Here is a 72,089-nt window from a genome sequence, read left to right on the forward strand (position 1 = left end):
AAACATATGCTAATTTAATTTTTAAAAAAATAAAAAAGAAAAAATAGCTGATTGATTTTAATGAGCTGATTTTGATAAGTGGTGAAAACGAAGGAATTTTTCGATAAAATCTATATTTTTTAACATAGCTATTTTCATACCCATCACAATCATATAAAATGAAGAGTTAAATGATTATGCACTGACAACATAAAATAGTTATACACTATCATTCAGCCATGTCATATAAGTAATTTAAAAGTTACAGTCTGATTTGGCGGAATACATGGTCATGATTGGTTGTCAGTACATAACCTATTTTCTCTAAAATAAAACAAATGACAAATTATGTATCCTATTATAATACAAAATTTCCTAAGATTCTTAAAAGTTATTAATATTACAAATATTTATTTATCATTCTTACTAGTAGGAAATCCGTGCTATCGCACGGGTCTGGTCGAGGTTTCACATTACATGTATCCAAATATCACTTGTAAAGTTCTTTTATATAAATCAACCATATATATTTAACCAAAATGCAAACAAATTTTAGTCAATGTTAATCCAAAAACATAATAGTTAACAATGAAAGAGCTAATAATACATCAATTTTTTTAGCTCTTTAAGTAAAAACAACAAACATATGGATTGATATTACACGTATATTAATATATTTATAACTTATAATTCTTTATCAAAATTTAATTCTTGTGATTGGAATATCAAACATAATATAACTTATTTTGCAGTTCATAAATATTCACGCAATTTCAATCAATAACTTATATCTCATAGATGCATTCACATCTACCCGTCAATTAATTTTATAACTTCAAATATATAAAACAGTAACAAAAGAAATAGTTAAAAGATAGACATTAAAATGATCCGTCAATCACTGCTATCTCATAGATACGTCCACATCTACCCGTCAATTCAAATGAGTTAAGGAACCCCAGTTGAATCCAAATGTGTTAATTCTAAAAATGTATTAAACCTATTTGAGATATTAGTCCATTTTACCAAACGTAAAGTGTATAACAACTCCCGTCAAATGCTTAAGAGTTTCTACTATTATTATAATATAAAAAATATATAATTTTAGTTAAGAAATTAAACATAGTTAGAGAATAAAATTTATTAAACCTATTTGAGATATTAGCCCTTTTTTTTAAACCTAAAATGTATGACATCTCCCGTCAAATATTAAAAATTTCTACGTTTAATGTATACTTAAAATATTTAAAAATTAAACAAATAATAAAAATATGAATATGTTAATAGAGTAATTAGATCTTGAATATTTACAATTATAAAAAATATAAATTTAAAAATATGTATGATAAATAATATATATTTATTCTCATATATTTAAAATAATCACATTAAGTAGTCTCTATTGGATAGTGTAATAAATATAAAATTTAAAATTTAAAATGCTTTGTAACTTATTCGCGTTTATAAAAAAATCGTAGTTTATTCAATTTATAAAATTGACTATATTAATACATTTTTATCTTTTATTATTATTTTTTATGATTACCATTTATCATTAAATTTTCATGACTACCCATTAACATATTTTTAACATGATTATAATTTTGAAGTTAATTTGAAAATTTTTTGAGAAATTTTAGTTATTTCATAAGTTTACAAAAATTACAAAATTTCAATTGATTTTGTTTTGTTCTATTAACCTTTCTATAAAAGTCGAAATAATTTCAAAATAAATTTTATCTCAAATAAGGATCTAAATAATTACAAAACAATTTTTATTCTTATATTTTGGAATAAAAAAAGTTATAAGTTGTAGTAAAAAGTTATAAATTTTTTCTCTATTAATTTTGATTTGTTTTTATTAACCTTTTTCTAATAATCTAAATGATTACAAAATATATTTTATTTCAAATTAAATTTTTTAATTTTAATAAAAAATTAAATAAAAAAAATTAGTAGTATAAGTAAATTAGTTGTATTATAAATAAAATTTAAATTAATAATTATGAGAAATTATTTAGTTTTCAATTCAATATTATAATTACCATTTAATTGAATTTAAGATTTAAAAAAGTCTACCTTTTGAATGAAAAGCTAAAAAGATTGAGTTTTCGTATCTGTATTAAGAAACTTTTCATCTTCCCATGTGACCTTTCATATTAATTTCATTGAGCAACAAAAAATTGATTTTATGTTGAAAAGTTAAAAACATGAGCTTTAATAGCTATCATAATTTATTTTAAAAATGTTATATCATTAATTAAGCACAAATTTAAAGTTAGAGAAAACAAATAAAAACTAAATATATCCTATTAAAATAAAGAAAATTTAACATAAGAAGAAAATTTTACTTTTCCAACCAAATTTAAATTATTAAACTAAAATTTAAATATTAACTCTACTGGTAAAAAATAAGCGTTATTTATTGGAAATATGATTTGATAAAAAAGAAGCCCTTATTATCATACCAAAAGACTACGGAATAACTACCCGTTCAGTTCCAAATGCAAATATTAAATGCTATTTTAATAGGTTTTAATGTTATTAAAAATTCAATTTTATAATACAAAATATATAAATTTATTAACTATAATGCATTTATAAATTTAGAAATAAATCTGGATTAAAAAGGTAGGTACATATTACTAAAAAAGATAAAAATTAAAAATGGAATAAAATTAATCTACGTTGTTGAAAAAAAACCCTATTCTTGTTGTTGTCACCACTAACCCAATAATGTTAAGGTAGTAAAGAGGGATGTCTGAAGGTCTGAAAACCAATTTGTATGAATGATTCGTTAACTTAAAAGAAAAATCATTTTTTTCAACTTTAAATTTTTTCCAACATCAGGTCTTCTGTATCACCATTCTTATCAATTCTTATCAGTTTGTTCAGTAAGTTTGTCATCCATAAAAAATAAACAAATATCAGTTTCACTACGCCAAAATTGATATTTTGTATCGCTTAATTTAATAGCACTTTTAACGAAAGTGCTATTAAAAAGGAGAGAAACAGATTTATAATAGCACTTTATGATCGGGCGCTATTATAGAATGCTGACAATATATTTTTGATAGCACTTTATGAAAAAGTGCTATTATTAAACTTAATTAAGATAGCGCTTTCTTTAAAACGCTATTACTAAACTTTCATAAGATAGCGCTTTCTTTAAAGCGCTTTTAATATTTAGCATTAAAATAGCGCCATTCATAAAACGCTACTAATGTTCTTCAAACTTTTTTTTGTAAAAAAATAGTTTTCAATAAATAGCGCTTTTCTATTAAACGCTACTAATACTTTAACTTTATTTTTATAAAAAAAAAAATAGTTGTATTTAAATAGCGTTTTTCTTTGCAACGCTACTACTAATATAACTAGTACTTTTACCTGTGCGATGCACATGACTGATTAGAAGATATATTATATTTTTATAAATGTAAAATAAAATTATATTTCATATGTTATAAATATAAAAATTACAATTAATTAGTGAAATTGAAATTCTTAGAATTGGTAATTGGAAAAGAATTGTATAAAAAAAATAAAAAGATTTGAATAATTAAATGCAATTATAGATTTAATAAGAAGTTATTAAATGTAATTATAGATTTAATAAGAAATTATTAAATACAATTATAGATTTAATAAGAAGTTAGGAGGGAAACTTATTAAGGATTAAGAGGGAAACTTGTATTTTGTTTTAATATATTAAGGATAAAAAAATTGAAAAGGGAATTTTTTCGTTTTGGCGCATAACATTGGGGGAAATTTTCATGTTGCCTCCAAAACCTTATCTCCAAACTCTTCGATCCGCTAAACTTTTCATATTGCTCAAACAACCTTATCTTCAAACCCTTCTCTCACGTCGATTTCAATTTTTTGCCGAGCCGTCGAACCCCATTCACGCCGTCAAACACTCTTCCAATCGTCAAACCCTATTCACGCTGTCAAACACTTTTTCCAATCGTTAAACCCAGTCGCACACACCACCAGAAGGAGGATTAAGCTACCAGAGACCGTACTGGAGTTGAAGTCTTCGTCGGAATCTTCGAAGGTAGTTTACGAATTCTTCTTTATTTTTAGCTTTTTTCACTTGCAATCTTGTTTGGTTCTGTTTGAATCGGAAATATAGAAACATAGGGATGTTTAATTTGTGCGATTTCTTTGATTTGTGCGAAAGGACGGTTTTATTCTTGTGCGATTTCTTCTGGATTTGTCTAACGACTTGTGTTTTAAAAGTTGTGTGCTGTGTGATGATTATTAGCATTATTATTCTCCCACTTAGCTTCTACTGTATGATGATGATGATGATTTTCCATCAATCCTCCCCAAGAAAAATTTTTGTTTTGCAAGTTTAATGTATTGCTATCACTTTTCATCATCGATATAGAATTGTTGCAGCAATAGGAATTAGGAAGAAACATAGTATTGCTATCACAGAGGAATATTGAGAGAATTATCGCGTAACTCATCTGAATCGGATAATTCCCCATCAAATCCAAATTCTGAGTGTTCGAACTCATGAACCTGTCAATGAAGAACTCTTTGTTGCAGGAGCCTTCCATTTCTAGTGCGTAATCTTTCGGTGAAATTGAAGACGATGTTCCCTGCTCATAGCTAGAACCCACATCTGATTTAGACCTCTCCGATTTCAAAAGGTTCAGTTCATTCGACGATAATAACACTAACTCCGGCGCTTACTCTTGACTCTTCGAATTCTCCTCTCCATTATTCTCAATCTCAGACAATGGCTTATGAAAAGACAGCTTATCATGAACAAACCTCAATATGTGTTAGACTTTCGATATGGCTTCATGTTGAAATGTCAGTGGTAGAACTAGCAATACAAAGCCCCTCTATAAAAACATGGTCCATTTGAAAAGTACAATTGTCAATATGAATGCACAATGTTTGTGGTCCTCCCAGTTTCTTCAAATTAAGGCCATCTCTTAGAATACAATACAATGATACTAATCTAGTCTAAGTTTTATTCTTCCTATGCCTATGTCTGTGTCTGTCACACATGTGTTGTCTACTCTATTCTGCATATGACCCTTTAACTACCACTTATTTTTAGTTAAAAATATAGCAAACTTTCAACAGCCTCTCCCCCTCGATCACACTAAAATACTTCATGAACATTTTCTCCTCTCCACCCACTTGAAGAATTCTTGCCCCTAAGCTCAACTTCCTCTTAATAGTTTCAGATATGTTTGTCCCAAGTCTTGCTGAAGTTTCAAAATTACTATCGGCCTTCCTGCTGCGCTTTTTCTGGTTAGAACTTACTCTACCTGAAACATTGAAGCACTCTATATTAGTAAAATCGTCCATACTTAATGAAATTAGAATAGATAATCGGGATTCGCCCATCTGTATATGGGGAAAAGAGAGTGTTACATTTACTTTGATGTTTGAATGGATATTGAGATTGATGAGAGGCAGAATCAAGCAAGTATCTGTTATCCGACTTTTGAAACTGGTTATATATGATTGGAGTTCCAACAACTAGTTCGTGAAGAAGTGAGGTCTGCATGTTGAATGATTAATAAGGTTTGTGTTTTGTTGAAAGAAATAGCTAGTAGCTGCTAATGAAGCTAGGCTCACTTGGTTAGATCAGTCCCTTTGTATTGTAAGGAGGTAGTATTTAAAGGGATGAGAAGTAGGAAGGAAATCTTGAGCCATTTGTGGGATGACTCAACCATGATCTCGTTTGATGTAATAAAGAAACTACTGACATGGCAATTTGAAGGACTTTAGTTAAGATAATATTTTTGGCATCATGGATTGTTTTGTGGCTTTTAGAAAAAGATGGTAAAGAAGAAAGATATAAGTTAGCTTTTTTTTTTTTTAAATTAAAAGGGTGTATCTTTAGAGGATGAGAGAAAGATTCCACATGAATATTCAATGTTGAGTCGCGGTCTGGTTGAACGTTGTGCTTCGGTGTTGCTTGTTAATCTGTGCGTGTTGAAGCTCCTTCGGCGCGATTGGTGAGATCGGATAAGAAACTACGGCATCTGTGCATCAGCGGCAAACGGTTGGGAGAAAGCACGAGTCGGAGAGGAGTTTTGCTGTATAGGAAGCTTCGATCCAATTGCGTCTGTGATTTCAACTTGTTTCAATGCCCATCTCCTTTGCTTCTGCAAAAAATAACAATAGAAACTGAACAAGACATAGTGAACTTGTGTTGTGATTTAATGGTGATGTTGTATATTATGATGAATTTGCAGGTTTATGATTTTGTTAGTGAGATTCTTCTGTGTTATGCTCTGTTGGATTGAAACTTAACTGCTGCATCTGATGATTATTATGTTTGTGCTTGAGAGATTAATGACATAGTATTGGGTGAATGAAGAAAATATTCAAGGTTCATGTTTGGTGAGGATGAATAACAAAATTAAAACAAAGTTCTAGTGAAGAGTTTTTTAGAAACGTGAAGGTTTTGAAGATTGAATTTTTTTAATGGTTAATATGTGTATTTGAATAGGTTTAAGTTCATGAAAAAAAATTGGTATATGCTTGGATGTGTATATTAACAGTGAAGATGGATATTTAGTATAAAAGCATTGTTTCAATTGAAGATGGATATTTAGTATAAAAGCATTGTTTCAATTGAAATCATAGAGCAAGACACACAAGAATACGCAAGAGATACAAATATATTGAATAAGCTCTTAGAGCAAGACAACTTTTAGTAATCGTAGATATATACAAATTAATATATACGATGTGATAGATAGTTAAGACGGAAAAAAAATAATTGTTTAAAAAAAATATCACCATCAGATAATTATCATATGGTTTTGAGTTATACAAAATATTTTTATTTTTCTGAAAACTGCCTTGATCAGATTTTATATTATTATTTTAAAATAAAACTAAATTTATTTTAATTGCATATATAAATTTTAATAGTTATCTATTTTGTTATTAATTAGATTGCTGATTGGAATTTAATATTAATTTAGATTTGATTTGTTTATATATATATATATATATATATATATATATATATATATATATATATATATATATATATATATATATATATATATATATATATATATATATATATATATATATATATATATCCTTATAGGACTAAGACCTTGAAATTGGGTATATAATTCGTAGGTAGACCCCAATTTGGTTGTTAGAACCAGTTGTTAACTAGTTATGTATGTTACTTGTTAGGAAATATGGATCGGAAATGGATGTCTGCCAATCGAGCGTCAAAAGAATACGAAGACGGAGTTCAAGAGTTTGTTAGATTTGCTATCGCTCATGCCGATGACACTAGTAAAATCATATGCCCTTGCTTAGAATGTTGTTATACGGATGTCAGTGCAAATGTTTTGGAAGATCACTTAATATGTAATGGAATCGACAAAAGTTATACATGTTGGATAATGCACGGGGAAAAGAATACCAAGTCAACAATGAGGAGCAGTGGGAGAGATACATCAAATGATTTTGAAAAAGATACGAATAATGAGTTTGATCGAGTTGAAGATTTTGTGAATGTAATTGAAGAAGATCTTCGTGATTGTCCTCAAATGTTTGAGAGACTAGTAAGTGATGCAGAGACTCCATTGTACGAAGGATGTACTAAATTTACAAGATTGTCTACGGTCTTAAAATTGTATAACTTAAAAGCACGCCATGGATGGTCTGATAGGAGTTTCACAGACTTGTTGACTTTGTTAAGTGAGATTTTGCCTAAGAATAATGTGCTCCCTAGTCGAACCTATGAGGCTAAACGATTATTATGTTCTATTGGCATGAGTTATGAGAAGATACATGCTTGTCCAAATGATTGCATCTTATTTCGTAATGAGTATGCATCATTAAATATGTGTCCTAAATGTAATGCCCCACGATATAAGAAGAAAGAAACAGCTCCAGCCAAAATGCTATGGTATTTTCCGATAATACCAAGATTTAGGCGCATGTATCGTAATGAGGAAGATGCAAAGAACTTCACATGGCATGCAAATGAAAGGGTTGTTGATGGAATGCTCCGACATCCCGCAGATTCTCCTCAATGGGCAAAAATTGATCATGATTACCCAGATTTTGGGCAGGAAGAAAGAAACCTACGTCTCGCATTGTCTACTGACGGAATAAACCCTCATGGTATTCAAAGTAGTAAAATTACTTCTTGGCCAGTGATTTTGTTGATTTATAACCTACCTCCATGGCTATGCATGAAGCGCAAGTACACGATGTTGACTATGTTAATTTCTGGGCCTAAGCAACCAGGAAATGATATAGACATATACTTGGCTCCATTGATTGAAGATTTGAAGCATATGTGGGAGACAGGTGTAGAGGTATATGATGAGTATAAAAAGGAATCCTTCAAATTGAGGGCTATGTTATTTGGAACAATCAATGATTTTCCCGCATATGGAAATCTATCAGGTTACAGTGTCAAAGGACAACTTGCATGCCCCGTATGTGAAGATAATACACACTAATACGGTTGGATCATTGTATGAAAAATGTATTTCTTGGACACCGTAGATTCTTAAATACCAACCATCGTTTTCGAAAATTGAGAAAAGCATTTAATGGTAAATCAGAAGAAAAAAGAGCTCCTTTGCCTTTGACGGGTGATCAATTATACCAAAAGGTAAAGCTTTTGAGCACTAATTTTGGAAAGCCTTTTTCAAGTGAACTTGTCACGGGAGGATGGAAAAAAAAGTCAATTTTCTTTGAATTGCCATATTGGAAGTCGTTGTATGTTAGACATTTTCTCGATGTGATGCATATTGAAAAAAATGTTTTTGAAAGTGTCGTTGGTACATTACTCAATCTTCCAGGAAAGTCAAAGGATGGCCTGAAGGCAAGGTTAGACCTGCAAAGTATGGGATTAAGAAATGAATTGCAGCCAGTTAAAAGGGAGGGTAAGCGTACATTTCTACCTCCAGCAGCTCATACTCTGTCAAGAAAAGAGAAAAAGATCTTGTGTAAGGTTCTTCATAACATTAAAGTTCCAGAGGGCTACTCATCAAACATTAAGAGTTTGGTATCTATGAAAGATCTCAAATTGAAGGGTTTAAAGTCTCATGATTGTCATGTTTTAATGGAGAACTTTCTTCCAGTAGCTATACGTTCCATTTTACCTGAAAATGTGCGATGGACCATAACTAAACTTTGTTTTTTCTTCAAAGCCATTTGTAGCAAAGTTATTGACCCTGAGAAGTTGCCAATATTACAAAAGGAAATTGTTGTCACATTATGTGAACTTGAGATGTATTTTCCACCCTCATTTTTTGACATAATGGTTCATCTAACCGTCCATCTTATCATGGAAACACAATATTGTGGACCGGCTTATATGAGGTGGATGTACCCGATTGAGCGTTACATGAAGATAATAAAAGGGTATGTGAAGAATCGAAGTCGACCAGAAGGTTGTATTGTTGAACGATATTTAGTTGAAGAAGCTATTGAGTTTTGTAATGAATACCTCTCTAATGTTGAGTCCATAGGGCTTCCAATGTCACGACACTCTGGAAAAACAACAGGGGAAGGGATTGGTGCAAGTAAACCAGTGACCATGTCAGACATCGAATTGGAACAAGCACATTTGTATGTATTACACAATGCTGATGAGGTTGAGCCATATGTTGAAAAGCACAAGGAAATCCTTCAAAGTTTGAACCCTAACAGGAGTGAAAATTGGTTAACAAGAGAGCATAATCAAAGTTTCATATCATGGCTAAAAGAACATATTTTTTCCGAAATTGCCAAAAATCCTGATTCAATTTCAGAAAGATTGAGATGGCTAGCAAATGGTCCTAATTCAAATGTTCTATCTTGTTTGTCTCTTTTCTATGTATGATTAAGCAACCAACATATAAAATATAAAACTAGGGGCAGTTGTTTATTTATTTTAAATATATAACTGTTAGTAGTACTAATCAAACAAAATATAATTAGAGTGTTGATCATGTGAGTTTAAATAATTAATATCTGGCTAATGGGTATACTAAATGTTAAAACAGAATAGTTTAGAGGCAAGTTGGTGAGAATAGTATAGGTATGGTAAGATTGGCTTAAGTAGTTAAGGATGTGAACAGTGATGCTAGGATGCAATTTCTAAGCATTGTCTTAAAAGATGTTATGTTCATATTGAGAAAAGAATTCATATATGTTTGTTTTGTAAATAAAGATATTAATGTTTTTATTCATATCTCTTTGGTTTAGGGTCTCTTTCCTGTTAATATATATTTATCATCGCCGAGTCGGTGTTTGGTTGCTCGTGGCAAACTATATAACACCAAAGGTAACACAGTGCACGGCATGACGTTACCACCTGGATATGTCAAGGTTAATATCGAAGTTGCTATTGTGCCAAATGCTCCGTTGCCGATATCTGTTGATGGTGGCGATGTATCGATGGTTTGTCATGCAATAGGAACAATTGTGCCATGGCCAATGAAACTTCTTGAATTTGTTGCTGAATGTGAAAAGGTAAATTACCTATTATCAACTTGCTTGATCGCAATTTTGTTTTATTATTTGATCACTAACCTTAATTAATACAACTTTTTAGAATCCTGATCAATCCCAAAACAAAGCTAAGAATACCCAACGAAGTGTTGATTCTGTTTCATCACCTAACAAAAGCAACAAAAAATCCAAAATTGAAGAGTCTCCTAGAGTTGGCGGTTCAACCGGTCTTGTAAATTTACCTTTCCTTGATATGTATGTGAAAAAGATGATGAGGGTTGGATCTTTAGTTCAAATAAAAATGGAGGAAAGTATATTTGGTGAGGAGTTTTTAGAGCATCTACGTGTAGAGAATATAAAAGAGATTCTTGATCACAATTGGTTAAGTGCCTCTACTATCATTGTATTTGCCAGGTACATATATTATTACAAATGTTCTCTAATCTGACAAATATAATAATATCAATTGTTGACAAATATATTAATACCAATTGTTGTCGTTCATTTCTAGGTATTTGTATGACAAGTTTATTAGTCCAAATGGATTAATAAATAAGTTCTCCTTCATATCCCCACATGTATCACGGGAGGATAATATAGGAAATGCTGTAGCAAAAATACTCTTGAAAGATGAGGAGTACTTCAAGGATAAGATGATTCTTGCACCTTGCAATCTAGGGTGAGAATTCTATTCAAAATGTTATTAAATTTAGAGAACAAACTATATATTCAATGTAAATTTTTATTGCAATATTCAAATGTTGGGTACAGGAAACATTGGGTGTTACTTGTCATCAATCTCGATGCTGAGGTGATATATTACATGGACCCGTTGAATGGTGAGCCAACAAAACATCAAAATTTAAAAACCAAGTTTGAGAAGTGAGTATAGACTCTTTTAATTTAACATTTATATAATTATTCTTAGTTATAATAATTACTTATTTGAAGTTAATTTCATTTTGTTAGTGCGTTGCAAATTTATCGTGCTAATAGTAGTTCTAAAGTGCCTAAAGTCTCCAAGTCAGAAAATTTCATGGTCAAAAATTCGAGTATGTCCAAATTAATGTTATTTTTAAACAACTATGTAGAGTAAAAGTAATATATGAAATGTTTTTTTTTTTTGCAGTGTCCCCGTCAAATTAATAGCATTGACTGTGGATATTTTGTGATGCGATTTATGAAAGAGGTCATCATGGAAAATGAACTTATGATCCCCGTAAATGTACGTAATTTTAGTTGTTATTAATTTGTAAATTAATGTGATTAAATTCTAATAAAACTATTGATGTTTTTATATTTGAAGTACTTTGATGACCACAAATGTCGTACCTACTCTAACGATAAGTTAACTGAGGTCAAGGAGGATTGGGCTACCTATATGGTGGATGATGTGTTCGGTGAGTTTTTTAAAGCATACAATTAATATTTCCTAAAATATTTACAGAATGTTACGGAAGATAAGTATAGAGTGTTGTATTCAAATGTGAGATTTACAGTAACATGTTGAAATACAACTTACTTATTTCCTGCATTATCCTTATTAATTTTAATATTACTGTCATTCCAGGAAGTGAAATATTATATCTCCTTTGATATTAAACTTTATATTGTTATTTATAATATATATATATTTAGGTTTTAGTTTTTTGATTATTGCAAAAAACATAATTAATATTCTTTCTATGATACAGGAAAACAAGAAGCAATTATTTTGCCTAGCTAGCAAAGTGATTCGATGTCTGGGTTCGGAAGTGCTTTAGTTCGCGAAGTGATTACTACTTGATGTTGTTTTGTTGTCATTTCTTGATTTTTTAGATGTTTTTTTCTCTAGTGTAGAATATGCTGTACTTTTTTTTTGGAATTTAGTTTGATGCACTTGGACCAAATTAATTACTTGTGGCAAAAGTTTTAGCTTAATTTCATTGAGATCAATGTTGAATCTGGTTTGTTATATCATTTATCACTATTATGTAGTGTAGATTGATCTATATACATAGATACAATTCCTTCCATATTTTTTAATTAATTATATGGCAATGGTAGATATGGTTTCACAAATTTGTTCTTGAATAAGTGGTTATATTTTATTTTCATATATTTTAGTTGATTAATCATTTTTGTAATGAATTCTTATGTCATAAAATGCAAATGCCATATAAATAGACCAAAAGAATGATTTTATAAAAAAAAAAAATGTGCTAGAATAGCGCTTTTTACTGGAAGTGCTATTAATGAGACATGCTATAATAGCACTTTTATGGAAAAGCGCTATCCAAATTGTGCCTTATAATAGCAGTTTGTCCGGAAGTGCTATCAAAATCAAAGCAGAAGACAAATTATAAAGCGCTAAATGTCTATTTTTGTAGCGCTTTTGAAAGAATGCTATTAAATACTGATAATATAATAGCGCTTTTAAGAAAACGCTATTAATTACCGTCACTATAATAGCGCTTCTAAAACGCTATTAAAAAGAAATATTTATAATATCGCCGTGGTTAGTAGCGCTTTTAAGCGCTATTAAAAACAAAAAAAACGCTATTAAATAGCTTTTTTGTAGTAGTGTTTCAACAAATATCAGTTTCAACTTCAAATGATATTCCCCTTTTCTTCCTTTGATTGTGCAATTTTTATCTGTCAAATTACACAACATGGCTAAATCAACAATATCAGTTTCAACATACCCAATTGTCTCAAACAATGACATGATAAACAAATAGCAGAAAGTAAATCTATATTATGTTGCTATATAAATTACATTAGATAACAAAAACTACCTAAATTAACAAAAACAACAGAAATCACTAAAAATGAAAGTCTAAATCTCACTTTTATAATTTGCATATCAGAAAACGAAAGTCAAAATCTCACTGTTATAGCTTTCATTCCGATTGAATATCGGAAAACGAAAACTTCATAGTTTTTTCAGCCGATTCAATTTTCAAAATAAAAAAAATCCATAAAATCATCTTTATCATGTTTCAATTCAGATTTCAATCGCTTACCTTTCGATATCAGCCACTTACATCTTCCAACAAGTTTTCCTTTCGATTTCAACCTCTTGTCGCCTTCATGCTTTCCTCAACGAATATGTGAAAAATAATAAAGAAATCAACCATGAATAAATAAAGGATTGAGGGAGAAATCTGAGATTGAGGGAGAAAGCGATTTCAACCTATCGTTTTAATCCCGTGAATTTGAAAGGAGATATTAGGGTTATATAATAGATGAATGTTTCAATGTAGTAATGAGAGATTTATTGGAAAGTGTAGATGCATAGGTTCCAAGAAGCCTCTACATCTTCTTCAAGCATGCATGTAGGGTAACTAGGGCTCTGTTTGGTAAGACCTATTTTCGAGCTTATGTCTTATGTCTTATAAACTCATATGATAATTTAGACCCGTTTGGTAACGGTCTTTTCAACACGAGCTTATAACTTATTTTACTATAGCTTATAGCTTATTTTCCAGACGCTATTTCAAATAGCGTTTTAACTTATGTCTTATAGCTTATTACTTTTTCTTCCTTTTTTATCCTTATTATTTTAATTAAAATCCATTTTTAACTCTTATAATTTATTTTAATTTAAAATAAAATAATTATATATTAAATATTTTTTATGTCATTTTATATTTATAAGTTAATTGAACCGCTAATTTTACCAAACACTTCAATGAGCTTATAAGCTATCAGTCTCAACCATCTGCTATAAGTTATAAGTCATCAGTCATCAGCCATCAGTCATAAGCTATAAGCTATCAGCTAGCTAATCAGTCAACCGCTATTTTTACCAAACAGACCCTAGATCTATGGCCCATGCGTGGCACGGGTTTGATTAAACTATTTTAAATATTATATATGGTTCAAGTGTGATGTGATTTTTAATTTCTAAAACATTTTTTAATTGAAAAATAAAATTTATTTTCAATAAATATTTCCAAAAAAAATTTTAAATGCCAAAATAATAAATGTGATATGTATTAGATTGAGCTTTTAAGAGACTATATTAACAACATAAAAAAATATTACAAATATTTAAAATTTTGTAGAATTATATTGCCTTATTAGAATTTTAAATAAAAAAAATCGTGTAATAAGTCTTTGTACACTGAGTTTTTTTTGTTTTGAAAATCTTGGTATAAGTCTTTATACACAGTTAATTTATATTTTAAATAAACATATAATGATGAGAATGAGAAATAGAAAAAGATTAGAGATAAAAGCATAAAGAAGCTGTTATAATATTGCAGGGAAAACGCAATCGATGATCCAAATCCGTATTTAATGTAATCAAAAGGTGTTGTACTAATAAAAATATATGATCATTAATTTTTATAGAATTTTAAAAATTGCACAAAAAATAAGTATACAATAAAAATAATGTGACATTTAATTCAAATGTGTAATATTTAATTGTTGTAAAAAAAATTGATTCATATTATCTTCATACTAAAAAACAATAACATAAGCAAAAAAAAAAAAAGGCTTGAGAGAGTGTCATATATAATTTAGATGTGCGACATTTAATCATTATTCATAAATTGATATTGTTATAACGAATAATTATAACAATGTAGAAAATAACATATTTGCAATATTGTTTAATGCATCAAACAAACATAAATTGCAATTATAAAAGTTCTATAATATATATCATAAAATAATTTGTACAAAAAATTATAATAATATAATAACAACAACAATATTAATATAATATAAATAGTAAATATTATGAATTTATTTACGACAATAAACAATTAAAGTGGTTATATTCAATAAATATAATAGATACCCATAATATTTTTTTTCTCGAAAAAGTTGACTATTCGTATAATAATAAAATATTAATTAAAAAATAAAAAATGTATTTTGAAATTAAAAGATATAAAAAATTATTTAAGGTTAAATGAAAAAAATAATAACATTATATCATTCTTATAATTATGTTGTAAACATAACTTAATAGATACGTGTTGCAATTATAAACACAATAAGATTAACAATATAATGTTTTTTCTGAAATTTTACAAATCATAAAAAGTAAAGACATGAGAACCATCATTATTCAAAATTCATATGTACACACTTAATCTTCAAGATTTCATCATATATATAATTGATGGTAACATTAAACAATTACAATTAATTTATCAAAAATCTCACTGAATAAGTCATAACTATTTTCATGTTTGTCACCTCCAATTTAAATGTGCACTTGATTGTCTCCATTCACAACTTCTTTTTTTCTATACAATATATTCTCACCTCAGATACTTTGTATTTTGCGATCAACCACTCTATTTACATTACATTGAAAATTGAATAATCTATACAAAAAAATACAATATATAAAATAATAATTACACCATATAGTACAATTTTGATTCTAGAAAAATTAAAAAAATTCTATTATTCCTATAACACAATGTTGCAATACTGCTTGATATATAATGCGAAGGGAAGAATGATATATAATAAGGTATATATAAGAAATTTACGTAACTCATTTTTTATTAATTACATATTGAATTAAAATCAAGAATTTGTATAAATTACATAAAGGAATACGTTTCATAGTTAATTATTAGTTTAGAATAAAAAATACAAAATATAAATTATCAAATTTAATACAATGAATATTTTTAATCCATGAGACGAAAAATTAAAGAAATTAAATGTATATTTATGGTAATAAATAGTACCTAGTCAATTAAAATAAGACCTTTTATATTAAATAACTTAATTATATAATACTTGTTTTTCAAAATATTTTGAAACAAAAATATATTAAAAATATTAAAACATTTTTTAAATATATTTTGAATCCAAAAATATATATTTTTTATTTTTTTATATTATCATTGTAGTTTATTATTTATAATTTTAGTGATTATTAAAATAAACAATTTACTTAGTTGTTTATAAAACTATTATAAGTTATTTCCCATATTATTGCAGCATTTTGTATTTTATATATTTATATTTATTAGAATTCATAAACTCATTTGAATTATATCTTTTTTTATTAGACAATAATTATATATTTATTTGACAATCTTTAATGCAAAAATTATTTGAGATTTATATTTAAAATAAATACAGAATTGTATAAAATAAAAAATTGGAAATTTGATTTCATTTGAGAAACTTTGTGAGTTTGCCACGTAAGCATGAGGCTTTGTGAGTTTGCCACATAAGCATGGGGCTAGGGTTTTGTTTAGGGTTGTTATCATGACAACCTTAGAGATATATTAAGTAGATTATTAGCAGCCTATTGAAATATAACTGAAATAATCTAGTATAATATATTTTAGATAATTATTACCACTAAATATATTATTATCGATAAAATGCTGACACATCAGCCCACATTAAATGTGAAATGAGTGAAAATAAGTTATTTTGTAAAATGTCGAATTTATCCATGAAATAAGATCAGTTGAGGTTGTTTTGTCAGAAGGTTTGTGTTGTCTTTTCCAAATACTTTACTTTTTGTTCTCTCTACTTCAAAATATTTATATGCAATAGTCCTTTTTCCTTTTGAATTTGAGAACTACTTCAAAATACTTTACACACAACCAATCATAAAATTTTAATTAATTAAAAAATAAAAATTTAATCTTCTATCTCCTTCGTAATCACAACCACCCATGAATCCAATAAAATAAATAAATTAAAATTTAAATAAATTTTAAATTTTGTCTCTCCTTATAATGAATTGTCTTATTTCTATTAATTCTGACTATGTACGTGTGAATGCAAGAATTCCTCTTTGAATTTATAAATCCCTCTTAAAATTTCATTCCTACTTCATCAAAATTATTCCCGCTATTGCTATCAGTTCCAAATCTCAACTCTAATGAACACCAATCTCTCATCACTCAACTACATACCACTACCACCAATGCCGCGATTCTATCAAACCACCTTGGCGAGTCCATTCGTGACCAACCTCCAACAGCAAAATATACAATCCATTTTTGAAAATTGAGATTACATTTCTAAGCTAGGGTTTTCACTTCTTATCTGTGTTTCAGGTATACCTATTGTTTGATGAGGTTGGAGTTGCTGATGGAATCTCTCGCTGCAATAAGGAGAATGGAGATCGAAAATGGGAGAGAAGAGACCATTTCGGGTAATTCCATTTTCTTATATCTCAACCATTTGATTTTAGTTTTAAAATAGAACTTCAAACAAAACTTAATAAAATTGTGTTGATTGGATGATGGTTGCATATAATACAATTAAGACGAAGTTCTCGTGTGTGCATGAATACAATGCAATCATGATATAGTTAATTGTGTTTAAAGTTTAAACACTATTGATCATACTCTTTTTTATAAGCAATATTCTGTAATACCATTGAAACTTAGTAATCCTGCAATTATGCAAAGTAGTTGCTGCCGGAAGGCTAGAGGCGTCAATAACAGCTTCTTCAATTGTTTGATTCCAACATGAATTGACCTTTTGGGTCTCACTCTTGGTTTTTATCAGGAGCTTATAATGATGAAGAAGTTGTTGCTAGAGCTTATAATATAAATGTTTGATTGATCAATAAAACCCTAATTCATTTCTATTTACACAGTTCCTGTTGAGACAACATTTTTGCAAAATATTCTAATTCATGCATCATTTTCTCTCTCTGCATTTTAGGCCTCGCCTACCTTTGATGCTTTTATATCACTGTTAACTTTGCATGAGATTAGTTTTAGTGTATGCTACTTTTAGGTATGATTTCTTGATGTTATATCCATGGTTTTAAATTTCCGTTGCGGTCGCAAATGCGATTGCAGGTGTTCTGATTGCGGTTGCTGCGATGTACATTACGGCCGTTATGCTGTGAATTTTAATTGAGAGATGTTTGAAATATAAAGTTAGAAAACACTTTATGTTAGGATTTTTCATTACATATATAGGAAGTAAATTGAGGTTTTGAATTTTTGAAATTTTGAGCTTTGATGAAAATATTTGAAGAAACATGAGCGGAATTGCCTGATGTGATTTCTAATATTAGCCAAATGCATGGTTTTAATTCACACCGTGATTGCGGTCTGATGCGGTTGTGGTTGTGGAGGCTACCACAGAGTAATATTGCGGCAGCAAATTGCGGTTGCAGAATGCACTTTAAAACCATGGTTATATCCAAACAAAGTTATTAAATATATTTTTCTAAAATAGCAATTTTCTAAATTTAGGTTGAATCAATTTATTCAACAATAACAGAAAGAAAAGAAAACATCAGCTAATAGTTATTTCTTCTTTAAAATGATTTATTGTTAAAGTTATAATTTGGACAATTTTATCTTCTAATTCCCTATAGCTAGTAGTTACATTGGATAAAAACTCCATACTTGGAATATTTGACCAACCGTGTCTTTGACATGCCTATTTCCACTATTGTATGAGTGGCTAATTATTTAGTGTCCACCTTGTAATATAAACATACAACTCATGTTTTTGACAAAAATATCAAACGCGTATCTATTATAGCTTTGTGTCCTTGTGTATATTGATCCTCATCCTTCTCCTTTATATTTTTTATATAATAAACCCTTTGTCTCTTCCATTTTTTCCCTTTTTGCTGGTGCTTAAATTTTTTCCCCCCTGGTTTTGTGTTTGTGTTCGTGTTTGCTGCAAACACGAACGAATGCATTTGCTGCAAACACGAATACGAACACAAACAACAGGAGTTAATTAACCACATTAGTTATTCACCATTAATTGGTTTTGGTTTTATATCAATTAATGGAGGGGACTGGCAGAGGGAACGGAACCGTCTCAATTTCTTATGATTCTGAGGGAAAGGTTGAAATTTGCGTAAGAAATGATAGAAACGTTGGCTCTTATGGCATTTTTCTTGGAGATAATCCATTTGATTTTGCTCTTCCTGCAACATTGTTCCAAATCATTATCGTCATCACACTTTCTCAATCTCTTCACTTTATTCTCAGGCCATTGCAAACACCCAAATTCATCTGCAGCGTTCTCGTAAGTTCTCACTAATTCATTCTCCTCCATCCATTCCATCAATGCTTTTCCTTTTCCTTTTTCTCCTTTCTAGTTTCTATCTTTTCCTAATTATAGGCTCGTATATTTATAGCATAATTAGTCATGTGTTAACTTATATATAGTTACTACTATTCTTTCTCTGATAACAAGCTAACTAGTATAACTAACTTTTGTATCATTTGTTTGCAGGGTGGAATTCTTTTGGGGCCATCATTTTTAGGGAGGAGTGAAATTTACTGGAAAGCATTATTTCCTGCTAGACAATCTGATGTTTTAATAGTGATGTCAATAATTGGACCTATATACTTTTTGTTCTTCGTTGCAGTGAAAATGGATATGCTAATGACTGTAAGAGCCGCAAAAAGTACTTGGCTACTCGGAATAATACCTTATGCGGCTTCTTTTTTGGCTATGTCAACACTATTAAAATTTTTCTATTCACCACGAAATTTCCCGAAAGAATTTGGTGATTCACATGCATCCTTAAGTGCTACAATGTCATTCAGTAATTTCCCTGTCATGACTGAAGCTTTATCAGAACTTAACCTCATGGCAACTGAATTAGGCCAGCTTGCGCTGTCTTCGTCCTCGTTCAACGACTGCATACAATTTGCTGTCATAATAGGACACCATATCACAGACACTGAGGGACTAAAATTCAAATTGTGGGCTATGGTTAGTTGCATAGTGTTCATGGTTTTTTGCTTCTTCGCCATAAAGCCAACGATGAAGATGATTGCGCGCAACACACCGTATGGGAAACAAGTGAAACAAATTTATGTTGTGTATATTCTTCTTGGTGTTTTTATCATGTCGGGTATAACTGACACTATTGGGGTAACATTCATGATTGGACCATTGATGTTTGGTCTGATGATACCAAGTGGACCTCCTTTGGGAACAATATTGGTTGAAAAATGTGAAGTTATTATCTCTGATTTTCTGTTACCTTTCTTCTTTGCTTATGTTGGCATGACCACAAATCTCATTGCACTTTACAGTTGGGAAGAGTTTTTATATTTGCAGTTTATCGTATTTGCGGGCGACGTAGCCAAGGCAGTTGCTTGTGTGTTGGTTTCTATGGTATATAACATTAAGCCCAGACAAGGCATGGTGCTCGGTCTCATGATGAACATCAAGGGCATAACTCACCTTATAGCTATTACTAAATTGAAGAATCTCAAGGTATGTATGTGATATAGTTTAATCAATCTAGGAAAAATACTCATATGCTCGATGTCATGACATTGAATTTTATGTTTACAGCTAATGGATGAAGATACATACAGTCACTTGGTGATTTGTGTGGTGGTTACAACCGCGGTCATCACACCCTTTATCAACAAACTATACAAGCCTCGTGATCGAGTACGAAATTCATCAAGCGAATTCGACGAACAGATGAGAACAATCCAAAACTGTTCAAGACATTTAGAGTTTCGCATTGTTACTTGTGTACATAACGAAGGAAGTGTACGCGGTATCACTGCTCTGTTAGAAATTTGCAACCCAGTTCCAGAAAGCCCGATATCTGTTTACGTGATTCACCTCGTCGAGCTTTTAGGAAAAAGCGCGCCAATTTTGCTTCCAATCAATCACAAACAGAATAAAAAGTTTCTATCAGTTAATTACCCCGACACAAACCACATCATGCGAGCATTCGAGAATTATGCTAGCAACTCTTATGGTCCGGTTATTGTTTTACCATATGTCAACGTTGCACCTTACAAGAGCATGCACGATGCTGTTATCAACTTAGCACAAGACAAAATGGTTCCTTTTATAATAGTCCCTTTTCATGAAAATGACCAAGTTGATCTCAACGGACACATGGCAACTGCGATCCGAAAACTAAATACTAGGTTTCAAGCTAATGTGCCATGCACGTTAGGAATATTGGTGGATAGATACTCACGGCTTGGAGAGAGTAACGAAAGTGATAAATCTTATTTTCATGTTGGAGTGTTTTTCATTGGTGGAGCAGACGACAGAGAAGCATTGGCTTTGGGAATTCGAATGTCGGAGAGGGAAAACATGAAGGTGTCTTTGTTTCGGTTTGTTGTGCTGAATAGACAAGAACATGAAAGAACTAGATCTCAATCAGGTATAGAAGTTTCACTAGAGGAGGAGCAAGATGAAATTTTGGATGAAAGTTTAATTGATGAGTTTAAGGGAATGAAATTTGGGAGTGGGAATGTTTGTTGGTACGAGGTTGTGGTGGAGGATGGAGTAGAGGTAATGAGAGCAATTCGTGGTTTGGAAGGAGACTATGATCTTGTGATGGTTGGGAGGAGACATAATATTATATCTTTGAAAGATGAAGAAATGGGAAATTTCATAGAGAATGTTCAAATATTAGGGATATTTGGAGATATGTTATCATCAACAGAATTTTGTATTGGAATGGTTCCTGTTTTGGTGACACAATGTGGTGGGGATAAAAGGGGAGTAAGTACCAAGCTTGATAGACTAGGTTCAGTTAATATTTCTCAAAGGAGTTTAATGTTTAATAAATAAATGTTTTTCTCTCTATCTTTTTAGATTTGTACACAAATACCTCAATGACAAGAGATAGTGTAAAATTAAATTTTGAAATGTTCAAATATAAAAAATGTTTTTACAAGTGGTCGATTTGATGACAAAAGATGTGTGGATTGAAATCATTAAAGGGTTGAAGAAGAAAATAGGCATAGGAAACTTGGAGCACTCGAATTAAGGTGGTGTGTTGTGAAAATCACATAATTCAAGTCTTGTAACTGGTTCTTGCATTTTGGTAACCAGGTTACCATTGTATTGAAAATTGTCTTTTAGAACAGCTACAACCAGGTATTGCATTTTAGTAATCGATTACCACTATGTTGAGAATTAATTTTAGAATACTTGTAACCCAAGTACCAGAAAGTTGTAACTGGGTTATAGGAAGGCATTTCCAATTCTTCAATTTTTTCTGATAGTTACTTGTATCACAATCAATTATACTTCCTTTGAGATATCAATGTAATGAGAATATTGAACGCACATTTTTCACCCTTAATTATACTCTCTTTAATTCTCTCTCTCACTCTTTCCCTCTCTACACTCAGTTGCTCAATTTTTGCCAACCTTATAGTTTCAAATCCTAACCATAATGTGTTCATGCATTGAAGTGTTGATTTGTCCTCAAGTCTTCTTTAGCACCTTCTATACATCTAATCATTCTTTATTTTTATTTATTTTTAAAAATACAAATAAATTTTTCTGGCAAGCAAGTTCCTCCAAATTACTTTTATTATATTAAGATAGAATTTTTTTTAAAACAGAATAAGAGGGACAAATTTGACAGTTGTACTTTCTCTATTACCTCATTTTTATAAGTAAATAATATTAAAGTGAATATATGGGGTACTTCAACCCATTATAACAGGATGATAGTCTATGTCTAGCATCATAGAGAATGGCCTCTACCCATCTTCTATGAAGGGTTGAAGAGGGCTTTTGCGATCCTATGCTTGAAAGTACAGCTGTCAAAATGGGCTACCCGGCCCTAAACGGGCCGGCCTATGCGGGCCTCGGGCTTTTCAGGGCCGGGTCCAAAAAACCAATTTTTAAATGGGCTCCATTTTTACTACCCAGACCCAGCCCTGTCTGGGCTGCGGGCTACCCGGCCCTAAATGGGCCTCGGCCCTAAACGGGCCTATTTCTAGAAAAATAAAATTTTCTCCTATTTTTCTAATAACCATACAATTGCATGCAATAATACTTTTATATATATATATATATATATATATATATATATATATATATATATATATATATATATATATATATATATATATATATATATATATATATATATATATATATATATATATATATATCAATTTTCATATCTAAAATTATGATTTCTAAATAATCTATATAAGTTACAATTAAAATGTAAAACAACATATTAACTTTATTTCAACTATTCAAAATACATAAGAAATTATATTTAATTTTGCACACAAAATTAAATAACTTTTTTCAACAAATTTTAAGATATAAATATTCATGACAATTATAATTTTATAACAATCATGACAACAAACTGTTATAAAATTTTATAACAATTATAATTAGATTGATGGGATATTATTTTATAGCAAATTGTTATATATATGATTTGCAATAACTCTATCCTACCATAAAAAATTACATCATAACTTTTTAAATCTCATTACAACCTTATTTTTAATTAGAATATATCATAGTGTCTTTTCTATACTATTTACATAATTATATTAGGATGAAATCTTTTAGTTTGAAAATAAGTCAAACCATCAATTTTTGTTTGATATTTATACCTTTATAATACTAAAAATAAATTAAAATACATAATACACAAATTGTTTATAGCATACCTTTATGAATTAGGAAAGAATAATTTCTAGTTATATTAAAAAAATTATTTTTTTTTCGGGCTGGCGGGTGGGTACCCATGGCCCATACGGGCCGACCCATATTTTTAGGGCTTTTTAGGGCCGGGCTTAAAAAGACCCGGATGTAAATGGGCTCGAAAAATAAGGCCCAAGCCCTAATTATTTTCGGACCTGATGGATCGGCCCATGGGCTTCGGTCCATTTTGACAACTCTACTTGAAAGCTAGACAAAACCAACTCATAATTTTGGTTTGTAGTTGAATCCATTAACAACTGTCCGTGTTCCTTAATTTCTCAAGACACTCATAATCATATTTGCGATTTTCTTCTTTGCTCTACCTCAACATTTGGTATTTCGCATCTTACACTGTTAGAGTTCTTACTGACAAATTTATCCATTTTGTCGACTTTGCTTGTCGACCCTCTTATAAGCCTCATCTTATTTTATTAGACTCTATTTTAAATTCTTTCATTACTCAAGCTTTAACCTTAACTTCAAGGTTAAGATTTTCCTATTAAAACTTGAGATTCAACTTCATTGTTTAAGAGTTTGTATTTTAATTGCATTTCATATGATTATCATCTAATTATATGAGTGTAATTCCTATTTCAACATCTCCTTGGTTTTTAGATCTATCAAAATACCTTTGAGATTGATCTAAATTTATAAATCAAAATTTATAAAGTTCATTTTTTTTTTTTTTACGGTAAAACAAACTCATTCAATAGCTGAAAAATGAAAGGTACAAACATAGTGAAAGAGATTGTGTTAGGGTATTTCCCATCCACAATTTAACAACAACACTAATAATTGAGCCAAACAAGCTATGGACTTCAACAAACTTGGCGAAAAAAGAACCTAAAAAGGAGTTACCAAACCAATTCCTTAATCCAATCCACCAAACAGAACTCATCCGCAAGATACAAATGAGTTTAGGAACCACAATCTTTATATCTATCCAATTAAGGATCATATCTTTAACTTTAACACTAGCTTTATCACGCGCAAGTCGATTATACCGGTTCACAATATTGAAAAAACTCACAATTTGTGGATGAATCAAATGTTGAATGGAAAAAGGAGATTGATTTGCACCATCCCTGAAAAGGTTCTTCCTCAAAAATACAGCACCATCATCCGAGCTTCTTTGAGACCTATCATCAAACACCTTGAGCACGAGTTGACAACACCCTAAGCCTAAGAGCAATTCACACAGCAAAACAACATAAACCAGAGATAATTTGCTTGAAATCTACAACAATATGTCCTTTTATTGCTTTCAATGGTATGGTACATATTGCAATAGAAATTTAGGTGACTTGGTATTATGGTGACTGTGTAGCTTTGGTGTATTTGAGAGATAAAAAAAAGAATAATTAAAATACATTATTTATTGAGAGAGAATGATTGATTTAGAGAGAGATAGATAGAAAGTTACAAAGTCACCAAAGTGCAAAGTTACTGAAGCGAAACCTGAAACTTACACAATATCAATGTCCATTTACCAACTCTACCATTTATAATAGGTTTAGACAATATATATTTAATAATATTTGTTTTTGACATAAAAGTATATTATATGACATCATATAAAATATATATTTTTATAATAAACATATAATGCTAAAAAATTCACAACAGTATCTCATATGAGAATTTGCTGATGTCAGAGGTTAGCGCCCGAAAGTTTTGTTCGACGTGTCTAGGAACCCTACCCGATCAAAGATCGGAACCCTTTTTGCCCTCAAGTTTGAACTTGGTTCTAGGTCGACGTAGCGAGGACTCACCTCTACCTCCAGAGTGGATAGCTACTAATAGGGGGTGAGTCTTGATTACCATATTGTGGTATGTTGTTTTTATCCATGTCACTTTCTTTGTGGGGTTTTAATTGGCTTGGTTGTATGCTTGTGGCTTTTACAACAACACCCCTAAGTCGTGTTGAGGAAAAATCCTTTTTGATGTTTTGAAGATAACAAACTCTTGTGTAAATATAATTAAGATTATGATCTTATTTGTTATTTGACGTGTGCTCTTTAGTGGAAATAAATAAGACAGGTTCATTCATTCTCTCTCAAGATATTATACTATGATCCTTAAAAGAATAACATTATGAAAAGTCAAGAGTTACTCTCAGCATTACCAAGAATAAATCTCAGAACAAGTCAAGAGTTACTCTCTCAGAGTTACTAAGAGTAATTCTCAGCACCTGTCCAGAGTTACTATCCTAGAGTTATTGTCCCAGAGTTTCTGTCCCAGAGTTACCGTCCCAGAGTTACTCTCCCAGAGTTACCGTTCTAGAGTTACTCTCTCAGAATTACTGTCCCCGAGTTTCTGTCCCAGAGTTACTCTCCCAGAGTTACCGTTCCAGAGTTACTCTCCCAGAGTTACCGTCCCAGAGTTACTCTCTCAGAATTACTGTCCCAGAGTTTCTGCCCCAGAGTTACTCTCCCAGAATTACTTTCTCAGAATTAGTCCTTGAAGAATGGGTCAAAGGTCAGAATTACCAGATGCCAGCATTACTCAGAATAAAGACCAAGTCTTGCCAGCATAAGACTAAGTCCTGCCAGAATAAGACAAAGCTCCCAGCATTACTCAAGTAATTCTCAGTACTTCTCATACAAATATTTCAAGGGTTATTATGGTACTTGCACTCAAGCTTTGGCTCTATAAATAGAAGACACATTCTATGCTCACACTACCGATTTGTTGAAGCACACAAAGAAAGCCAAAATCATAAAGCCAACATTATCATTCACTCTACAAATTACTTTCAATACTCACTACCAAATAGTGAACACATAAATTTAAGAGTTATCATTCTAAATCTCAGTTCATATACTCACTGCCATATAGAGAGTATCTAGACACTTATTGTAAACATCCTGAGATCACAAAGTATATCACAACAAAGATATACAAAACCAATTATTGTGTAAGCTGTCTGTAAGCTATACCATTCAGAAGTGTAAGCCTGGTGAGGCTAAGAATACATAAAAGAAAAAGTTGTTGTAAGAAGATTCAATAAAGGATAATCTCACAAGGTGTGGGGACTGGACTATCCACATTGGTGAACCAGGATAAATCTCTTGTGTGATCTCTCTTAAACTCTACTCTATTTATTTATTATATACTGTTAATCACATTGTTACACACACTACACTAAATATTATATGAGATTTACTCTAACCATTCTTCTCCAAGGATTCCTTGAGAGGTTGTGTTTTTTATTAAGGTAAAGCTAGATTTTAAAAGGTTCACAATTCAACCCCACCTTCTCGTGACATTTCTATTTACTTCAATTGGTATCAGAGCACTGACTCTAAGTTTAAGCACTTAACCGTGTAAGAGGAAAAGATCCAGGAAGAAATGTCAAAACCAACAAAGTGTGTACATGTAGTTGGAACCTCAAGTAGACCATCATTTTCGAATGAAATGGTTAAGAATAAAAAACACTCCCAAAGAAATAGAAAGACAGAGCATCAACGTTACACTCAACATATTGAGGATGAAGGCGAGTTAGTGAGTTCAGAAGAAATACAACAAACGCATAAAAGACCATCATCAAAATTAGAAAAGAAAGAAGCCAACATGTGTCTAATGACAAACTCATATATCGAAGAGGTAGATGTTTCTCAATCTTGCTCTTTATGTAAACATCTTGAAATAGAGTTTGATAATCTCTTAAATGACTCAAACACTTTGTCTAAAATATGTTTATCTCTAAAAAATCAACTTTATGAGATAAATAAAGAAAAAGAAAATTTGCAAATTAAGAATGATGAGTATCTTAAAATCATTCAGAATATGCAACTGACTCAGTGTAAAAATTCTGAGCAACATAAGATCCTCAATGAGAGGATAAGTGAGGTTCAGCCTCAAAGTCTTTGTGAAACTCAAAAAGAGAACAATTCTTTGAAAATAAAAGTTGAAGAACTAACAAATGATCTTACTAGCTTTGTGAAATCCACTGAGACATTTCAAAAAATTATGGGATCTCAAGTTGGAATATTTGACAAAGCTGGGATAGGTTTTAGAACCTCACAAAAACAAAAGCTTTATGAAAATTTTTTGGTACCTAAAAAGGAAGATTTAAAATTCAAAAAGATATGCTCTTACTGTAAAAAAATTGGACATGTTATGGTAGATTGCTATCATAAGAAAAAAGTTGAAAATTTCAAAAAGGGATGTTCTCATTGTGGCAAGCCTAACCATCATGAATCAAAGTGTTATTATAAATCTTTTGACAAAATTAAGAAAATATGTTCTTTTTGTAACAATCATGGTCATCATGAATCAAAGTGTTATAATAAGAAAATATTTCATAAAGGCATTAACCATCAAGGACCCAAATCATTATGGGTACCAAAATCACTACTAACTTGTGATACAGGAATATCTTCTGGCAAACAAGAAAAAGCGTTGGTACTTGGACAGTGGCTGCTCAAGACATATGACTGGAGATAGAAAATGCTTCTTATCATTCAAAGAAAAAGATGGTGGATTAGTAACTTTTGAAAACAATGTCAAATCCAAAATCAAAGGTATTGGTATCATTGGTAAGATTTATTCTATTAAGATTGAGGATGTTCAATACGTGGAAGATTTGAAATATAATTTGCTAAGTATAAGTCAACTATGTGATAGTGGCTTTGAAGTTATTTTCAAACCTAACATGTGTGAAGTAAAAAAATCATCCTCAGGAAAAACCATTTTCTTTGGATCAAGAAAGAAAAATTTGTATTTGTTAGACTTAGATGAACTCTCAATTGATTCATGTTTTATATCCATTGAAAAAGAAAGATGGATCTGGCATAGACGAGTTGGTCATATAAGTATGAAGATTTTTTCCAAATTATTCAATCTTGATCTAGTTAAAGGTCTTCCCAAAATCAATTTTGATAAAGAAAAATTATGTGAAGTTTGCATCAAAGAAAAACAAGTAAAGAGTAGTTTTCAATCCGAAAATACAATTTTTACAAATAAACCTCTTGAACTTCTTCATATTGATATTTTTGGTCCTATCAAAACTCCAAGTCTTAATGGAAAGAAATATGGTCTTGTGATAGTTGATGATTTCTCTAGGTTTACTTGGGTTTTATTTCTAAAACAAAAAGATGATTCTTTTGATGCATTTAAAAAATTTTGCAAAAGGGTTCAACGTGAAAAAAAATTATACATTATTTCTGTAAGAAGTGATCATGGGAAAGAATTTGAAAGTTCATCCCTTTTTCTAAGAACATGCAATCTGACCTCAATCCCTTTTCGAATATCCAACATTTAATCTGTCATACGTATCACCGAATTCCACGACTACTTTGGTGAATCAGTCGATGTACTCTTGCATGGTCTCTTTCTTCTTCTGCATGATCCCACTGAGTACATCCATAGTGGTGGTTTGCTAGTTTCGAGCAATGAAACTTAGTAGTGAATGAGTCCCACTGTTCACTTCTTGAATCTATACTCTAGTCTATGAGGGTTTTAAACCAGGTCATATCATCTCTCTTAAGGGTTAACAAAAACACTACTCTTCACAAATCCCTGGACGTGGTAATGATCCAAATTATTGTCCACATGTTTGACGTGTTCGTATGGATCCCCCATACCTTCGTAAATTTCTAGATTTGGGTGATTCACAAGGGACCTTGTGATCCTTCTATCAAGAAGGCGTATAGAAAGTGGCTTCCGCTTTCCCTTACCGATTAAGGAATTTGTGTTAAACCTTTCCCTTATCTAAGATTGATGTGCTGGCGAGCTACGGGGGCGACAGACTTCTAGCGGAGTGTGACTATCACTTGTCCCTCCAAATTTAAGTGACAAAGTTTGATATCCTATATTTCGGTTATGACTCAATGACCTCATAACTTCTCTGTGCAAGGAGACTTCATCTACTAGAGCCGTTTGTGGCATGAGTCAGTGGTACCCACACGAAGCTGCCTCGTGCATTGTGTTGGTTCTTAAAGGAACACATTCTAGATTATCTTCAATTATGAGTATCTTATTCGCTAAGGCTTGTGAGGTTTATTATTATACCAAGTTATAAACACTGTTTAGTAGGTTGGAAGCTCCTAGAATATATAGATTAACTTGTAATTATTGAATATTAGGGAGTATCTCTTATTCAAGTATTAACAGTTGCTTTGGAGGTTATTGAGTAAGTTGTCCTTGGAAAAGCTCTCATAGATGTTGGAAAAACGGAAGGGCTTGGTTAACTCTTGGAGGAATAAGATCTTGTTGCACATAAACGAATGGAGAGGTCACTAGTACTAGATCGTCATCTATTGAAGGAGGAGGTGGAGCCTTGTTAGCTTCAGCGACCACTGCGGTAGTGTGACATTGATCGTCGAATCTAGAAATCTTCGATGTCACCATGGTTTTGCTAGTTTAATATATAAACGTTGAAAAAAATATTGGTGTTTTGTGAGAAGAAGATTAATGATTCGTGTTTCGGTGAAGTGGCACTGGTTTTCGTGAAAAAAAATGGCAGGAATCAAGAGTCAATTCTCACAGATGACGCCACTATTCCGCTTAGGAAACTAGAAATATGTGATGGAGTGATAGAATGGAACTCATAAACATTGGATCACACCACCGATGTGATAGATCGAACTTATGATGCACTGGAGAGGGGATGAACTTGTAAGATTCACACTCCAACACTCAAGTTAGTGACTGGGTGAAAAGTAGTTTGAGTACGAGAATAAATTGAATACCTAAAATAACATGATATGATCTTTATATAGTATGAGCAGTTAAAGTCGTCTGTTTGATTAAACGTCTTGTTGTTCGATTAGACTAAAGGGTATAATTTAAGGCGTTTTTGACTTTTAATTGTTTGACATCTTTAATATTTAATTACTTTTAACTATGTAGGAGATTAATTTTAGTGTATGCTACTTTTAAGTAGGATTTCTCAATATTATTTTATCCATACAAATGCTAAAATAGCAATTTTCTAAATTTAGGTTGAATCAATTTATTCAAACAAAAGCAAGCTAACAATTATTTCTCCTTTAATTTTTTTTTTAAAATGTAAATTTTTTTGGACAATATATCTCCTAATTCCCTATAGCTTAGTGTCCCTGTAACTGTATATATTGATCTCAATCTCCTCCATTTCCCCCATTTTTTCCCTTTCTATTGGGGCTCAATTTTCTGTTCCCTGTGTTTGTTGTACGCAACACAGACACAACAAACACAGGAGTGAACCATTATTCATACCCTATCCCAAATCCAAACACCCCCTTAATTGATTTCGTTATCATTTCATATATCATATCAATTAATGGAAACTTCTAGAGGCAACGGAACCGTTTCAGTTTCTTTCGATGCCCACGGATTATTGGAAGTTTGCGTCAAAAATGACAGAAACGTTGGCTCCTACGGCATTTTCTTGGGTGATAATCCTTTCGATTTCGCTCTTCCTGCCACATTGTTCCAACTCATCGTCATCATCACAATCTCTCAAACGCTTTACTTTCTTCTCCGCCCCTTACAAACCCCCAAATTCATCTGCAGCGTTCTCGTAAGCTCTAACAAACTCATCCTCATCCATCCATTATTTTTTATTTTCTACCTTTTCCTAATTTTAGAACTTATTTTCATAACATAATATTAAAATTAAATTATATTCGACTCGCGTCTGACGTGTCGTGTGTCTGGTGTCTGTGTTCGGTATCTGTGTCTGGTGTCTGTGTTTGTTTTCTGTGCTTTATAACTAACTAACTAACTTTTATATTGAGTTACATTGATATTTTAATAAATGTGTGTACAGGGTGGAATTCTGTTGGGGCCATCATTTCTAGGGAGGAATGAAATTTACTGGAAAGCATTATTTCCGGCGAGACAAGCTGATGTTTTAGTAGTGATGTCGATGATCGGAGTTATATACTTTCTGTTCTTTATTGCAATAAAAATGGATCTACTCATGACAGTACGAGCGGCGAAAAGTACGTGGTGGCTCGGGATAATACCTTTCATGGCTTCTTTTATAGTGATGTCAACGTTGATAAATGTTTTCTATTTACCGCAGAATTTCGCGAATCTTAAATTAGAAACATCGCGCTCAGCATTAAGTGCTACGATGTCGTTTAGTAATTTTCCGGTTGTGTCGGAAGCTTTGATAGAATTGAATCTCATAGCAACTGAATTAGGACAGATAGCTTTGTCTTCCGCTACACTTAATGATTGCATACAGTTTTTCATCATAGTGTCGCACCATCTTATGGATACTGGGAAAGTGAAGTATTTAGTTTTAGGTACGTTGAGTTGGGTATTGTTCATGCTTTTCAGTTTTTACATTTTAGGACCGGTTATGAAGATGATTGCACACAGCACGCCGACTGGGAAACCGGTGAAGCGTATTTTCGTTGTGTTTATTCTTCTTGGTGCTTTAGTTATGGCAGGTATAACGGATACAATTGGGGTAACGTTTATTATTGGACCGTTGATTTATGGCTTGGTTATACCGAGTGGACCTCCTTTGGGGACAACATTGGTTGAAAAATGTGAAGTTATTATCTTAGAATTTTTGTTACCTTTCTTCTTTGCTGATGTTGGCATGACCACAAATCTCACCGCACTTCATAGTTGGAAAGAGTTTGTAACTTTGCAACTTATATTAACCGCGGGAGACTTAGCCAAGGTTATTGCTTGCGTGTTGGTTTCTATGACATATAACATTAAGCCCAAACATGGCACAGTGCTTGGACTCATGTTGAACATCAAGGGTATCACTCACCTGATTGCTCTTAGTAAATTAAGGAAACTCAAGGTATGTGATAGTTTAATTCATCTAGGAAAATGACTTATGTGGTTTGTGACATTATAGTTTGATGCAAAAAGGTTACATTTATGTTTTGCAGATATTGGATGATGAAACATTCAGTCACTTGGTGATTTCTGTGGTGGTTACAACCGGATTCATCACACCTATCATTACAATATTATACAAGCATCGTCCTCGAGCACTAAAGTCATCACACATATACGACGGTCAGATGAGAACAATCCAAAACTCTTCTAGAAATTCAGAGTTGCGCATTATTACTTGTTTACACAACGAAGGAAATGTACGTGGTATCACTACTCTGTTAGAAGTTTGCAACCCAGTTCCAGCAAGCCCGTTAGGTGTCTATGTGATTCACCTCATCGAGCTTTTAGGAAAAAGTGCACCAATTTTGCTTCCAATTAATTACAGACGAAACAAAAAATTACTGTCAGTTAATTACCCCGACACAAACCACATCATGCAAGCATTTGAGAATTACTCTAACAACTCTTCTGGTCCGGTTATTGTTTTACCATATGTCAACGTGGCACCTTATAGGAGTATGCACGATGCTGTTGTCAACTTAGCACAAGACAAAATGGCTGCTCTTATTATAGTCCCTTTTCATGAAAATGACCATATTGATCTCACTGGACACATTTCAACTTCAATTCGAAAACTCAACACTAGGTTTCAAGCGCACGTGCCTTGCACGCTGGGGATATTGGTTGATAGATACTCGAGGCTTGGCGTGAGGAATGATCACACGAAACCTTATTTCCATGTAGGGGTATTTTTCGTTGGCGGGCCTGATGACAGAGAAGCATTGGCTTTAGGAATTCGAATGTCGGATAGAGAGAATATGAAGGTGTCTTTGTTTCGGTTCATTGTGATGAATAAAAAAGAACGTCAAATTAAATCTCTATCAGGTAGAGAAATTCCACCAAGTGAGCAAGAACAGGAAGAAATGTTGGACGAAGGTCTAATTGATGAGTTTAAAAGTATGAAATTTGGGATGGGTAATGTTTCTTGGTATGAGGTTGCGGTGGAGGATACAGTAGAGGTAATGAGTGCAATTCGAGGTTTGGAAGGAAACTATGATCTTGTGATGGTTGGGAAGAGACATACTATTGGATCTTTAAAAGATGAAGAAATGGGAAATTTCATAGAGAATGTTCAAATATTAGGGATATTTGGAGATATGTTGTCATCAACAGAATTTTGTATTGGAACGGTTCCTGTTTTGGTGACACAATGTGGTGGGGATAAGAGAGCAATGAGGTTGGATAGAGTAGGTTCAGCTAATGTATCTGAGAAAAGCGTAACTAATGTATCTCAGAAAAGTTTAAATGTTAATAAATAAATGGTTTTTTCTCTATCTTTTGGATTTGTAGATAATCAATCCTCACACTCACTTTTCTCTATCTTTTAGTGTTATTAACCGTGATTAATTATAGGGCGCTGGTCTTTTGAACTTATGAAACTAAATATAAGAAAACTGATTAAGATTTGTCTTTTATATTGAATTCAAGTTTTTGCATATTCTCCATCGAAATTACCGCAAATACATGCACAAGTGTGTTGGACTTTCCACTTTAATTGCGGTCCGCCCCTAGTCGCCTAAATTGCGGCACTTTGGCTTGCCTCATTGCAGCCCCCAACACTTTCATTGTGTTGGCTTTGAAGGGGTGGAATTAGTTATTTACAAGCCTCTTCTGTTTGGTAGAGGTCCTACAGTAGCTCTATACCATATTTTCTTTGCAATTGATATTGTTCATATTGCTAAAGCTACTTGTCAAGCTGATATTATTAAAAATTATCTCACAAAGTTCTGCAATGCTTCTGGATAGAAAATCAAATACCTTGAATCTGTTGTTTTCTTCTCTAAAAATGTGAACCATGAGAAGAAAACATGATAATTTTGAGGCTTGGTTGCAGCCATAACAGATTTAGGCAGTTATCTTAGAACACCTCTGCTGCATCAAAGGACCTCTTGCCGACCTTTGGCTATTCTTATTGTATGAAGGAAAAACTCACAGGTTGGAATTTTTTTCCGTATCTCTAGCAAATCGTATCACTCTTGCTCAATATTCTCTTTCAAGTATTTCTAGCAATATTATGCAAACTATTTGTATTCTCACTTCTACTTATGAAACAGTTGAGAACATTTGTTGGGAGTGACCACCACAGAAATGTCATATGATTGCTTGGGAGAAAATTTGCAAACCTAAAGATGAACGTAGTCTTGGATTTCGATCTCTTTGTATTCTTAATCAAGTTTACATGATGAAACTAGCACGGAATATGATTGCTCATCCAAATAAACTTTGGGTTAAGATTTTTAGTGCAAAAAATGCAATTGCAAATATCAAGCCTTTCCCAAGATGACAAATGACAGAAGAGCTTCAGTTGCTTGGCGTGGTATTGCCAAAGCGTGGGAATAGAAAAAGAGTTTTTGAACCAAGGATGTGTTTCCTGTGGGAATATATAATCAATTAATACAATATATAAAATTTTAATTAACCAAAACAGTAAGCAAACAATTCTCAACAACAAGCTAAAAAGAGTTTTTGAACCATGGATGATTTTCCTGTGAACATCTAAAAATTAGGGAAAATCAATCAGAAAAAAAGTTTTTAATTTGTTATTTTCTCATTTAACATTAATGTTAATTCGAATATACCAATAGTTGATAAGGATAATTTAGTAAAATTAATATTCTTTCTCTTTTATTCATTATCGTTTTTTAATCTGTGTGAAAGTGTCAACTATGATACTTATTTTAGGAAGGAAGGATTAACTACTAACATTGTCCATTTAAAAAACAAAAAGAAAAAGGTATTGGGTTTGGTTGAAAATATATATGTTGAAGAATTTTCACATTGCTTAATTTTGTGAAGGAAGAGAGAGTCCAACGTTATATATAGAATTCAAGTTTTTCTTTACAAGATGTACTAGTCAAAAATACTTTAATCTTATATTTGATTTTATATATTTTCTCTTATACTCTTGTTTTAGCTTATTGTGATGGGTAGTTAAATATTTTCCTTGGAGAGTGTGGATGCATTGGGAGCGTTGAGGGTAATCAATGTGTTGTAATAATTTTCACAGTATTATTCTCTAGTTGTCATTTGATAATGGTCGTGGTTTTTTCTTCAATTTTAGAGTTTTCACGTTAATATCTTATGTTGTTATTTTGTTCATCATTTTCTCTATGTTTGTTATTTTCCCATCAAGTAGTATCAGAGTCTTGGTTCGACATGGTGGGGGAGTGGGAGCTGGATTTGGTGTAGGATCCTGATTCAATAATAGGATGTGGGGAGCTCACAATTGTGGCGGGAGAATATTAGGTGCAAGTGTGAGTGATTAAAGTCCCACATTGTCTATGAATGGGTGGAATGTTGGATTTATAAGAGAGATGATCCATTCATATACCACCTTAAGGTTTTAGGTAGAGATGTGGTCTCTCTCTCTCTCTCTCTCTCTCTCTCTTGTGGTTTTGGAGCATTGGTCTCATTGAACAATCAAAATTGATTTTTATAATTTTTTGTAGCTTTTCTAAAGACTCATCGATTAGAGAGATGCTCCCCCTTCTCTCTAAATTTTTTCTCCCAACCCTTTAAGATTTGGTGGCTGCCTCCCACCTTCATGGTGACTCTCCTTTCCCACACTTATGGTGGTCAACTTCTCTTCTATAGAGAGCACAATCCACTCTTTTCAACGTCATCCAATTGCTATTACCAAAACAAACTCACTCTTCAATTACCTCCTTTCTCCACTTCGAACCACTGTCAACCCTTTCTTCTTGTATCTACGACCGCCACTAGAGTCACAACCACCACCAAGAAATAGAGAGTTTGCAATGGTATGTTCACATCTCAAGCTTAACAATAGTGAATATATCTTTCTCCTATGTATTTGCTCCTTCACCTCCGGTGTCCACAACTATTCGTCCACCTCCAAAGTCGTCATGGGTACTTTACACCTTGCAACTTCTATCAGATTTGTATATTTCAATTTATGTTTATGTGGTTTTTTATTTTTTGTCTTTGTCTTTTGAGGTCTAACTTTGCATTCAATGTGCTTGATGAAAAGTCTCAAACGTGTTTTGTATCGTAGAGCACCGTCTACATTTCCTCTATTCATCTGTTAATTTTCGAACATTCGATAAAAGTGGACAATATTAAGACCAAAAATAGTCGAAATGCACAACAACAAGTCAAAGAAATTATTCGCAATTAAATTTGAAAAAAAGAATGTGGATTCTCTTTTCTATCTTGCCATTGATCGTGTTCATAAAAAATTGATTAACTGGATCATAAGTTGCTGCTGAATTGTTTGTGTCTTGTTTGTGTCGTATTAGCTGGTGAACATTTTATATGTAACATCTTTTATGATTATGTAGGTTTTTGTTTAGATTTGACTCTAAACTATGAATAAGGTATGTCCATTTCAAGTATCTAATGATATTTGTATTGTCTTGTGCTCTCTTACCTTTTAAAAAAAAAACATCGATCCATAATCTCTCCCTTGTACATGTAAAATATTTTAGGAAATAAAGTGCATCAATAAATATAAGTGTCATTCCTCTACTCTTTTATCTTTGTTTTTGGCTTGATTATTTGGTTTTTCGTTTTAAATTTGTTTTAAGTAATTTTTATCTACTCGATTATTTAATTTGACTTTTCGTCCTAAATTTCTCTTAGTTGAATCTATATCTAATCAATTATTTGTTTCATTTTTCTTGTTGATCTCTATAGATGTCATATAGAAGTTTCTTTGCTAAACCTAATAGTAATAATGTAATTACTTATTTAGTTTGGTTATTAATGTTAATAATTAAAAAAGTAATTATGAAAAAACCTCACACAAATGAGCATTCATCATCCCTATCTTTTTAAAATGGTCTAAAAACAAATTAATTGTAGTCGCATCAATTTTATTTACAAGGGTTTTTTTAACCTATAGTGTATTAATTGTCTCTTATCAATGTTGTATAGATTAGAAAAAACTTTTTTTTTAATCTAAATTTAACTAAAATCCAACTCACAATTATTCTATAAAAAAGATCTATAATTAAATTTTGACATCATTCGAATAATTATATTAAGTAAACAAACATCACATGATCCACCCCATTAATGCTTAAAATTTGAGGCCAGATTCTAGTTAAGCTGTCTTATCTACCAATTTAGAATTAATGAAAAATGTCATATATATGATTTGTCTTCTTCACTCCATTTGTTTCTCAAAAGTGTTTATGCATGTAATATTTGCATGCATAAACACGAGAGAAAAACATTTTTTGTTTTTTCTATAAATTAGAAAAATAAACAATGTCTCTTGATAAATCCTTTTTATTTTCTTCTAATGATTCTCATGCATTTCAAAAATGTTTCCAGAATAATAGAACATTGGGCTCATTCGGCATTTGGTTTGGTGATAATCCATTCGATTTTGTCCTCCCTATCGCATTATGCCAAATCATTTTATCCTTCATTGTTTCTCGAACACTTTATTATGTCCTAAGGCCTCTACAAACACCCAAATTCTTATGTTGTGTCATTGTAAGTTTCTTTTGGTCTCTTGTCTATTTAATTACTTTGTCTTGTTGGTTAGTATCTTAAGAACTCAATGACATTACTAACTCAATTTTTTTTATAGGGTGGTGTTCTATTAGGGCCAACAGCCATAGGACGAAATGTTAGATTGATGGACACATTGTTTCCACTAAAACAAGCTTTGTTTTTAACAACATTGGCAAAAATAGGCTCATCCTATTTTGTATTCATCTATGCATTGAAGTTAGATGTAATAAATAACTTGAAAACAGCCCGACGTTGTTGGAGGTTTGGTGTAATTCCTTTTTACTCTTGCTATTTTTCTACAACAATCCTCTTAGCTTTGTATAAACCGCGCGGCGATGAAAAAGAAAATACTGCAAACTCAGTATATTCAATCCCAAATGTCTTCACTGTATCTAGCTTTGCCGTTGTTTCCGAAGCTTTAACAGAATTGAATCTTATTAGTACAGAATTAGGGCAAATTGCTTTATCTTCATCAATGATTAGTGAAATATTGCAATGGATTACTATAACACTGCAGTTTAGTTCGAAAATAAATTTTGTGATCTCGCTTGGATTCCTGGCTTGTACTTGCTTATTTGGTCTATCATTCTTTTTTACTGTAAGACCAATGGCCAAGTTTATCATTCAAAGAACCCCGGTCGGAAAACCGGTGAATGAAATATATATTGTTATGATACTTTTGGGTGTTCTAGTAATGGCAGGTATTAGTGATGCAATTGGTTTACATTTTGTTATGGGGCCTATTCTTTTTGGTTTGGTAATGCCTAATGGACCTCCTTTGGCAACAACAATATTAGAGAGAAGTGAATTAATCAATCAAGAATTTCTTATGCCATTTTTCTTCCTATATGTTGGTATAAGCACAGATTTTGGTAGAATTGGCAAACATTGGAAGGTCTCTCTTACATTTCAAGGTATCTTGTTTGTTGGATTCTTGGCAAAGGTGCTTGCATGTGTCCTTGTTTCTCCTACATATAATATGAGGCATAAATATGGCTTGGTGCTTGGACTTATATTGAACATCAAAGGCATCCTCGAACTAATATATTTCTCCAGACTCAAAAAACTCATGGTACTAAAATTCTTTCTCGTATTTCATTCCACCTTATATATATTACTGCCTTCGGTCCTTATTATAACAGAAAGTTTACTTTTTAGATTCATTCAATAGTTAATGTATCTGGTCCATATAAGGACCAAGGATAGTAATAGTTTATGCATATACATGTAATACTTAGATTTATTAACTTAGTTTTTGAATAATAATTTTTGCAGGTTATTGACGATGAAGTATACAGCCAAATGGTTTTATATGTGGTGTTGATGACCGGGATATGCATACCCTTGATAAAATCTTTGTATAAACATCGATCTCGTGTGTTAAGAACTAAAAACATACATGAAGATAGGAAAAGAACAATCCAAAGTACTTCTAATAATTCAGAGCTCAGCATCATTTCTTGCGTACACAATGAAGCAAATGTCCGTAGCATGATTGGTTTATTAGAAGCTTGTTACCCATCAAAAGAAAGTCCTTTATATGTCCAAATCGTTCACCTCACGGAGTTATTAGGAAAAAGCACACCGATTCTTCTTTCTATAAATATGAGAAACAAAAAATCATTATCCATAAATTACCCTAACAGCAGCCACATTTTACGTGCTTTTGAGAATTACTCCGAAAATTCAAAAGGTCCGGTCACAATTAACTCGTATATTAATGTTTCCCCTTACAATTGCATGCATGAAGCCATTTGTAACCTCGTTGAAGACAAACTAGTTCATTTCCTCATCATTCCATTTCATGAAAATGATCAAAGTTTAGGCAACAATGTTGGATCTGCAATTCATGACCTCAATGGTAATTTTCAAGCTTCCGCACAATGTACCGTTGGAATATTGGTGGATAGATACTCGCAAATTAGTGTCATCTATCGTTTAATGTCGCTATATTTTTTGTTGGTGGAAAAGATGATCGAGAAGCATTAGCGTTGGGTATTCGAATGTTTGATCGTCCCAATACAAATGTTACATTATTTTGTTTCATCATTCATAATATTAATAATAATAATAATAACAATAATAGTAATAATTCGAGTGATCTTGAATATAAAGTTTATGATAAAGAAGATGAAACATTCGAGAGAATGCTGGACGAGAGTTTGATAGATGAGTTTAAGGCTAAAAAAATTAATAATGATAATGTTGTTTGTCATGAGATTGTGGTGGAAGATTGTACACAAATGTTGGAAGCGATTCGAGGTTTAGAGAATGAAGACTATAATCTTGTGATGGTTGGTAAGAGACATAATATTGGTGAATTGACAGATGAAGAAATGTCAAATTTTATGGATAATGCAATTTTATTGGGTGTTTTTGGAGATATGTTGGCATCTACCGAGTTTTGTAATGGAAAAGTTCCTATTTTGGTGTTGCAATGTGGCGAAAAGAGAGTTAAACAGTTTGAGAAGGTAGTCACTCGTGTTAATACATTATTTTAGTGTTTGTTAGGATTTTTGTTAGTTTATGGATTTTTTTAAATGTAGTTTGAATTTTTGTTTTTCATTCATGACTTTGTTGAGAGAATAAAGTTGGGTGATTTTAGACTCATATTCCATCCTAGTTTATCTTTTCGCATGAATGGCCAAAATATATTAAAAATTTTAAATTTGAGCTTAATACGTATTCGAGAAGAGAATAATTTAGTGTTGCAATCGTCCTATACTAACTAATTATATTCTACTCACAAATGCAAACCAAAATGCAAGAAAAAGATACTAAAATTGGAATGACACTAAAATTCAAATTAAACGATGCAATCTTCCCATAAGACTACATATTTATTGCTCCATGACGTCTATATATTCTAAGAAATATCATACATTGGTTTCCAAGTAGATCATTTCTATAGATTAGCCTCTATTTAGAGGCCAAACTGCTTAAAGAACACACTTCCTATCCTAAAACTTTAAAATTCTACCCTTATTTTAAAGTTGTTGGTTTCCTTTTGTAGTATTTAAAGAGAAATTAATAAATTGATTTTTTTTTGGAATGAAATATACATTTATATTAAACCAAAATAGTTGATACAAACCGATCCAATGGATTCAGTCATAGCCAATCAAAGCTCAAGAAAAACATAATACTCTAGTCACTTATACTTTATCCTTAGAATTTGTGGATTAACATGAATACTAAGTTTTTTTATACAACCTACATCTCACTACAACACTTATCTTAATGCAATTTGTGCTATCAAGGTCTAAAGTAGTGTTTGAAAAACTCATATCATTCCTAGTCTTCCAGACATGGTATATGGTTTCAGCTGCAGCAATCTTAAGGATTTGCCTTCCCCATCCTAGCTAGTAGTGTTTCTATTATATCCTATCCATATCAAAATGTCTTCCCATATCTTTCTTGTAGCACTGCAGTTAAAAAAAGATGTTCCATACTTTTAACATTTTTACAAAACACACATAACCTATCAGTAATCACACCAAAATGCAGGCGCAGCAACCTATATTTTGTGGGAAGTTGGCCTAAAAACACGAAGATGGCATGAGGTCTGGCACCATTATTGAAGAAAACTTTTTTCCAACTTACTTGTTCTTTCTCACCTCTTAACTATTTATACATGGTGGCAGTTTTAAAATCAAGGTTATGTACTGCCTTCTCCCAGTACTGACTATGTTCCACGAGCTCTTTGAATTTTAAAATATGTTTTAGCATCCACGAGAAGTTAGCTAGAGCTTTCCAAGTCATGATATCATCATCTTTAGTATAATATTCAGCAACCCATTTTACCCATAATTTATCTGCTTTAGCCTGCAAATTCCAAAGGAGCTTGAGCATTGTTGCTTGGTTCCATTTTATTAAAGAAGTAACATTCAATCCCCCTGCATTTCTAGGCTCACAGACATTGTCCCAACTCACTGGTGCTCTTCTACTACCTGAATCTTTGTCGCTCCAAAGAAAGGTTTTGCAAATGGCTTCAACTTGTTTTATCACTTTCTTTGGCATGGGGAAAACCTGCATCTAATAGGCAGTCACAGCAAATAAATGCTCATAACCAACTGATATCGGCCTACATAACTCAAGAGTTTAGTTGTCCAATGAATCTTTGCCACAATTTTATGAATATGTGGTTGACATTGATGGGTGTTGAGTTTTCTACTTGAGAGAGTTACACCAAGATACTTGAAAGGTAAGTGTCCCTCAACAAAACTAATGGCAGCAAGGATTTTTATGTTAGTCCTGTAAGTTGGTGCCTCCAAAGTAAACCTTGTACTTGAGAGGTTTAGCTTTCGAACCAGTTGATTCAGATGATTGTATGAATTCTCTCATCATGAGTTTCTCAGATGTTTCATCGCCTCTAGAGAAAATAAGTAAATCACCAGCAAAATAAATATTAGTGATCCTTAACCTTTCACATTTAGGGCGATAATTAAAATCTAGATTACTTTGCAATTTCCCTAAGATTCTATGTAAGTATTCCATAACCAAAACATAAAGGAGGGGGATATTGGGTGTCCTTGTTTGATCCCCCTATTGAATTTTAAGATCTCACTATTCTGGCTATTAATTGCATACCTGTATGAGACGGTGCTCACACTCACCATAATCCACTTGACAAACTAGGAAGGAAAGTCCATCTCTCTTATAATACTTTCCAAAGCTATCAACTCCACAATATCATATTCTTTCTGCAAGTCCATATGCACTACACTTCTTGGGGAGATATGATGATGTTATCATGTATGGCATTGCATGGGAAAAAATCGTATTGACTATCATCTACGAAAACATTTATCACTTTTTCGAGCCTAGAAGTAAGGATTTTTGAGATGATCTTATACAAAGTAGTGCAACAAGCTATATGTCTAATATCTTTCATTTTTTTGGCTTCTTGAAACTTTGGGATCAATGTAACTAAAATGCATTTGATAGTTGAATGTAATCTACTATGAGTAAAGAAATACCTAACTGCACTAACAATATCATCTTTGATCACTGACCAACTTGCCTTGAAAAATTTAGCATTATGCCCATCAATGTCTGGAGTTTTATTATCCCTAATTCCTTGCAGGGCTTTCTCAATTTATGTTTTAGTAACTGGTGGTGTAAGACAATTTTAACGCTCTGTTTGTAGATGTGCAGCCCTTCTAATTGCAGGAATATCATCCCGTAGCGTATTTTGAGTTCCAATAAACTCTCCATAAAATCTAATCACTTCTTGTTCCAGATCTTTAAACTCATTAGTCTATTTTTCGTATTTGTCTTCTAAGTTATATAGTTTGTTTGTTTGTTTTTAGCTCTTAAATTAACATAAAAATATGCATTATTTCCATCTTTTAATCTGAGCCAATCAATTTTTGATTTGTGCATAAGAATTTTTTCCTCCCTCTCTGTATTGTGAATAACTACCTCACACAGTCACACGATATCTTCACATTTTTGAGATATTCTTGGTTAAACTTATCCTCTGCCAAAAGAAGCTGAGCTTTCTCAAGGTTATCTCTACTATCTTAAATTTTCTTCACCCCTTCAGCCACTTGTCTATTGAGAGAATTCATCATTGTTTGTAGTTTCTTGTGCTTTTTCCATATCTTATACATTGGTGTACCTTGTTCCTATGTCCTCCAACTATCCTTAACAGTCTTTAGAAAGCTAGACTTCTTAATAACACAGTTTAGGAGTTTGAACCTTGCTTTTTTCCTCTATACCTTAGTGAGATTAGTATCCATTGTAACTTTCAAAGGAGAATGGTCTGATATATGTGGATTCAAAACCTCAATCTCACAATGAGGGTAATTAAGAAACCATTCAACATTCCATATAACTGTATCTATTCTTGACTATATCACCCCAGTAGCGTGCTTGTTTGACCAAGTGAAGAAATCCCCTATAGTCGCATGCTCATGTAAATGATCGCGACTTTACGTGTCTATTAGTCGGGAGACTGCAAGTGCACAGTCGTGACGTGTAGTTTTAAAAGATATCAAATCCACAGGGACTATAAATCGATATACCGTTATCTAAAGTTACTATGTAAAGCTAAGACTAATGATATTTGAATTGTTTATAAGGGAAAACTAAAGTCTTAAATCTAGATAAAATATAAATGCACGGATATCGGTATATAATTCGTCTAACTTAGGTGATCCGAAGTGCCATTGACCAGGTTTTTTATCAAATAAAAAATCTTTATTAAATATGTCCGTTTAAAAGTCCTCCTCTCAAACTCTCGCTCTATTGACTTAGACTACGATCCCAACTCATAATGTACGCTCTCGCTGTCCCATCTGATTTAGAAACGCTTTTTGAAAACAACAGAATTAATAAAATGCCTTTTTCATGTAAATATTATTTAATTAAAAACCCTCGTCTCAAACTCTCGCTCTGTTGACTTAGATTATGCTACTATTCCCTAACGTACGCTCTCGCTGTCCCGCCGAGTTTAAAAACACTTTTTGAAAATAAATAATATCTAATTAGTTTTAATACGCTCTCGCTATCCTTAAAACTAATGTCATGTGTCTACTATCCGATTAAATATCTCAAACTCTCGCTCTGTTGATTTTAACCTTAATCAGTTCTAAAATCTCAAACTTTCGCTTTGTTGATTTTATAAACTTTAATAAATACAATTAGACACTAAAACCAGAAAAGGTGATTTTCGATAAAATAATATTTAGGCCAGTTTAATTCGGATCCCTGTTAGTTAGATTAATTTACATACCGACATGTGATTAAATTAGCCAGACATACTTATTAAATTAAACATGCATAAACAATCGTAATTAATATATTCAGGCATATTCATCAGCATATAATAATTAATCATGCAATCAATAAATAAATACTGTAAATAAGAAACCTGGATAATAATAAAAACGGGAATTAAATTCTGAATCTTCAAGTACTGAACTTTCCACCACAGGTCGGTTGGATTGCTCTTCGATGAATTATTCGACAGAAAATAAATGAAGGAAATAAAAGCCTTGGACCTAACGCAAGGTTAGACCAATTAAAGGTTTACAACAATTTCCATTATAAAAATTGTTGTGAGAAAAGATGAACGAAAAATAGAAACAAATGCTGGAATTAAAATTGCTAGAATGAAAAGAATAATACTGAACGAGAAATTGTGGTTGGGACAAAGCATGGTCCAACCCCTTTCACATAAGTATTCCCTTCTTTTTATAGTGAGAATTAACTGCCAAGAATCCTAAATTTTCGTTGCCACCTTCAATCCGTTTCCATAATGTTGAGAAAGTATAGGATTGTAGGAGAGACGTGGTAAAAGTTGGAGAAATAATAGGAGGCGGGCGTCTTCGGCTTCAATACGTGAGAGTGGGTCAATTGAGATGTGGGACTTGAGACGTGGGTCTCAATTGGTTCACGACGTGGCCCTAAATGGTAGGAGACGGGCGTCTCCACTTTTGTGTCGTTCGTCAAGCACACGTGACATGCGTCACTTGATCAATGTGACCTCCTGCCGTCCGTCAAAGGCCCAAGATTGTGTGCCGTCCGTCACTAGGTCCATACCGTTCGTCACTTCCTCCTTGCTAGTGGGCCACGCGCTCACTTCCTTTGGGCTGGGCTGTTTCATTTGTTTTGCTCTTTGGTTCTTTTTGCTACTTTTACACCCCTTTTTCTTCTTTTTCTCATAAAGTCTTCAATTAAATACATACCTTCAAAATAAACAAATACCAGCATAATACCAATATAAAATAATTCAATTAAAATAAAATAAGGAAATAATTGATGTAAATTAAGCTAAAAATACGATACATTTAAGTGTTATCAGTAAACCAACCTTCTCCATCATTTGTTCCAAATCTTCAAATTCAACAGTGTGAATCTCAGTACCCCTACTCTATCAATCTATTTTAGGACATTATTAAAGTCCCATGTAACCATACAAGGCCTTTTAATTGTTTTCTCACATTCCTTGATTTCATCCCACTTTGTTACAAGTGACACAATAGGAGGTGTTTATTCATATTTCACGTGTTATGATATTTTGTAGGTGTTTATTCATATTTCACGTGTTATGATATTTTGTTTCCTTGAGGATCTCTTATAATGATTTGTTGTTTCAGCTCCATTGTTACATCCACCTCAATCAAAAATCACGCATATGATACTTTTAATTTCTTGGTTGTACACTAATATGTCATAATTGGTTTTCCAATTTTGCTAGCTATTTTTCCAATGCTTTTGTCACCCCAAAATATCAACGTCAATTGAGGAAATATGACCCAAATTAGAAGTACTCTCAATACATCATCCTTTAGAGTGAAAGTTGTTGTTCATTCATGCAATAACTTTTTTTGTAGATGGTGTATGTGCCCCTTATTAGCACTACATCCTTTTTTTCTTTAGTCCTAAATCATATGAGAAAACAACCTTCTTCATTGAAATATAGCTTTGGGAGGGTAACAAAATTCCATAAATTCATCATGATTCGTCTCACTATATTCATTGACAACTCATCCCTTATAGCATATATGCTAAGTGCATTATCCAAAATTTCTTATTAGATGCTACATCTTGTTCCTCAATAAAAACCTCTAATTCTCCATTAACAATCGTTAGTGTTGTATATGTGATTTCCATGTCATTAGAGGGTAACCGATTACCTTTGATGATATCAACCCATAATTTTGGTTGCAATTTTTCTTAAATCTTGGCTTGGTTCTCCTCTACATTCTCATCATAAATCGATTCCAGTATCGGTGACGCCGTTTTGCTATTAACATTAGAAAAATTCTTGTGAAGGATATATCTCTTTGTGTTTGTGTTACCATCTTTCTCGCAAGAGTTTATTACTGGTGAGAGTACTCTTATCCTTGCTGGTGGAGTCATCGCCGCCTTTTTCCTCGGTCGGCCACGACCCATCACAACCCCTAAAAAATCCTAACCTAATTAAGCCTCATATAGCTTAAAACTCTCCGGTTTGGTCCCTAATCCTAAGATTTTAAACCATCCCATATCACGCTTTCAGCCAGTGAAAACAAGTAGCAGTTGCCTAGTCGTAAGTTCGGCAAAAATTGCCTTTGCGGGAAATCGCCCTCACCGGAAATTGCCTTTTAAGATCGAGCTTTCATTTTAAATAAATATTAAAGTGGTTATTCCAATAAAAACCATAATTAGTGAGTAAAATTATTAAATATATAGAGAATGAGAAATATAACATATTTGTATTGATTTAAATTCTAATAGTTTTGTTTGAAAATGGTTTTCTATTCCTAAAAAGAAAATAAAGTATAGTAGTAGAAATAAAAATGATAGAGAGCGTTGGGGTTAGGGGTTGCAATTATTATAATATCATGCATATCAAATGACCATTTATGCTCATTTTAACCTTCAATACATAATATCATCTATTTTTGAACAATATTATTCACATCAAAAGTAACATTGTAATATCATTCATATTGTTTATTGACAATAAGATATTCTAGTTAATAAGTTGGGCGAAGCAATAGTTGAACTCATTTGGTGTGTCAAAGACCTCGCCAAGCGAAGATATCAGAACATAACTTTATAACTAGAATCCTACGTCATTTAATTCCATATTATATTAAATATATAGTCACATTGTAATAGTTAAGAATTATGTACCACAAGAGATAATTGAGAGGGAAATTCCCAAGAGAGATATCGAAGAATCAAAGGTGGAGGCTCTGTCTGATAGATAAATCGTCATGGATGCTTTTTTTATGTCCTTTTTAGTGATCATCATTGTAATGATACCATGAGTAAGAGTAGATGAATTATATATTGTTTGGGTTAGATGTAGTTATTTATGATAATTTAGCAAGTCTACTAAACATAATGAAGTAATAAAATTTATAAGTTCGTATCCGCATATATTGTGCTATTTTAACCAAGAGATTAACGTGCTATTGAAAGTAGATTAGGGGTTTTCAGGTTTGATTTGATAAAGAAATCACGTAAAGAAATTTTTGGAAAACTTGATCAAATAAGAGGCCATTAGGTATTGTTTTGAATCCCTTGAATTTTACGGTTGATTACTGGGTTTATTTGTCTACATTTAATGTCACATAATTACGATTAATTAACCAGGCCGTTAAACCCAATTACTTGGTGTATAACTCACTAACTCAAACTACAACTCCCTAATTCCTTAGCTAGCTGGATAGTAAAATCAAGTAAAGCAACTATATTCGTTAATTCTTGAGCCACAACTAATAATCATTTGTCCCTAAATTAATTATTAAGTTAAACAATTACTCTAATACAGGTTGATAGATTTAGAGTCAGTAATCCTTATAAACCCAAGCTCAATTCATGAATTCGTCAACGCACAAAAGGTATTACACAAAAGAGTAACTGTATATAAACTATAATATCAAATTATGCAAATAATACAAAACAAGTCATATGGTTCAACATATCGATAATATGTTCATGGAGCAAGCCCCAATCAATAAAAACTTAGATACTCATACTATTAGGTATCATAAGTGAAGTAATAAAGAAACACTATATGACATTATGGTTAAAATTTGGGTTCTGGTGATGAAAACATTCGTTATAGAGCTCCATAACTTGCTTCACCGTCAAAGTTTAATCACCAGAATATCAACCCCTTCTTTCCTATGAATTTTTCCCTTTATAGAATCAAAAACATGTTAGAAAAGGAATAAATCATGCCCACAATTTCCCTTTGCACCCACGATTTGTTGTTTCTTTCCTAGATCGCGGCCACAATGCTGCAAATCACGCCCACGTTGCTGAAAATAACGCTCACGACTTTTCTAGTGTCTAAAGCTTTTTGTTAGATTTCTTTTGCATAAAGTTCTACCTCAATCGGAGTTACAAAATTCTATATATGATCAAATTACTAGACATAAGTCATGTTGTAAATCATGCTAAAATGCTCTTCTTTCACAATTTTTCCACTTTTCCCTCTTTTTTCTTTGTTTCTTCACTTTTTCATTTTCTTCATATTTCTTCATAAAATTTAAACATAATTAACCGAAAACAAATAAAAACAACTGCAAGGACTTATAAAATACATGATGACAGAGTATCATCATGATCGCGACTTTGCGTGTCTATTAGTCGGGATAACTGCAAGTGCACAGTCGTGTCGTGTAGTTTTAAAAGATACCGAATCCACAGGGACTATAAATCGACCTACCGTTATCTAAAGTTACTATGTAAAGCTAAGGCTAATGATATTTGGGTTTTTTATAAATGGGGAAACTAAAATCTTAAATCTAGGTAAAATATAATAACAAACGGATATCAGTATGTATTTCATCTAACTTAGGTGATTCGAAGTTCCATTGGCCAGATTCTAATTAAATCAAAGATCTTTACTAACTATGTTATTTAAAAGTCCTCCTCTCAAACTCTCGCTCTACTGATTCAGACTATGATCCTAACTCATAATGTACGCTCTCGCCATCCCACCAGATTTAGAAACGCTTTTTGAAAACAACATAGTTAATAAAATGCTAGTTTTATGAAGTCGTTATCTACTTAAATCTCCTAATCTCAAACTCTCGCTCTGTTGACTCGGAACATGCTAATATCCCTAACGTACGCTTTCGCCATCCCGCGCGGGTTTAAAAACACTTTTTGAAAATAAATAAGTTCTAATTAGTTCTAATACGCTTTCGCCATCCTTAAAACTAATGTCCTATGTCTACTATCCAGTTAAAGATCTCAAACTTTCGCTCTATTGATTTTAACATTTGACCGTCTTAAGACCTCAAACTTCCGCTCTATTGATTTTAAGACTTACTAATTAAATTAGACATACAAACCAAAAACAAGTGATATTTAATAAAACAAAATTAAGCCAATTTATTTCGGATCCCTACGGTTAAATTACTTTACATACCGACATCTAAATAAATTAGCCAGACATATTAATATGGTTAAACATGCATAAATAAATTCGGTTCATAATAATAGGCATATTAATTGGCATATAATATATCATGCAATAATAATATAAATAAAGGCGGTAAATAATAAACCTGAATAATATAAATCTGAAATAAAACTTGAATCTTGGAGTACTTGAACTTCCACCACAAGTCGGTTGGATTGTTCTTCGATAAATTCTTCGATCAAATAAAAACAAGGAAATAAAATACTATGATCTAACGTAAGGTTAGATCTAGTTAAAAGTTCACAACAATTTCCGGTGTAGAAATTGTTGTGAGAAAAAATAAACAAAATAGAAAACAATTGCTGGAAATAAAATGCTGGAATAAAAATGCAGAAGAAAAACTGTGGCTGGGACAAAGCATGGTCCAACCCTTTTTCACTTCGTAGAAGCCTCTATTTATAATGAGAAATGTGGTAACTTCTTCTTCACGTGTTCCTCTTTCTTCCCCGAGAATTTAGGAACGGTTTTGACTTGGAAAGAGTTGGAGACGTGCGCCTTGTGTGAGAAAGAAGTGGAGAAAATAGTGGAGAGGTGGAGACGGGCGTCTCCATTTGTGACGTGGTCATTTGTGGGCTTTGGGCCTTTGGAGACGGGGGTCTCCAACTTTGGAGATGGGCATCTCAACTTTGGAGACGGGGGTCTCAGTTTGGAGACGGGGGTCTCCATTTGGAGACGGGGGTCTCCAACTTTGGAGATGGGCATCTCCCTCTATTTTCGTGGATTGGGCTTTGTTTCTTTAGGCATTTGGGTCTTCTTTGCACCCCTTTTTCATCTTTTAAGCATAAATAGTAATGGATTTAGCTCCATTTCTTCTCCTTTTCACAAATAGTCCTCAAAACGAACATAAAACCTAAAACAATGAAAATACCAGCATAATACCAACATAAAACAACATAATTAAAATAAAATAGGGAAATAATTTATGTAAATCAAGCCAAATATGTGATACATTTTTGCGTTATCAAATACCCCCACACTTAAACCATTGCTTGTCCTCAAGCAATCAACCACACGGTAAAAGAAAATGATTAAGCAAGATTTTTGAAACATGGGCATGACACGACTCCTAATCATATTTGTGTTAGGCAAATGTTACATCGATAGGTACTAGATATCAACACCAAGGATACCGTAATGACACAATGTTCAAAAACTCCCTCCTTATGCAAACCAATTCGAATTATGCCATTATAACTCAACCTATATCTCTCGTTTTTCCTTTCACTCTTTTCATTCAAGCGCAATCACATTAAGCCCGTTATCCGTACACTCACATAGTAGGGGAAATCGGTTAGCGACTATGATCCTTTTCTTTTCTTTAGCACGGGGTTCTGGTTTTTTTAAATGGCGAAGCCCCATCTTTCCTAACTGCGGTTGCGGGGGATCGGACCGTAGTCCACCCTACCAAGCCCAGTACCAGTGACCTTTAGGCCAACCAACAGTGGGTGCTAATTATTAAATCCTTATTGGCTTAACAACCGTTGGGCTAAATGACCGTGTGAGGGTCACTTAACTTAGAAGGTTATTTTTCAATCAAAACATTTATTTATAAAAAGCAGGATCATTCACTTATATTCATCGACTCCCTACGTGGTTTGTGCTTAAGATGGTGCCGACTGCTAATATAAACTACTTAAGTGCTACTTTGAAAAATTGAGCCTAAGGTCTCGACATAATGGACATCCAAATTGATATCACCTAATGAGGGGGTTTAGGGTGTCAGGACGGTATCGATGTTGTTGAAACATCTCCAAGTCTTTCTAACAATGCCTAAAGTGTGACAACCTCTATACTCTCAGAGTGTGTATGCCATGCGTCAAAATTCAAATTTTTGTTAGAGGTTAAAATTTTTAAAATTTCGGGGAAATTCAATAGCAACTAAAAATCACGTATAAAGACTCGACAACACAACTAGAAGACAATAAATAAAGTAATAAATGAAAGCGGTAAAGCTTCTCCCCCACACTTAAACCAAACATTGTCCTCAATGTTTCGATCCAAGGTGGAGAAGAAAAGACAGAACCTATATGGATGCTACCGGAGGGCTATCACAACCAAATCTGCTCCGCGTCCGGAGGAAATATCTTCTCTTATCATGCTCATCAACGGTGTCACCACCAGCAGCAACACTCGTAGGAATGTGCGTGGAGACCCATTCATCTTTGAGATGATCGTCTATAGATTTTTCGCCTAGATATGGCCGAGACGTGACAAGTGATCCATATCTTTATTATCTGCAAGTTCAAACGATAAGAGGAAAACATTAAACTGAAAACTCGTGGGTTGCCTCCCACGCAGCGCTTTGTTTAACGTCGATAGCTCGACAGTTTAAGAGTGCAAGCACTCAAGGTGGTTTTCTCGAGAATGACTCCTTGGTTGAACTTTTAGCAAACCTCGTTTTCCATGGCCACTTATCAAGCCATCTCACATATCCCTCACCTTTTCTTTTCTTTCTTCTGTGGGGTGGTTCATTCTTTTGAAATCGTGGTGGCGGTTCTGGATCGATCCTAAGTATCAGCTTTTCAAGTTCGGGCTTAGTGATATTATCCACCACCTCAAAGATTAACCTTACCCTCTTATCACTAATGATATCCTTAGTTTCATGGTCGTCTAAATTTCTCTTTTTATGCAAGACTTCTAATAAGGGTGCATTAGTGTGGATATTTTCCAATATCTTCACATACATTATGGATTTGGAGTCTACCTTAGCTTCCATAAAACTTTGCGGGAAAGAAATCGATGGGGTATAGGGAAGAGGAATAACAATAGGTGTTTTCCTCTCTACCTCTTCTACAACCTCCCTTTCAGATGGTGTTGGTGGATTTTTCTCAATCTCCACTCTTTTCTCACTAGAAATCTCTTCAACCACATTATCACTCTCCTCAATCTCATAATCATTCTCCTCAATCTCATTATCACTCTCCTCAGGAATTTCAATTTGTTCTTCATTGATGGTTATGTCAATATACTCCTCAAGTAAGTCTCCTAGCGACTTTTGTTCAAGTTGGGCGATTTGAGTCTCTAACGTCATGTTGTGAGTCGCGAGGGACTCAACCATAGTGGTCAGTTGCCTAAGGGTTTCATTGTTTTGAAGATTTTGTTTGATAAACTCTTGGTTTTGGACGGTTTGTGTCTCTACAAAGTGCTCCATCATGGCTTCTAATCTAGAGTGAGTCAGCGTCTCGTCGGAATCCTCCATTGATGTTTCGAAGTTAAAATTATGGGATTCTTGAGGTTCTTCAGAGGGAGCTAGCGTTGTTTCCTCAAAGTGCTTCGTCATCATACCTGGCGAGAGTTTGTGCTTCAATGAATTCCTCCATTAAGATTTCGAGGTTGGATTTATGATAATCTTGCGACTCCTCAAAATGTTGGGCGTGGTGATCGTAGAGGAAATTCGGTTGATGATAAGTTTGTGTTGCATTGAAATCCTCTATTAATGCTTCGAGGTTAGAATTATAGGATTCTTGTGGTTCCTCAAAATATTGGTTCTGGTGATCGTAGAGGAAATTTGGTTGAGGATAGGTTTGGTTGGGATTATAAAATTCTTGCGACTCCTCAGAATGTTGGAATTGGTAATTGGAGAAGTAATTCGGGTGAGAATGAGTTTGTGACGCATTGAAATTTTCCAACAGTATTTCGAGGTCGGATTTATGGGATTCTTGGTATCCCTCGAAATACTGTTGTTGGGAGTTGTAGAAAAAGTTTGGGTGATACATAGTAGTAAATGAAAAGAAAAAAAAATAATGCCTTAGTCTCTATGGTGTAACAGCGAGTTACGATATCGACTTGAATAGTCCCCGGCAACGGCGCCAAAAACTTGATCGCGACTTTGCGTGTCTATTAGTCGGGATAACTGCAAGTGCACAGTCGTGTCGTGTAGTTTTAAAAGATACCGAATCCACAGGGACTATAAATCGACCTACCATTATCTAAAGTTACTATGTAAAGCTAAGGCTAATGATATTTGGGTTTTTTATAAATGGGGAAACTAAAATCTTAAATCTAGGTAAAATATAATAACAAACGGATATCAGTATGTATTTCATCTAACTTAGGTGATCCGAAGTTCCATTGGCCAGATTCTAATTAAATCAAAGATCTTTACTAACTATGTTATTTAAAAGTCCTCCTCTCAAACTCTCGCTCTACTGATTCAGACTACGATCCTAACTCATAATGTACGCTCTCTCCATCCCACCAGATTTAGAAACGCTTTTTGAAAACAACATAGTTAATAAAATGCTAGTTTTATGAAGTCGTTATCTACTTAAATCTCCTAATCTCAAACTCTCGCTCTGTTGACTCGGAACATGCTAATATCCCTAACGTACGCTTTCGCCATCCCGCGCGGGTTTAAAAACACTTTTTGAAAATAAATAAGTTCTAATTAGTTCTAATACGCTTTCGCCATCCTTAAAACTAATGTCCTATGTCTACTATCCAGTTAAAGATCTCAAACTTTCGCTCTATTGATTTTAACCTTTGACCGTCTTAAGACCTCAAACTTCCGCTCTATTGATTTTAAGACTTACTAATTAAATTAGACATACAAACCAAAAACAAGTGATATTTAATAAAACATAATTAAGCCAATTTATTTCGGATCCCTACGGTTAAATTACTTTACATACCGACATCTAAATAAATTAGCCAGACATATTAATATGGTTAAACATGCATAAATAAATTCGGTTCATAATAATAGGCATATTAATTGGCATATAATATATCATGCAATAATAATATAAATAAAGGCGGTAAATAATAAACCTGAATAATATAAATCTGAAATAAAACTTGAATCTTGGAGTACTTGAACTTCCACCACAAGTCGGTTGGATTGTTCTTCGATAAATTCTTCGATCAAATAAAAACAAGGAAATAAAATACTATGATCTAACGTAAGGTTAGATCTAGTTAAAAGTTCACAACAATTTCCGGTGTAGAAATTGTTGTGAGAAAAAATAAACAAAATAGAAAACAATTGCTGGAAATAAAATGCTGGAATAAAAATGCAGAAGAAAAACTGTGGCTGGGACAAAGCATGGTCCAACCCTTTTTCACTTCGTAGAAGCCTCTATTTATAATGAGAAATGTGGTAACTTCTTCTTCACGTGTTCCTCTTTCTTCCCCGAGAATTTAGGAACGGTTTTGACTTGGAAAGAGTTGGAGACGTGCGCCTTGTGTGAGAAAGAAGTGGAGAAAATAGTGGAGAGGTGGAGACGGGCGTCTCCATTTGTGACGTGGTCATTTGTGGGCTTTGGGCCTTTGGAGACGGGGGTCTCCAACTTTGGAGATGGGCATCTCAACTTTGGAGACGGGGGTCTCAGTTTGGAGACGGGGGTCTCCAACTTTGGAGATGGCCATCTCCCTCTATTTTCGTGGATTGGGCTTTGTTTCTTTAGGCATTTGGGTCTTCTTTGCACCCCTTTCTTACTTCAGCACCCCTTTTTCATCTTTTAGGCATAAATAGTAGTGGATTTAGCTCCATTTCTTCTCCTTTTCACAAATAGTCCTCAAAACGAACATAAAACCTAAAACAATGAAAATACCAGCATAATACCAACATAAAACAACATAATTAAAATAAAATAGGGAAATAATTTATGTAAATCAAGCCAAATATGTGATACATTTTCGCGTTATCACATCATAACCCAAACTTACATTGTTGCTTGTCTCAAGGAACTCATCCATAGTTGTAATCTTCCTCAGAACTTTTTACTTATGAAAAAAATGATGGCCACTAATCATTTTCGAGTTATCACTTTTGTTCCTCGATTTAATCCATCATAGTCCATATATTTTTTCATCAATTTTGTATGTACTCAACCTTCTCTCAATCTCATCACTCAATGTTATTGAAACAACATGCTAAACACTCTTTCACGTACAATTGACATCAGACATATGAATTTGCAAGATTTCTAAAAATTTGTCACTTTTTATTCGAAAACATGCTTTTGAGGTCTTTCACGGTTGTAACATGGCTTATGCCAAAGTGGGATATATTTGGCCAGTAGGTTTAATTCTTTGGAGTTAAGCACCTGCTACCTTCCTAATTTCACACCATCCTTACACGCCCTTATTTTGTTTTAATTGATTGTGTAATAAATTGCTGAATTTGTTTTCATTTGAACATGTTTTAGAAGCTTTACATTTGAACATGATAATGCTTTTTCTAGCTTCTATTAATTCTTATTTATTTCTTCTTCATTTATTGTGATTCTAGTACCCCAATCCAAAACTTAAATTGTTGCTCATTTGATTTTAACAGAATTTCTCTTTTATTATTTTCACTTTCTTACAACCATTTTCTTTTAGTGTATGTTTTTTATGTACGCTTGACATTTGATTTTTGACCTGTTTTGCCAAAATATATGTTTTTTCTTTCATTACACTAGTACTAGAACTTTTTCAATTTTTTTTTTCTTTTTCTCCCTAACTTTTTATTTTTCATTACCCTTGCTTTTAGTGCTTTACTTAAGATAAGTATATGAACATTGTTTTCCTTTTTAAATTAGCCAAGGGTTGTAACGTTAAAAGAAAAAAGTCATTGCAAGGCTCAAATGGGTTTGTCAAAGGATATTCACCCTCACGAGGTAGGCTTTTTTAGGTCAAGTAGATTTTTCCCTCAATAACAAACAATACCTTGATAATATCCATGACTTTTAAACATATCAAGTAATATCAAGACTAATGCAAAGTCTACATAGTTAGAATGCATGCCTACTCTCAATATTTGATTAAAACATGAGGCTGCACACATCTCTCTTGGTTAGGCTTATGATTCTTTTTCACTTTCGTCTTTATCTTCACATTCTTCCTCTTCAACCTTTACCTTTACCTTCGTTGCTTAAACTTCCACTAGTTTCACCTTTATGATCTTCTAGATAAAATGGACTATTCATATGCCACTATAGACCTATAATAAAATCCTCATGTGCAGGTTGATGGTCTTAGGGAGAATTAGGTTTGTGAATTCGCAGTTCCAACCTACTCATAAAATCATGAATGCAAAGAAAACCTATATGGTATGCATTCGTTATATCCGAGGTATGACTAATGTAAATATGAAAAATTTGATTCACAACATCCATGGTTACAATTTCTTGGTGTTGTTATTGGGGTGCTACAAGTGGAATGGTTGGACAACTTTGTTGTTTAAGGTTTTTTTCCATACATTAGTATTGAACAAAGTCTTCGTCCATTTTTGTATCTAGAAAGTGACAGTGGTAGTCTAAGATATGTACTTCAAACATTCTACATAATCCATTATACCCTACAAGAAAAAAATGATTTTGCGATAGTTTTTTGGGTTGTTGCGGCGATTCAAATCGCCTCAATAATTGGGTTGCAACGTTTTAGTAACTGTTGCAAACCTGTGTGTCGCCATCCTATTATGTGGCAGTTTTCAAAACCGTTGCTCTAACCACCTTCAATATTTGTGAAGATTTTAACCATCTCCAATTTTTCTTGAGGTTTTTGTTTTGAATGATTATTACGGCCGTTATAACTGTCACAAATTTGAACTTGTGACAGTTCAAGCCATTGCATTTTTTTGGGAAAAATCATTAATATACATTTTGTAACTGTTTGGTTTATTATTAAAACAACTAAAATATTTTAATTTTATTGAGAAAAATTGGCTATTATTATTCTAAATAACATATTTTACCTTTTTTTCTTTAACTTTTTATTTTATTTTTGAATAATCATAAATAACATTAACTTAAATAATTGGATAAATATATTATCATTAAGATATTATCTATTTAAAAAAATAAAATCCTTACATATAAAATTCTTAAATAAAATGTTTTGAACATTCAAAAATGAAAACATAAATTATATATCTAAACTTGTGAAACAATTACATCAAAATTCAAAAAACCAATTATCTCTAACGAAGGCTCATTATGATACTGTCGATGCCTGTTCCTTGCACATATACTCCATACTCTACTATTCATTTTTTAATAAATATTACTAATTAAGAACTGCCCAATTCTCCCGTTCCAAGCTCTTGGAGCTTACTTCAAACCATATAAAGCCGTATGTAGTTTGTTACCATATGCGTTTTCCCTTTCATCGCAAAATCCAGAGGCCAAGTGACATAAACTGTCTCTTTTAGAGGATCATTTAGAAATGCATACTTTAAATCTAAATGGTAGAGAGGCCAATTTTTACTACTAGTTATTGTTATTACAAATCTGACTATTTCAAGTCTAGCTACGTGAGCAAATACCTCATTGTAATCTATTCCATGCTTATACAAGAATCCTCTATCCACCAATCTTGCTTTGTATTTTGAAACTGGGCCATCAGGATTTAGCTTGGTCTTATACACCATTTCACATCAATGGTCCTTTTCTTTTCAGGCAAGTAAGATGATTCCCATGTATGATTCTTCTCAATCGATCTGAGTTCTTCCTTCATGAATGTATTCCATACTTTGCTCTTTATTGCTTTAATATGGATGAATGGTTCTGCATCAATCATAGAGAAAAGTGTATGAGATCTTATTCATTGCTCATAACATTGTGAAGTAACATTTCACAATCCTCAAATCTTCTAGGGACATGTCTTCTCCTTTGCAGCCTCGCATGAGTATGAGATTCCACATTGTCATACCCCAAAATTTGCCTTCCATATTCCAATCACAATGATTCAAAGTTCAAGAGATTCATCCAGTCACTCTCCTGAGCAAGAGTCTCCTAAAGCTAGGGTTTGGTACTCTCCTAAGGGAATTAACAAGTCAAGATCCCTAATCAAGTTCTCCATGGCCCATGATGATCTAAGATACCTCTATGAAAAAAGTCAAGACCCAACTCCAAAGGTTACTTGTTCAAACAGTTCAAAAGATTCACAGTCAACTGGTTTGACCTAAAAGTCAACCATAATCAAAGCACAGTCAAAACCTCTCAATTTTGGTCAACATCAAGTGTGTGAGAATATATCCATCATTTGATCAAAGGTTGATCATGATCCATCAATAGAAACTCAGAAATGAACAAATGCAAAAAGGTTCAAATTAGGGTTTCTTTAGGAGAAAGTCAACTCAACTTTGACTGACCATAACTTTCACATGGAACATCAGAAATTTCTCAATCAAAGCCTATTTGGAAGGAAATTGGATTCTCTACAACTTTATCTCTCACATGCTAAGGCCAGAAATGTTTCATTTAGGAGATAAGGTACACAAGATTACAAGTCCTTTTCAAAAGTCAACCAAAAACAGTTTTTTGTCAAAGGGCATATCATCAAGATAAAATCCCCAAATGAAAAATATGTTCCAGAGGGGATTATAGAGGACCTCTTGAGGTTTCCAAAAAGTCCTAGAACTCCTTCATAGCTTAAAAATTGAGAGAGATATGCTTTGTCAAAGTTGGGTAATTTTGGAGGCAAAATGTGAAGTAAAAGAGGTTCAAATTGGAATTTTTTTGCAAAAGGGCCTATCTTTTTATGACTCAATCTTGGTCCACAAGCTATCCAAACCATAGGCCACGAATTATATCATTTTATTAATTTTCACTACTACATTTTTGGCCTACGACCACGCTAAAATTATCCACAGCTCAGAAACTGTGGCCACATATATGATTTGGCCAGGGTTTTCAAAGCGTAGAATTATGTTATAAAATATTGAATCCGGAGTGTGAAATTGTGGTCTTTCCTTCAATTGCCACGGTCAGACAACTGCAGATATTTTTAGCCGCAAAAGGAAAACCGCGGCCTTATAATTTTGACTACAAACTGTGGCCCAAGCCTAAAAACATTTACCCCGCCAGATTTTCCCTCTTTTCGTTTCCCTCAAATTTTTCGTTTCCCTCAAATTTTTTCGTTTCCATCCTTTTATTATTATTATTATTATTATTATTATTATATTAAAGAAGAGACCCAAGTATGAAAGAAGAGACCCAAGTATTAACTTCAAGCAAAGAAAAGGAAACCAAAATACAGCGTAAAATCCTAATCCTAATCGTTCAACCTTCAAACAAACCTGGAAACAAAAACCAACATTCTTCAATTCCATTATCGTCTAAACCTAGACTTATGAGATTTACCTCCTTCTCCTTCAAATCCAATCGTAACCTTAGACCCTCATTCATCAATGGAGGCGAAGAACGAGCAAGTTGCAGAGTTTTGGTGTGCGAAGTCTAGTCGAGGTAACAATCCAGTCGTCGAAGCGCATGGCGGTTTCGGCCAATCCAGTCGTCGAAGAAGAAGAAGAGCACGAAGGTCCCACACATCATCCTATTGCACCGTCACACGAGGTTTGCATCAAAACCTCCGTTTAATTTCAAACTCTAGTTTCGTTTCATTGCGATGAGATGATAGAGATTTGATATGAAGAATGTTTTTCACCGAACTGTTATGGTTTTATGAGGGAGTACTAAAAAAAACCCTAATTTATGTCTTCCTTTATCTCAGTCGCCGTGACGCGAAACGAAGACGCTGAGATCCAAATCCACACTTCACCATGAAGGTTCTTCTCTCAAACCCTAACATTTCCGTCCTATTTTGATTTATTGCTATTTCCACCAAACCATATTCAATTCGTTTTTGCAGTTCAACGTTGCAAATTCCACCAATGGATTCTAGAAGAAGCTGGAAATCTATGATGACATGAAGCTATAATTTCTTCCCCTATTTCACTTTTTATGTTGTTTCTATTCACAAGATTTGTTATTCTGTTAACTAAATTGTGTTGTGAATTTCAGTCGTGCTTTTTGGGACAAGAGGATCTCTCAAGAGGTTAATGGTGATGCTTTGGGAGAGGTATGGTTAAATTCGGAAATCAATTTAGGAACTTTGATGAAATTTGTGTTGATTATTGTTACTAATTATCCTTTGTTTATGATTGTGTTACAAATAGGAATTTAAAGGCTATGTTTTCCAAATTATAATTTCTAGTTACTCCATATTTCCCCTCGTAAGTTTTCTCAATTCTCTTTCCATTTCATATTCAGTCACGCGTATATTTCAAATTATAGATTATCAAAATCGATTTTCCAAACGTGATTTCAGTAAAACTTCACTCGTTTAGTACTTTGACAGAAAGTTTATCATTGTCATTTCACCAAACATGTTGTGTGCTAGTTTGTTGATTACTTACAACTGCAATGTTTTCACTTGTTTAGGTTGTAATGATTATAAAGGGATTATTTAGAAGATATAAAAAAAGGAACCCTGTTCATCCTACTTATGGAGCCTTTTATGGAATGGGTTTTGGAATAGGTGCTGGTGTTGGATGGGGTCCTGGGTTTGGTCTTGAAGTTGTTGGCTATGTTGGATCTGGTTGTGGCGTTGGATTCAATGTTGGTGTTACTCTTGCTGGCTTTGGAATTGGGCTTCCAGCTAATGTTATCTTTGCCGCTCCATATAATGGTAAACCTCTTTGGTTAATTGTTATGACAAATTAATTTGCATGCATTTAGGGTTTATTAGGATTGTATGTGTCAAACTCATGGTTATCAAATTGAGATTCATATTGTGAATTCGAAGAACTATTTTCTGAATCATGAATCAAAAGATACTTTACTAATAAAAACATGATATTTTTAAGTAAAGACAAGTGACATAACTTAGTTATAAGCATATATGTCATTTTAGCAGTGTAGTCAACATCGAGTGCTGGATTATAAGATCATAAGATCGTTTTTGTTGCCGGTATGGTCAAGATCGATCTCTTAGAAGCAAGATCGTAAAGAAAACGTGTTGGGTCTTTTTTTGGGCCTGTATTATTATTTTCATGTTTTTGTCTATGTGTGTATATGTGTATGAAAATATTTAAGAAAAGTGGGTGGCGAATGGTGAACCTGAAAATAATTTAAGAGTCAATTCATAAGAAATGTGGCTGGCTATACATAGCTGACAAAAATAGTGGCTCACCACACTAAGTTTTTAGGTTGTGATTTGTTCCGCTGTGATTCATTGGATTGGAGTGAATCAGAATTCATCTTAGTGAATCAGGATTCATCATCATAATAAATCAGAATTCAGTATGAGATTCATGTTTGAAATTGATAAACAATTGAGATTTGTATTAATTGTATCCAAATTTGTACTGAATATAGATATGACTCACATGTTTTGTAAGATACTGATGGCCATGCTCAAATATATGCTAATATTATGTGTGATTAAAATTAAAGATTCTTAGTCCTAAACTCACACATGTTACTTGTGACTTATTTTAAACCAGCTTTTTTGGCAACAAAAAGCTCTGCATTGAAGTTAGCACGTTCTGGTACACAAACCGCAGAGGATGTTTGGATTAGAAATTCACCTCTTGTGTCTGATTTTCAACGAGAAGCCGGTGAAAAGTTCTCTTGCTTTCGCCAAAAGTATTTATCAATCAATGGAACTGATTTCTTTGACGTGAAGAACAGCTTGCCTTTGCTTACTGCATCTGCCTGTAAAAATATTCAAACATTTCATAACCAATTACTCAATATTATTAGATTTTGTGTTTGATTACAGATGTTGCATTGTTTTGGAGCAATATCTATTGCTTTATCTTAAATCTACATAGTCAAAATACCTTGTATCTCATTTCATATTTGTATGATTGCAGGTACATTATTATGTGCAGTCTCACATTCAAATGAATGAATATCGCGACCGTGTAATCTTGGTGGGTATTAGTATTTAGATGCTTCATATTTAACCTGTTATCTCATTTCATACTCGTAGAAGTGAAATCTTAGGAAAGTCAGCAAACATTATTCAGAGGAAAGTTCGTTCCTATAATCCAGGTAGAAAACATTTTAAAATTTATCATCATAAAGCATTTTAAAGCATGTATTTCATAGCTGCTGGAAAATATCTATACATCCTACACAACCATTGCTTCTAAGATTGGATTTAATTTTATAATTTTGATTTATTTTAGTTTGTCTTTGTGACTATGTATTACAGAGTCAGTGCCATAAATACCTAGCATAACATCATTTTATGTAAGTATATAGATTTTCCAGCAATGGAATTTTCAAGATGGTAACTACTTTCTCCCTTCACGAAAAGTTTTTTTAATCCAACAATGAAATGTTTTAAACTTTTTAATTAATTTTGTAAGTATATAAATTTTCCTGATATTAGTAAAGTGAGTTCCCTTTTGTACATTGATAGAATGGAAAAATGTAGAAAGTTTAGATATGTAACACTAGCAGAATCTTGTTACTTAAATTGGCTGATTATCTTCCCTTCGTTCTAAACTTTGCTATTCACATTCAATGTTAGTCTTTTGTTTATGTTGATGCAGACATTTAAGATAATAAAAGGAATGAGAATGGATCTATACAAATCAAGATACAAAATTCTGCTATTCACATTCAGTATTAATCTCTATTGTTACTATGTTGTTGGAGTTGTTTGTTACTATGTTGTATTTGTTCAATTTTACATTGTACTTCAATGTTGTAAATTTGTAATTTGGATTAAGGTGGTTTGGATTAATAGTGTCATCAATTATTTTTTTAGGGGATTCTGTTAAGTTAACAAGAATATTTATGCCCTTGAATATTTTGTTTCTTGAATATTTTTTTGTAATTAATTAGATTCTAATCATCAACATTATTGTTAATTTTATATTGATCAATATTATTGTTAATTATATATATATATATATATATATATATATATATATATATATATATATATATATATATATATATATATATATATATAATGACATATTTATGTAATGATACAGAAATAAACCGTGGCAAGATAAATGGTTTAGAATGCATAACATATAACCACGGTTTTAAATTTGTGGTCATAACCAAACCGTGGCTATATCTTGAACCAAAATTGTATGTTAAGCGTTAAATTGAAACCGTGGCTTTTCCATATAGCCACAGTTTTGCAGTCATGGCAAATACAAACCGCGGCCTTAATCAAGCTACCTAAACCGTGGCCTAAAAAATCCACGATTGTAAAAAAGGCGTGGTCTATACCAAAAAACCGTGGACTTTACTTTAGGCCACGACCGCATACTCCACAGTTGGATTTCCGTGGCCAAAACGTGACCTCAGCGTTACGCCACGGTTATTTTGCATATAGCCTCGGTTTTCTAGGCGTGGCAGGAGACCTTTTTTTCTGTAGTGTTTTATACAATTTTTGTTCCATTTAAAATGATTTAAAGTGATATAATTGAAGAAAAAAATCAAATATTATATTAGAGGATTCATGTTGGCCAATTCCAATCAATACTTATTGCAAATTTGCAATATAATTTCGTGCTAATGTAATTGGAAAACGTTAATGCAAGATTTGGCAAATATAGAAAGTTTCTATTCAAGATTTGAAACAATTTTTACAAACTTGGCAAGATTGGATTCAAGAGGCATTTGGACTATTTTTTTAACCTAATTCGTTCCTCTATAAGTATACAACACAAAGCAATGGACTAGGGGACGAAAATTCTGGTGGAGGAGCATATTCAAGAAGCAAAAAAATTCACTAAGAACTTGCAATCGGTTTTGGAGAATCAGAAGGTTTCAAGGAGAATTAGAGAGTGCAAAACGTTCCTTGAAAGATTCTGAAAGTGTTGGGATCATCGCTCTACTTCAACACCCCCAGAAAATTCTCCAATAAGCCAAAGCAAGTCATTCTGAAACTTGAATCGATTGGCATGTTGTGTGCATATTTATGACGTTTTGATTGTGTGTTATGCTTCGTGTGATTGCTATGAATGTTTCCTGAACGTTAATTGGATTTCTGGGCGTGTTTGGGGTGATTCACCATTGTTGGCCGTTAGGGTTTTAAGAAGCTTTCAATTAGGGCTTTTTGTTAATGATAAAATTAGATCAAATCAAACGTATGGTTGAGTTTGTATGATTTAGACGAATGGAATGGGGGTGTCGCGAAATATTTATGTGCAACTACGCTCTATTCGCTATTATTTAGGTCTTCTTGCTACAAAGAGAATCGTAGCAATTTTGTAGCTAATCGTTGCAGGTTTTTTACAGTTTTTATGGGGACGATGATGATGTGTCCTTACACCACTGGCCCTTTTGAATTGCGCGCGCGTTTTCCCATTCACTTTTTCCAGGTTTTATATATAATATATTGAGCGAGTGTACATATCAGTTGGTAGAGTTGTCGTTTGAGCTAGGGGGCGTGGGTTCGATGCCCAGCTCCCTCATATATTTTTTTTCTGATTTTCCAAATTCGATCCCACGCGCGCATGTCTATAGGGTTCACCATAAACCTTCAGATCTGGCCCTTTAATTCACCAGCCACTTAGATCTAACGCTCCAGAACTTGTTCCTTATCCCATGTACCCTAATGACAACCACATTGAATCAAAACCCTAATTAACTAATTAATTTATATATTTTAGTTAATTCTCTTTTAATATTTATTTATATAATAATTTTCTTAAATAAGTTAATATATATTATAAATGTTAAAATTCCAATTTATTGTTCGTCCCGATTAAATCAATTAATCGCAATGGGCAATAATCGATTTTATTTAAAATATTTATTTAATTAAAATAGAAATAAGTTTTATTCGGTTAAATGGTTTCAACTATTTTTATTGGTTGCGATGATTAACCTATTTTTCTCACTTTAACTCATTGTTCTTTTTAATCGAATCAATCGATTACGAGGGATAATGATACAAATTAAATTATTAAAATTTCTAAAAAATACTCTTATTTATTATTAGTGATAATTGAATCCATCAATTAAAATTGGTAATAATACACTACTAATCTTTTAACTATGGTGATCAAAGCTATTGATCATTGCGGTTAGTAGTACATACTAAAATCAGGGTTGTACGCCCAAATCCTAAAACACTTCCCAAATCTAAAACTTTCAAAACGTTTCAAATTAAACTACGGATTTTCATCCTTATTCAAAACTACGATAGGCCATTCAAAAAGCCTTCAAACCATATCAAATCAAATTCTAATCCTAAGGGCGTACAACCCTTCCCCGAACTACGTTGACTCTGATTCTCCCTAAGGAGATACGTAGGCACTTGGCAACAAGGCGAGTCCCCCTCCTCCAAACTCTAATCATGTCAATAATTAGCCTTTAATCCTATTAACTGTCTGTTACCTTTCTTTATTTTTTGCCACAAACCTTAATCTTATAATGCAAGCCTTAGGAAAGGGTTTAGGGTGCCTAACACCTTCCCTCGACCTGAATATAGTATCTTATCCTGAATCTCTTAATTGTATAAAGGTTTCCTATTCGCCTTGGTAGAATAGGTGGCGACTCTAAAGGTTTATTTTTAGGGCAGGTTGCTACACACATGTCTAGCTTCATCAGGTTAATGCGTTAATTATTTTTTCACCATCACAATTTCCCTTTTGATCATGGTCTACAAAAACGTGGCTGACATCACTTTCTTTTGTGCTTTCAATCTGCCATTTCCATGTATTTGATTCATCAAAGACCATATCTCTCTTGATATGGTCTTTATGGTAAAGATGAATGTACAATTTATGTTCACCTGTTGAATGATGTCCTATGAAAATCCTCTTCATACTTTTACCTTGAATCTTGGTCCTTGTTTGAACATGGATGTGTTTAAAGCAGACTGGTCCAAACACTTATTTTTCACATATGGATTTCTAGCATATTAAGCTTCTTCTGGTACCTTCTTCTTCAACTTCTTTGTGGAACTTCTATTAATAATGTAAGTGGATGTATTTATTACCTCACCCTAAAACATATGAGGCAGGTTTTTGTGATGTAACTTGCTTCATGCCATATCAAGGACAGTTTTGTTTCTTCTTTCTGTATCTTCATGTCTTATGTCATTGCTAATGAAATGCTTCAAACTCCTTTGAAGTATATTTTATACCTCCATTAGTCGTAAAGACCTTAATTTTTTTTCCACCCTCCTTCTCAATCAAGACTTCGAATTTTTTGAAAACTTCAAAGGCTTCACTTTTGAAGTTAATGGTGTAGAGCCATAAAATTCTTGTGTATTCATCCATAAAGGTGATGACGCATTTGCTACCTCCTAATGATGGTACTTTGAGACATTCACATATATCATAATTCACAACTTCAAGAGAATCGCTTGATCTCTTAGGTATTTCTGCAGGAAAAGGTACTCTACTTTGCTTGCTTCTTAAACAAATTTCACATGTCTTACTTCTTGCACTTGATTTTGGAAGAAACTGTATTAAATTCTTCAAACTTGACTTACTTAAGCTTATAGAATTTAGATGTCCATAACTTGTGTGCTACAACCATTCTGGTAATTCAATTCTTGTAAGACATGCTTCTTTTGTAGTTTGGATACTACATTTGAAAGTTTTATTGTTTAACAATGGAGACCTTAAAATCATTTTCTTCCTTTTATCAAACGGTTGGAGTGCATATCTAGTCATGGTGACTGAGAAGCCTTTTTCCACTACCTTAACAATCAATGCTCCTTTTTTAATCTCTATTTTGATCAATATATCGCCAATACCTTCTGCTCCAAGGTAGTTACTATTTGCAAGATTTACACTAGTCCTCTTGCTTGAGTCAAAATTAGTCATCCATTGCTCCTCTCATGTGATTTGAGCACCTAAAATCCAAGTACCACTTCTCACACATTGGACTCCTTTCACATGTGGTAGCCATAATTAAAAATGTCTCAGACTCATAACCAATATCATGAGCTATATTGGCTTCTTCATTTTCTTTTTTAATTTTCTTTCCTCCCTCCTTATTGTACCAACAATCATTTGCAAGTGATCATACTTTTCATAGTTGTAACATTTTATTTTGCTTTTGTCAAACTCTCTCTTCTTGGTACGATTCTTGTCCATGTATCCTCCTCTTTTAGAGGATTCAACCTTTTGTTGATACCTCGTCTTGGCATCATTCGACCAGTTTGGATTCTTCGAGCCTCATTTGCATTTCTTATTGAGACTTCTTTCATTTCTATCCCACTGCATCATTTGTGATTGCAGAGCTTATTGAGTTTCTCTTTCAGTTCCTTTATCAATTACCCTTAACTCATATGATTCTAATGAACTCTATAGATCCTCAATCTACATTGTCTTGATATCATTGGATTCTTGTATTGCAATAACAATGAAATCAAATCTTGATGATAAAGATCTCATTACTGTGAGTGCATATCTTAAGTAGTTTATTTTGAGTGATGTCAAAACTAGGTCTTTGAAGTAGAATGTATTGGATGATATACTCTTATCCTAAGGTGTACTCTCGCATGAAAACATTTCTATAATCATTCTAAACTTGTTCATATGCATGTGGATCAGTTTCACAAGTCAAAAACAATGTTTTGAATGAATATGCATACCACAGGTCGATGCATAGCTCTTGGAGGTCGACCTCCACTAAGCAAGAAAAGTAAAATTTCATGAAAACATTTCTGCCAAGCATAGGTCAACGCACAAAAGTTGTAGGCCGATACAAAGTAGGCTATAGGTCGACGCATGTTGTGCATTTTATCTCCAGGCCTCACTGTCTTGTGTAGGTTAACGCATAAAGGGCCAAAGGTCGACACATATTGTGTTTTTTACCTCCAGACCTCACTGACTTGTAGAGGTCGACGCATACAGCCATAGAGGTCGACGCATAGCTCAATTTTGGGCATTTTTGTGCACGAATTTTCCAATTTTTGCCTTTCACACACACACACACATATAAATACATTCATGCATTCATTTAAACAGAACTTTGAAACGTGAAAGAGACAAACATTATTCTCATCTTCATTCTTTTTCTTGTTTATTCATCAACTACACATAATCATTTTTGTTTGAGTGAGCATAGATTGAGAGTGATAACGTGCAAGGTTAGAAATTTTTATATATCAATTGGGTGACGAATTTTGGGGGTTTCATTGAATAAAACCAATGGGGTTTTGTCCTCCAATATCAGAGTGATTTGGGGGTTTTTCACAAGAAGCTTTGGATTTGATTCAGTCGAGTGAAAGCCTTGAAGAACATTGGGTTCAATAAAGGTAGAAGGAGGATCAATCAAAGTTCTTGGGTGACAACAATTTGTGAGTGCAATTCAGTCGAGTGAAAGCCTTGAAGAGCAGTGGGTTCAGTCAAGGGAGTAACAGTAACTAGAGGATTGATTCGACATGGTTGGGTGACTTGATCTTGCTTAAGATCAAGGGGGAGAAGATAAAGAATCAATATCAAAACTGAGTTTGTTTGTTTGTTGCTTTAACTTCTCTTGTAATAACATTTTGCAAAGAAATAAAAACTATCTCAATTCCCGTTTGGAAATCGGGGCATAGGTAACCGTAGCAAGGACAAACGGTGAACTGCCTAAACAAATATTTGTGTTCCTCTCTTCTTATTTCTCTTTTACTTGCTATTGACATTGATATACAATTGTTAAATTTCTAATAACTCTAGGTGTTTAAATTGTGATACAAAACTGTTTTGGTGTAGAGAATTGCAATTAGATTTCACAATCAACAACATTCAGATAAAATTGGCTTGCAGTCAATTGCATACCAACTATTTGTGAAATAGATTGTGCAAAATAAAACTTGCACAACAAGTGTTCGACAAATTGACTAAGTCAAATTTGTCAATTATATTTCATTGGAAGTAGGTGCTCGAGTGTTTAATTTAGTATTTCTCACATTTATTAAAGGTATAGTCGCGTATTCGATTCTACCAATAGCGGTTTGAAAACAAATTTAAAAACGAACAAAATTTTTATTGAGTACTATTCACCCCTATAGATCGTAGCCTAGCGTCTAACCATTACCTTTTCTATCACTTGTTGATCAATGATACCCTCACCATATGTCTTCATCTGATTCACCAAAGCAGTCATCTTTGAGAAATAATAATTGATTTTCTAATTCTCCTCCATTTACATAAGCTCATATCTTCTCCTTAGTGATTGTAGCTTCACTTGTTTCACTTTCTCTCCACCATCATGATATTTCTGTAATTCATTACATGCTTACTTTGATCTAGTGACCTTTGAGATTTTCTCAAATTGATGATAATCCATATTCTACTGAATGTAGAACAAAGCATTGCAATCCTTCTTTCTTGATTCGTCGTAGGTAGTTCTTTGAGTATTTGTAGGTTTTGCATCTAACTCTTCATATCCTTGTAGCATAATTCCAAGCACATCTTGTGCTCCAAACAATAATTTCTTTAAAGCACTCAAACTTTCCTAATTGCTTCCATCAAGAGTCAAAATTTTGGATGAAAAACCTTTATTTACATTCATCTTTATTTTGTTTTTGAAAACTCTACAAGTTACTCTTCTTACAGTGTTTCCCAAGTATTTTTCTCACAAGATCACTTGTATTTTCCTATAGATCAACACCAAGCCTTTGATGATAATCTGAACCCAAGCTCTCAATGCTAATTAATAGTGCTATAGAGTTTGCCTGCCTTGCAAACAAGACAAAAAAAAAGCAGAAAAAAGGAAGTTTGAGCAAAGGTGAGAAACTTGCAATGCAAGATATATCATATACACTTACAAAAATGTGATTGATAACATTGAAAATAGAGATTAATTATGTTTAGTAGATGATTGATAAAATGTAAAACTTTGATATATTCATTAACCTAAATTAAAATGTGTTAACCATGTATTTTTGTTTTTAACATCAATCATTTATAATGAAAATTTCTTCACCCACCTCCTAACCTTCTTGCTCACCCCTGGTGAATTTACAACATTACCCCTTGTTTCGAAAGTTCATTTCCGAAACGGTACTTTTTTTTGGAAAAAAGGTGTTTTCGGAAATGAACTTCCGAAAACGTGTTTTTTTTAATATAAAATATTGGTTTCGGAGATGCATCTCCGAAATAAAGTTACATTATCAGAAAATGTGGTGTTTCGGAAGTTCATCTACGAACGCACCCCCATGATGGAATTCGGAAATGAACCTCCGAATTTATGTCTGGACAGAGGAAAAATGAAAAACAACAACGATTCGCTTTATTTAATCGGGTGAAGATTACAACGATAATATTACTGAAAATTAAAGTTACATATTGTTGAACACGGGTAGGTGGGGATGAGTCAACATTTTGATAACGTCGTCCGCCGATCTTTGAAGTTTGGCGTCCAACTCGATCGGGCCTTTCGAAGAAAATCGGTCGAACGTTGTCCACATAACCGCTAAATCTTCGTCGTTCTTGATCTCAAAAGGTGTGAACTTAATGCCTCCCTCGTCGTTAAGCGATGGCGAGCGATACTCGAGCTTGACAACCTTTCGATTCTCGGGATAGCGCAAAAGCGTGTTGAGCGACGGTATCAATTCCGCAAACGGCGTGTCGCGCGAGAAGCGAAATTGGAACGGCATCGGGTAGCCGGTTTCAAAGTAGACGAATGCTAGGTGGGGGTAGGTTTGTGTCATTTGTGTTTTATGGTTTGAATTTTTTATGACTTCGGAGATGCATCTCCGAAAATACCAAAAAAGTGGTGTTTTCGGAGATGCATTTCCGAAGTCAAAAAAAAATCAAAAAAAAAACTTCGGAAGTTCATTTCCGAAGCAGGGGCAATTTTGGGTTTTCGCTGGGGGTGACCCCCCATAGGGAGGTGGGTAAAGAAATTTTCTTTTATAATTTCACTTCAATGCAAACACCACACATGAAATCACATGAATTCATGTCAAAATGGAATATTGTGACAAGACAAAAAACAACATATATATTTATAACTCCCAATATAATTGTAACAAACTACAAGAAAATTTTCTATAACATCAATTTATCTACTCGGGCTTGTAACTATTAAGATGCTATCTTAATTTTGAAACCACTTGACCTTATATTATCCTTATTTCTAAACCCGATAGAAAGGAAATTAAAACAAAGGAAAATACATTAAAAAAAAAAAAGAAAAAATTCCCAAATTTAGGGAAACAAAAATCAACTTCCAAACTAAATAAAATTTAAGATCCTTATTGTTGGCTTGATGAATTCATGAAATTTTGATCATTATTCTAACATAGAGGTAGGTCT

General features: G+C 32.9%; 5 protein-coding genes and 1 pseudogene across 9 annotated transcripts in view; 5 read left to right on the forward strand and 1 right to left on the reverse strand.

Moving 5' to 3' along the window:
• The first annotated feature begins 3,720 nt into the window (after positions 1-3,720).
• Positions 3,721-12,450, forward strand: LOC131638114 (uncharacterized). Of its 4 annotated transcripts, XM_058908662.1 has the most exons (9): positions 3,721-4,033; positions 10,192-10,458; positions 10,541-10,851; positions 10,949-11,116; positions 11,209-11,319; positions 11,407-11,489; positions 11,567-11,662; positions 11,744-11,837; positions 12,132-12,450. In XM_058908662.1, exons 2-7 carry the CDS (start codon positions 10,288-10,290, stop codon positions 11,581-11,583), a joined length of 861 nt encoding a protein of 286 aa, XP_058764645.1. In that variant the 5' UTR covers positions 3,721-4,033; positions 10,192-10,287; the 3' UTR covers positions 11,584-11,662; positions 11,744-11,837; positions 12,132-12,450. The 4 variants fall into 3 exon arrangements, with proteins under 4 accessions (XP_058764645.1, XP_058764647.1, XP_058764643.1 ...); XM_058908664.1 differs by lacking the exon at positions 11,407-11,489; XM_058908660.1 differs by lacking the exons at positions 10,192-10,458; positions 10,541-10,851; positions 10,949-11,116; ... (3 more) ...; positions 11,744-11,837; positions 12,132-12,450 and adding an exon at positions 7,171-10,177.
• A 6,531-nt stretch (positions 12,451-18,981) lies between these two features.
• LOC131638092 (cation/H(+) antiporter 15-like) lies at positions 18,982-22,465 on the forward strand. The gene is made up of 3 exons (XM_058908644.1): positions 18,982-19,425; positions 19,636-20,631; positions 20,713-22,465. Exons 1-3 carry the CDS (start codon positions 19,183-19,185, stop codon positions 21,961-21,963), a joined length of 2,490 nt encoding a protein of 829 aa, XP_058764627.1. The 5' UTR covers positions 18,982-19,182; the 3' UTR covers positions 21,964-22,465.
• Positions 22,466-30,879: 8,414 nt separating this feature from the next.
• LOC131638087 (cation/H(+) antiporter 15-like) lies at positions 30,880-33,989 on the forward strand. The gene is made up of 3 exons (XM_058908640.1): positions 30,880-31,366; positions 31,616-32,614; positions 32,706-33,989. Exons 1-3 carry the CDS (start codon positions 31,127-31,129, stop codon positions 33,972-33,974), a joined length of 2,508 nt encoding a protein of 835 aa, XP_058764623.1. The 5' UTR covers positions 30,880-31,126; the 3' UTR covers positions 33,975-33,989.
• A 3,958-nt stretch (positions 33,990-37,947) lies between these two features.
• Positions 37,948-40,700, forward strand: LOC131638107 (cation/H(+) antiporter 15-like; annotated as a pseudogene).
• Positions 40,701-60,074: 19,374 nt separating this feature from the next.
• Positions 60,075-63,621, forward strand: LOC131638097 (cadmium-induced protein AS8-like). 2 transcript variants are annotated; one of them, XM_058908650.1, is made up of 7 exons: positions 60,075-60,414; positions 60,572-60,626; positions 60,710-60,919; positions 61,017-61,073; positions 61,282-61,528; positions 62,346-62,558; positions 62,718-63,621. In XM_058908650.1, exons 5-7 carry the CDS (start codon positions 61,288-61,290, stop codon positions 62,753-62,755), a joined length of 492 nt encoding a protein of 163 aa, XP_058764633.1. In that variant the 5' UTR covers positions 60,075-60,414; positions 60,572-60,626; positions 60,710-60,919; positions 61,017-61,073; positions 61,282-61,287; the 3' UTR covers positions 62,756-63,621. The 2 variants fall into 2 exon arrangements, with proteins under 2 accessions (XP_058764633.1, XP_058764631.1); XM_058908648.1 differs by lacking the exon at positions 62,718-63,621 and having other exon boundaries at positions 62,346-62,666.
• An 8,170-nt stretch (positions 63,622-71,791) lies between these two features.
• Positions 71,792-72,089, reverse strand: part of LOC131638095 (laccase-12-like) — a 2,926-nt gene continuing 2,628 nt past the window's right edge. Inside the window, exon 6 of the mRNA XM_058908646.1 lies at positions 71,792-72,089. This exon is cut by the window's right edge and continues 112 nt beyond it. Coding sequence (XP_058764629.1) covers positions 72,071-72,089 — 19 coding nt within the window. The 3' untranslated portion in view covers positions 71,792-72,070.

Source organism: Vicia villosa, unplaced genomic scaffold (genome assembly GCF_029867415.1).
Source record: "Vicia villosa cultivar HV-30 ecotype Madison, WI unplaced genomic scaffold, Vvil1.0 ctg.002171F_1_1, whole genome shotgun sequence".
NCBI classification, from domain to species: Eukaryota; Viridiplantae; Streptophyta; class Magnoliopsida; order Fabales; family Fabaceae; genus Vicia; species Vicia villosa.

Bases quoted from the DNA above. Each gene is read 5' to 3' on its own strand.
- LOC131638114 (XM_058908660.1), top strand. From the start codon at position 8,474: ATGAAAAATGTATTTCTTGGACACCGTAGATTCTTAAATACCAACCAT.
- LOC131638092 (XM_058908644.1), top strand. From the start codon at position 19,183: ATGGAGGGGACTGGCAGAGGGAACGGAACCGTCTCAATTTCTTATGAT. The intron at 19,426-19,635 runs GTAAGTTCTCAC...ATTTGTTTGCAG, and splicing joins AATTCATCTGCAGCGTTCTC to GGTGGAATTCTTTTGGGGCC. The intron at 20,632-20,712 runs GTATGTATGTGA...TTATGTTTACAG, and splicing joins CTAAATTGAAGAATCTCAAG to CTAATGGATGAAGATACATA.
- LOC131638087 (XM_058908640.1), top strand. From the start codon at position 31,127: ATGGAAACTTCTAGAGGCAACGGAACCGTTTCAGTTTCTTTCGATGCC. The intron at 31,367-31,615 runs GTAAGCTCTAAC...ATGTGTGTACAG, and splicing joins AATTCATCTGCAGCGTTCTC to GGTGGAATTCTGTTGGGGCC. The intron at 32,615-32,705 runs GTATGTGATAGT...TATGTTTTGCAG, and splicing joins GTAAATTAAGGAAACTCAAG to ATATTGGATGATGAAACATT.
- LOC131638097 (XM_058908648.1), top strand. From the start codon at position 61,288: ATGATTATAAAGGGATTATTTAGAAGATATAAAAAAAGGAACCCTGTT. The intron at 61,529-62,345 runs GTAAACCTCTTT...ATTTTAAACCAG, and splicing joins CTTTGCCGCTCCATATAATG to CTTTTTTGGCAACAAAAAGC.